General features: G+C 34.4%; 2 protein-coding genes and 2 long non-coding RNA genes across 9 annotated transcripts; 3 read left to right on the top strand and 1 right to left on the bottom strand.

The window, feature by feature from the left end:
- Positions 1 to 10,090: 10,090 nt before the first annotated feature.
- LOC127793973 (molybdopterin biosynthesis protein CNX1) lies at positions 10,091 to 32,195 on the top strand. 4 transcript variants are annotated; one of them, XM_052324819.1, is made up of 14 exons: positions 10,091 to 10,343; positions 11,860 to 11,986; positions 14,510 to 14,640; positions 15,955 to 16,056; positions 16,944 to 17,027; positions 18,438 to 18,665; positions 18,897 to 19,087; positions 19,267 to 19,371; positions 19,565 to 19,876; positions 27,358 to 27,515; positions 27,838 to 27,944; positions 30,489 to 30,545; positions 31,499 to 31,721; positions 31,789 to 32,195. In XM_052324819.1, exons 1-13 carry the CDS (start codon positions 10,128 to 10,130, stop codon positions 31,706 to 31,708), a joined length of 2,028 nt encoding a protein of 675 aa, XP_052180779.1. In that variant the 5' UTR covers positions 10,091 to 10,127; the 3' UTR covers positions 31,709 to 31,721; positions 31,789 to 32,195. The 4 variants fall into 4 exon arrangements, with proteins under 4 accessions (XP_052180779.1, XP_052180771.1, XP_052180788.1 ...); XM_052324811.1 differs by having other exon boundaries at positions 31,499 to 32,195; XM_052324837.1 differs by lacking the exon at positions 10,091 to 10,343 and adding an exon at positions 10,416 to 10,616 and having other exon boundaries at positions 31,499 to 32,195.
- Positions 32,196 to 35,032: 2,837 nt separating this feature from the next.
- On the top strand, positions 35,033 to 37,399 carry LOC127794004 (uncharacterized). Its single transcript, XR_008021521.1, has 2 exons — positions 35,033 to 35,191; positions 37,233 to 37,399. It is a non-coding gene; the product is annotated as an uncharacterized LOC127794004 (long non-coding RNA).
- On the bottom strand, positions 35,628 to 43,722 carry LOC127793994 (uncharacterized). 3 transcript variants are annotated; one of them, XR_008021518.1, is made up of 2 exons: positions 38,684 to 43,722; positions 35,628 to 37,328 (listed from the first exon to the last, which is right to left on the bottom strand). It is a non-coding gene; the product is annotated as an uncharacterized LOC127793994 (long non-coding RNA). The 3 variants fall into 3 exon arrangements; XR_008021519.1 differs by having other exon boundaries at positions 35,628 to 36,648; XR_008021520.1 differs by having other exon boundaries at positions 35,628 to 35,967.
- A 15,393-nt stretch (positions 43,723 to 59,115) lies between these two features.
- On the top strand, positions 59,116 to 65,793 carry LOC127809592 (5-methyltetrahydropteroyltriglutamate--homocysteine methyltransferase-like). The gene is made up of 12 exons (XM_052348498.1): positions 59,116 to 59,355; positions 60,330 to 60,683; positions 60,783 to 60,870; positions 61,824 to 61,951; positions 62,060 to 62,451; positions 63,512 to 63,675; positions 63,842 to 63,922; positions 64,024 to 64,190; positions 64,290 to 64,395; positions 64,484 to 64,734; positions 64,823 to 65,024; positions 65,221 to 65,793. Exons 1-12 carry the CDS (start codon positions 59,213 to 59,215, stop codon positions 65,587 to 65,589), a joined length of 2,445 nt encoding a protein of 814 aa, XP_052204458.1. The 5' UTR covers positions 59,116 to 59,212; the 3' UTR covers positions 65,590 to 65,793.
- The last annotated feature ends 2,371 nt before the right edge of the window (positions 65,794 to 68,164 follow it).

Raw genomic sequence — 68,164 nt, 5'->3', positions numbered from 1 at the left:
GTTGGTATTTATCAGGAAGATTAATTCTCCGTTATTTTGTTGGAAGAAAGAATTATGGATAATTTTATATTTAAAATTTGAGGTGGAGCTTGTGATAATCATGACCCAAATTTCAAATTCATCTGAAATTAGCATTCTTAATTTGATCGTGATTAAGATTTCGAATTTGATTATAATTAGGATGCTAAATTTGACTATGATTGGGATTTTTCTTAATTGAAGACTTATCTTCTTGGCTCATATTCTGATTAGAATATAATTTCTTGTGTACATCTGCAAATAAATTTGAAGTCCATAAATAGGTGGTGTCCAATACCCTAAAATTAGTGTAACAATATCACAATTGTAGTACCAATATCACATTAGTGATATTTTATTTTTTTATACCCATGGTTTTTCCCTATTTCGATTTTCCACATTAGATTTATGTGTTCATTTGTGTGGTTAATAGTTTGTTTTCGATCCAAAATTATAACACAATACGTCACATAAACACCCGTATAGGCTAAAAATATCGAGCCGAGGCTCTAATACCACTATTAGAATACACCAAAGCTTAGTGTATAATGCAAGGGGTTAGGGTGGCTTTCAAATTTTTTCAAAAACTCACATAAAACACAGTGGAGATGGAATAAAAACGCCCTTAGAAGACTTCGTGTAGAGAGTCATATGCAATATAAAGCATCAAAATGAAAACATAGAAGTAACAATTACCTCAAGCACATTATGATGCTATCGGTTACTCCATTAATGCACCTAGACTTGACATTTCTAATATCTAACAAGTTCCCACAAACAACGCGCTTCCAAGTTTTGTCCATTCTCGTACTCCCACTCTAACCGACCATGCCAACCCCCATAACTGTAGAGGACCAAGACAACCCACACCTACACCACAGTGGAACCCTTCGTTGAACCCACGTGCTAGACAAACACAATGGAATGTGATGCATAAATGTGTTTGGTTATCCTTAAGTGAAGACAGTCGTCTCACGATCGATAGACCAACATAATGAATGGAGCAAGGAGAAAAAGAAGTTGCGATGGAGCAAGAGGAATAAGATGAAGAATAGAATGGAGCCGAGAGCTTCTATTTTCTGTTTCCTTAGAGACGCATGAAAAAGGGAATGGACAAAGTAAGGAGAGTAAGCTAGATTTTCCCTTCATTTTCTCTCTCGTTCATAAATGCATATGAGAATGCATCATTACATACCCAGTAGATAATTTTTGAAATGATGGAAGAATGATATATGAAATCAAATCCCATTCTCATTAACTATCAACCGTTTTATAGCCAAACGATCGACCGATAAAGAAGCCTGTCAACTGTTTCATGCCTTTCATTCTAAGTTTTCATAAATTGCATAAAAGCCTATCATTAACTCTTAATAACCCTTACATTAACTTTTAATGGAATCAAAATCTCCCGTTAACTCTTAACGGCATGCTCGTTAACTTTTCAAAGTTCCCATTAACTCTTAATGGTCTCACTTTGTTAATTTTTAACAGTTTGTTGATTAATTTGTTAATTTTTAACAAGATATCCATCATCATTATAAGAAATAATATACACCCAATAGGGGTTGAATTGGATTTTTAAAAAAAAATTAAATTTAAAGTCTTTTTATGGAAAAAAATGTTCGACCTTTTAGAGCCCTTGAAAGATAGTTATAAAAGATTTTATTAAAAACTTAACTCTTGATGCTTAAAAAAATAATGATGCAAATATGACTTGAATGAGAATAAGTTTTACAATATCAAATTATATAATTATCACTGCAAACTTTGAATGTTAGAAATAAAAACTTAACTTATTGAAATAAAAGGTAAAAATAAATAATGCAGTACACACTAGATAATGGTTCTATAATTTGACTTGTTGATTTTATAATAGTTCGACTCATACAGCCTACTCCACTACCTTGGTTCTTTACTAAAGATTTCAATTAACTCATTTGATAGCTTTTTAATTGGGATCAACTATGACCACTTTACAATAGTTTTTCAAGACTCAATTAAAACCCTACATTTTAAAGGATATGACATAACCACTGCCTTTTTAAGGATTAGGTGAAATCTCTTACTTTTTAGGGATTATGCGAAACCACATAAAGCTTACAAAAGGTGAAAATGATATAAAAAAAAACTTACAAAGAAAGCTCACAATAGAAAAATAATGCTTCTCTCAATCCACAGAGATTTAAGAATGGGAAGCTAAGCTCATTCTTTATATTTATACATCCAATTGGAAATAAAAGCTTGAATGGACTTCTTTGGCTTAAGACTAGAGTAGAAATAATTATAATTCATTTTTTCCTTAGCCTCTTTTCCCTTTTATATTTGTTAATGAACACCTATAAAAAAAACTTGTTCTTTCCAAAAAATTATTAGAATGGTCAAATATCATACTAAATGTGTGAAAGAAAAATTAGAGAAAAATATGTCTTAACAGTAAAAAGTGTGCACTAAATGCACTTGCAACAACTAATTTAACGACTCTATTTTTAATATTCAACACAACATTACTCAAGTAAAAAGTGTTTGTAATCAAATATTTTTTATCATTACTCGAATAAAATACATTTGTAATTGACTATTTTTTTGTTGTACTCAAGTACATACAATTTATAATCAACTAATTTGACAACTTACTCAATTACAAAACATTTATACTCAATTAATTTATGGGACAGAGACATGAGATAATTACTCGATTACAAATTAAATTTAATCGATTATATATCAATATTTACTCGATTACAAAATAAATAATATTCGATTAATTTTTGCATTTACTCGAGGGGATTAACATTGTAATCGATTAAATTTAAACTCTCACTCGATTACAAAATATTTATAATTGATTACAATTCTACAACAAAAACCTGAAATAAATACTTAATTACAAAAAAAAAAATTTAATCAATTAAACTTTAACAGTTACTTGATTAGAAATTCATACATTCGATTACACAAAAAGATTTATATACTTTGACAAATTACTAGAGAATAAGTATTCGATTATAATTTAGATTTACTTGAGTACATTAAGATACTTACTCGATTAAATTTGCTATACTAGAAACTTGCGATAGCTACTCGATTACAAAAGAATATTTAGTCAAGTACAATTGCATACTTAAATACAATTTAACTCGTAATCGATTATATTGTAATATCCTGAAATTTGAAAATAAATAATAATTATTCAAATTGGTGTTTGAAGACATTATTGAATAGTTGAGAATTTAAGAAGAAGTATTTATTTATGTGGTTTTAAGGAAAATAAGGAAGTAAAGGTAATAAATTAAATTATTTAGAAATAGTTAATAATGATTAGTTATGGTATTTGTGGTGATTATTGAATATTTGTGGATTAAAAAGAAATATTAATTTATTTGGGTATTTGGAGATTTAAGAAAAATGTTTAATTATGTTATTTTGAGGAAATAATTATTTATTGGGGAGTATTTGGGGAAAGATTAAAATAAAGTAATTTGGGAGAATTTCTGGAATATTTGGGGTACAAGTGTAATAGGTAGAAATGGAAATTAGGGTATATGTGGAGGTTTTTGAAAATTAGGGGTTTAAAGTGTGATTTGTAGAGATGGGCTGGGATTCTTTTAAATTTATTTATGTATGCATATATGTATGAAGATGTGGGCTGGCCGAGTGGTTGGGTGCGCGGGTGCGGCTGCTGGAGGTCGCAGGTTTAACCCGCGGGAGGCGCGCTTGACTGGAGGAAAAAGAAATATTTTTGGGGCAGCAAAGGGAGGCCAAAACGGTGCCATTTTGGGGCGCTAGTGCTAGCCCACTACGCGACCACGTGGCGCGCGCTGGCGCGCCCATGCGGCTGCTCTCCCTCACCTCTGATTCGCACGAATTTTTAGGCCAATTTGGCTATGTATTTTGCCCGATTTAATGCTTCAATTGAAGCTTAAATTAGAGGAAAATAGTGACCGAGCAGAGAGCTTCCGGAAGAAGAAGATGGCGCGTTGAGGCTGAAAATGGGGAGAAAATTGGGAGAAATTGAGGATTAAATCAAGTTTAATTACGGTTTAATTAGTCGGGTAAGTATGTAATTATGTATTAATAATTTTGTATTTTTAGAATTTAATTATAAGTTTAATTTTATTAATTTTGGATGATTATGCTATGTTACGTGTATTAATTTGGTGCGTAAGTATATATATACACTAATGCACTGTGTGCAAGGAGTGGGCTCACTATGTGCATGAGAATGTATATTATTTTGCCTGTGAGAGTTTGTATTGCTGTGAGTGTGCCAAGTTATATATTTATATATATATAAACACAGTGTATGGGCGTGAGAATCACTGTGTGTGAGTGTAAGGGAATTAAAATAAAAGAAAAGAAAAGAATTGGCCCTAGCCGTGTATACATGTTAGTGGAGATATGTACACCTGCTATTAATAAAAGATATATATACTTTCCTATGTGTATAAGCTAAGCAGAAAGTGATGTTGCATATTAGTGAGTTGTTATTATTATATATTAATTATATATATTGAGCATGTTATTCGAGTGATTTAATTTAATTAAATATAAGATTTATTGAGATTTTATTTACGGTGTGCCTACGTGAGATTTTAGATGGCTAAATTATTTATATTATACGGTTAGATTTAATTAATGTGAGCCACGATTTTATTAATCGCTATTAAATGTTTTACTTCGTAGCGGGAGTGGAAGAAAGGCAAGAAACGGCCGTGTAAAGGCAATTTCCTAACCCTCTCCTCGTGTTCTTTAATTCCCGTGAGAGACCCCGTGATTTCTCGTATTTTATCCCCTTTCTTACTTTAATTCGACACCTAATATTATTTATTGAGTTATTACTCATTTGTTTTAATTTAAATTAAATTCGAAACTTTTAGAACATTATTACTTGTGAGCCTATGGGGGTATGTACCGCCCCCACTCTTTTTGGGAATGATGCTGAACCAGCTTGGGGACTAGATTCTTAGACGTGCGGGTTTATTTACGGTTTTCTCGAATTTATTTATGGTTCGGTCGAGCTATCGAGCAGTGGGGCAGGGGTCGGCTATTTGGTACGTTGAGGTAGATTATTGTACGGCCCTGATGTGGACCGTCGGGTGGACACTCATAGTCACTGACTGTTGACCGGTGCCGGACACTGCTGACTAGCTCTACCAGTATGTGATTTACTATACGATTAGATTAATTATATTACTGTTCATGATTTGATATGCACATGGGTACGGGTTGCATGTTGGGATATTCATTTATTGAATATGCTTGGACACGGACATTCTAGTATGGTTAGGTTGCATCTGGCACGGGCATATGCATCGCGTATGGTTTACTATGTGGGCAGAGCATGGCCTGATGCCTGGATGTATGGGCGCCAGTGTATCACGTTGATGCTCACTATGCCATTGCATTTCTATGTGCATTGCATGGCTACTGGTAGTTATTGGTTCTCGGACGGGAGGACCATTCCGAGGGAGCCTATGGCTCGGGTGGCGGGAGCACCGACCCTGGATGGCGCGCACATGCTGCTGGAGATATTTGTTGCCTTTCAGAGCAGCGGCAGGTTGGTATGAGATTTGGGTGTCGTGTGTCTTGTGTGGGTCTTAAGGACCGGTATGTGCTTTTATTATGCTATACTATTATGTTGTAGCGTCTCATGACTTGTGTGTACTTGGGGGTTGGTGTTCTGGGGGAAGTTTATTGGTTCTATGCAGCCTTCAGCCTTTCTTTTCTTATACTTGCTGAGTCTTTCGACTCACTTTGTTTTTCCATCATTCCAGGTAATGGTAGCGTGAGTCAAGGGCAAGGGAGTCAGCTTCCAGCAGCAAAGTTGGTATGGTGTACAGGCAGTCCCGTCAATCCCTGTTAACTCTAATGTTTAAGTAGGATTTACTCTATTATTTTGTACTATGCCAGGTCTTTTCTTGAGTCTCGTGTATATCAGCACAAAAGTCTGTGTTTATTTATTTATCATGTGACCGTTGTGCTAGCAGGGTACCCGTAGTGCATACATGTGTTTAGCTTCACTTCCGTTGTTCTTATTTTTGTGTATCCATGCCTGGGTGGTTCTTGTCTCGTGTTCCCTTCTTTCTCATTCCGTAAGTGCTCCCGTTCGGGTAGTCCGGGTAATTGGGGATATCCGAGCGGGGGTGCTTACATATATACTATACAAAATTGACTTACTATATTATAAAAGAATTTTATTCAATTGAAAGATAAGTATACTTAACTAAAATCACTTTAGCTCACATGCTTATTTCAAATGAGAGTGATATTCAAGTAATCGATTATAATATTTAGTCAAATATAATTGCATACTTACTCGAATACAATTTAACTCATAATCGATTATATACTATACATAATTGACTTACTCGATTACAAATGAATTTTACTCGATTGAAAGATAAGGATACTTAACTAAAATAAATTTAGCTCACATGCTTACTTCAAATGAGAGTGATATTTAAGTAAATAAATATTTTACTCAATTACATGGAATAGTATCTAGACGTACTTGATTACAATTGAACTTATATTCGATTAAAATGATGAGTATACAAACTCAACAATCTAGATCAACATTTTACTTGAGTAACATATAATTTTTATTTGATTATTATTTTAATATACTCGATTAATTCTATGCCTTACTTGATTAAAATTTTATCAACTTTCATCTTTAATAAATTATTTTAAATATCGTCATCATAATATCAAAATCTAATATATGACTTAATATGACACATCAAGCTCACAAATTTAAGATATTTAATACACAAGTGTTGTTTGTGAAAGTTGGTTCAAACTATATTTTCAATATTTAATGAAATTTGACTAAATTTGTAAAGAATAATAAATTGAATATACTGATTATTACTCAATTGACAAATATTTATTTCTTGATCATAAAAATATTATTCTACCAAGCACACAACATGAAATCTTTTATAGAAATACAATTACTCAAATAACTATTCATAAACACACATATGAAACACGCGTAAGTCAAGTAATTTATTTGTTACTTGATTGAGATAGAACAAATAGAATTTTTTTAGATTGTAAATACGTTAAATACAATATATGTTACTTAACTAAAAGCTATTCTTTTTTAGATCCAAATAAAGATCGTTTATTCTAGATCATACATAAAAATTATAGCATATAATTCAAAATTGCGGCAACAAAATTTTTCAATCATGTTTATCTAGTCACACATAAGTCGAATGACTTATTTATTATTTCATTGAAACAAAACATATATGATTTATATTCTATAAACTCTAAATTATCACCATACACTACTAATGCATATTTTGAGTAATTTTTGAATATAAATACTCCAAAATTTTATTACTCAAATGCATTGAAACTATACTTGATTCACAGACAAGACTAGGCACATAAAATAACTCTTCAATGTATTGCTTATCGAGCAACAAACAATCAACACTTGATAACTTTAGCAATTTTATATTAAATATCAAATAGACAATCTAAGAATTTATATGTGAGACATATTTGCTTCTCAATAAATGCTGCCACATATTTTGAACACTCAAAATCCATGAGCTTCACGTGATACTAATGCATTGTGGATATTTGGAATACCTCTCAAAATCCTATAACAACCTATTAAGATAGAGCAAGAACATTAATAGATAAAGCATAAAACAAAACAACCTTAACATCTTCTTAAAAATATGAGAATTGAACATATCCTAAAATACAAAACAACCTATCATCACAAGCTCATCATAACATATGAGAATATTAAAGTTTTAGCATAAACATTATTCGTCAAAACATTATAATAGTAAACTCAACAATCATCATTAACTCTTAATGATAATTGAGAACACAAGACAACCAGGAATCACTAATCCAATGCATTACCTAGTTTATGTATGACCTTCTAGGTTTACAGTTATATAACAATAAGGACAAGTCAAATTTTTTAACGCCGATTGGATACTTTGATTTGCTATGAGAAACTTTTCATTTCCTCACAACACCTTGAAAAGTCATGAATGACATCTAATGCAATGTCAAAATGATCATAATGGTGATAAAGTAAATACTTAAGGCAAACCTATTAAGGCTTTCGATTACCATGCACTATAATTCTTTCATTGACTAACATCTCAACAAAGCAAGAGATATGGATTGATCAAACTCATATGACTCGATAGTTATGCGAATATCTAGTATAGTGTGATTGAGATGACAAATTGGAACTCCTTCCAACATCAAAAACTCATTTCCAATCGTGAGCCCTAGTTAGGGGTTTTCTAACCACAATCAACTAGGACTGCATGAGATTTCACCTCACACCGAATGTCAATGGATCCTATTAGTGAACATCTACCTCTATACACCACTGCACAGAGATCACACAAAGAGCATTCTCACCTCTTACATCGGATGGTTCAGCTCAATAGCAAATCTCCAACACTAGTGCATAAGACAACTTTGTCGCCTCCAGCATAAGGATCAGATACACAATAAAAACCAGTAACAAATTATCAATCCTCCCAACCATGTGATCTATTACAAACATTACATTCAGTAGATACTCAATTAACATTTGCTAGCATGTATACTATTTGCATTTCATGCAATATAGCATGTGACTCACCATTATTTATCATTAGTATCTTATACTAATTAAAGGGTAATAGCTCACGTGCTAGTCCATAATCGATTAATTATAGTTTTCATTTGAGGAATCTCAGGATTAGACATAACTTTAAGAAATCATGTGTTATATATATTTGTTACATATTTTTAACAATTTAAGAATAAGATCATCAAACAATCTAAGAACTCATTCATACACAAATGGAGAACAATGAATGAAGATATGAGTATTTTATTAATTTGCAAGATTATTATACAAGTATCCATGTTACATATTAGATGCTATCTAAATATAATATTATGGCATATAACTCTTAACTCACTTGATAGGATATGAGATGGTTAAAGATATATAAAATGGACATGGCATGGAAAAGAAATAGAAGACGATATTGATGATGGTGATGATTGGAGGACAGCGTAATCATATAAATGATAACAATGTGTTTGAATTTGATGATAATATATTTGAAACGAGAAATGATATGGTTGCAATCATTTTCATTGATGATTTGCAAAAGGTTAGACCTACTAAGGGTTATTGTGATCAAATTGAAAAGGATGCGGATAGTTTTAGAATATTGTTAAGATAATCAAAGCAATAATTGTAAACTTTTTGTAAGCTCTTTAGATCATTACATTGTAAAATTACTTCGTATGAAAAAAATTAAATAATTGGTCTTAGAAGTCGTCTAATTATATTGTTTCAATTACTATAAAGTGTAATTCTTGGTGATTAAGGATTTGGGTCTTAGCTATATTAGGATAGATGCTTGTGAATACTATTGTGTGTTATTTTGGAGACCATACTAGGGATGAGATAATAGTTGAATGTCCAAAATAACTCAATAAAAATATAAACAGTCTAGAAAATTTGCCCGAAAGTAATTGTGATGTTTTATTCTATAATCATGCTAAATATACATCATTTTTGTACATCTTGAGCTACATAAAGAAGTATTATGATAAAAATACCCCTCGTCTCCATAAGCCTCACGCGCCTCATGAGGGACATTTTTGTCATTGATACACCTTTGTATAGTTTAAGGTGTACACAAAGGTGTACCAATAACATTATTCTTTATTCTAAAACCTCGATTATAGTGTTTATTTTCAAACAAGAATACAACAAAGGATATGAGGTAGTCTAAATTGAATTGATAAAATGTTTTTATTTTGATTTTTTTTTACTTTTATATTTTAATAATTTATTTTATTTTTAGCCCAAATTAGGATCGGTTCAAAATTTAAACACTCTTGTTGAGATGCTTAGAGCGGTAAATAATTTCAGTAAAATGCTAACAAAATTATTTAAAAAAATTCACAATTGAATACATTTTATAGTTATTTAAAGATGAAAAATCAGAGACGAAGTAGAAAAGTGGAAAATCAAAATGTTTTGCGGGGCCCACAATATCCCTCATATAGAGGACGATTGCAAAGGCCCTTTCTTTCCTGCCGGCACCGCTCAAATGGTGGAAACTGAAGGAAGCAAAGTCTTCGCCGATAACCAGAGCAAACCCCCGCCGGCGACTATGGTTTCGCCGGAGGAAGCTCTCCAGATCGTTCTGAGGGTGGCTCGCCGGCTGCCACCGGTCACCGTACCCCTTCACGAAGCTCTGGGCAAGGTTTTGGCTGAAGACGTCACTGCCCCTGATCCTCTACCTCCTTACCCAGCCTCCGTCAAGGTCACTTTCTCTACTCTCTTATTTCACTAATAATTATACTGTCTCCAACTTGCTTGCACTAGTGTTGATGATTAATTGTTTGTAATATTTGGTCCCGATGGAATACTTCACTGCCTAAGTAAATGGATTCCTGGAACTTTTGTTGTATGGATTTTCTGGATTAACTCTAGATTATTGTTTCAAGGGAAAGTTGCAGAAGAAACGCATAAACCTGAGATCGAGGAGTTGACTGGTCTGGGCTGAGGCCTAGATGAATGGTTCTTAACAAATATGGTGAGAAAACCAAAAATAGTGGACACCCTGGTGCTTTGATTGGAAATGTAAAATAATCATTTGATTCAAATATTTTGGGTCAAAATAATGTGTGTAATGTCAACAAAACTTTTAATACAGCCTTGGGAACTTGTTATAGCAAAGGTGGAGTTACTTTTGGGAGAAAATTTTATGGTTGTTCTTTTCTTCTTCAGAATAAACACAGTCTTGTTCCCATAGAAGTTGTGGACATAAAGTGGATGCTAAGTACATGTGCTGTAGCAAAATTCAAAATAACTCTTCCCTCATTTTTTTCACCAAACATCTCTATACCCACTTTTCAGCCCGCATAACCATTCAAGTTGCCTCCCATAATGATCTTCTCCCCTCCTGATATTCTTTGCAATAACTCCTCTCTTCGCCCATAATTTTTCTATTATCTTTTCTCTGAACCCTACTTGTGGTGTATATATACTAATAATTTTCAAAATATCTTCCTAGAACAACTTTAACTATGATAATTCTATCTCCCAACGTCTTCATATCCACTACCTCATCTCTTAGAGTCTTATTCATTATAACCCCTATTCCATTCCTTATATGATCTTCTTTTGAGTACCAATATAATCCAGACTCAAGTCACTCAGTCAACATTTTGGCCTTCTGGGCAACCCATCTCACATCTTGAAGGAAATAATATTGATTCTTCTCTTAATTATCAGATCCACCACTTTCCTAGATTTATCCATCGGCTGAAGTTCCAATTTTCCATAATCCAATCCTTACTCCTTAGCCTTTGGTCTTGGATTGACTTCTTTACTCTCATTTGTGCAAGAAAATGTGAGAACTGTTTCAAATTTACTACTACATTTGGGCATCAGTGTAGTGACCCTAGCTCATTTCACAGCACTTGGGTGATGCAACACATCACCGAGAGGGATATGCCCCAACAATATACTATTTCATCTAGAATTATTGTTATGCCAGTTGGCGGTTACATAATGCAATCTTTCTCCTTTATTTGGGCATGGACTGGCTGTGAATATATTCAACACTAAAGCGTTGAGGGAATTGCTCAATTGGCATGCAAAATTAGTTGCCATGTATTGGACTTAAAAATAAGGGGAAAAGAAAAGAAAGTAGGCCAAAAGAAGGAAGATGGATTGCTAATTTTTGCTCTAATTTGATAAAATGTTGTTTTTTGATAATATAAAAACTTTTTCCTTCCTTTTCATTATTTTCTCTAATTAAAAAAATTTTGCAGGATGGATATGCTGTAATTGCCTCTGATGGGCCTGGCGAATACCCCATAATTACAGAATCAAGAGCAGGAAATGATGGAGTTGGTGTGACTGTGACTCCTGGAACTGTTGCATATGTAACAACTGGAGGTGAGTCGATTTTAAATCTGCAATTGTTGACAACTTCGACATATCTTTTCTATGATTATGAAGTCCTTATTTGTAGAAAGTAGTTGAAAAATGCTTAAATAGAGAAAAATCAGGTCTCCTGTTTACCAACCTTTCATGTGAAGTGCTCAACCCTGGCAAATCGGAAAACTGGGTATTTAGCCTGGGTGATTTATTTTTTGACACATCTTTCCTCTCTCTCTCTCTCTATCTCCTGGTTTCTGTTTTTGGTAATTTGATAGGATTCAACCTGAAGTCTCTTGAGGAGAGGAGCCTAAGCTGCTGTAGTGTCCCCCAAGAGTAGCGTGTCTTTCCTCTTAGTACATCTGAAAAATAGAAATAGTTTAAATTTTGGCCTTTGCTAATGCAACTGATTCTCTTTCATAATTGACTAGCTGTGTTAGTCGATTAACATTTGTGTATTCTACCGATAGTTTAAGTATTATTTTATAAGTTGGAAATATTGAGTCTTAGTAAGAAATAGGAAGTCAAATAAAGAGAAAGTGAAAACCCAGTTTCCTTTGTTGACAAAGGCTCATTATCCATTGAACCCTCCAATCGTTGTTCATAGCTTTCTCCCTTGGCTGTCATCAGCAACTCTTCTTTCCCTTGACTCCCCTCATATTTTTAGCTTTTCATTCCTCAATGATGCTAGAAAACCTTTTTACTTTGCCCATTAGGGCTTCTTCAGCCAACAACTCCCCCTTTTGTCGTCGTTAGCATCTTTACTGGTGTCTTCTGTGTCCATTGTTGACAGCTCTTCTGCTAGAACCCCTTTCTCTTTTTCTTTCCTTTATTATATCTTTACCTTCACTGTGAAGGAACGTATGGTGATTAAGAGAGCAAGAATATGTCTCTCCCAACCCAACAAAGATGAGTTGGATGGCCTTCTAACTTTGTTGGACGACTTTCTATCTGTTTGAAAGCAACTTCAGGCTTAGTTTTTTGGATGGAATGAGGCCTCGGTAGAAGTTCCATTGATCCCTTTAAAGAGGAAGCTTGATGAGTTTGTGATGTGTTGGACAAGTTGGTGGTGATGCTGTGGAAGGTGGAAGTCTTCTATTGGATGCAGAAAGGGCCACAAAATGGGCTAATAAGTTGCATAATTTGCACAGGAAAGGTAGATTTATTGTTGATAGAGGGTTGAGTAATTCCTTTTTAGTTGTCTTAAGACCTAGCTGTTTGGCTTTATGGTATATTAGTGCTTTTGTGGTCCAAATTTTAATTTAAAATACTCTTGTGTTGAAAGTAAGCCCTCACAAGATAGAGGATACTAGCTTTTAGAAAAAGCTGTTGAAAGCTTATAAGCTCTTCCAAGCTAGCCAAACAGTTAAAAAAATTTTTAAAAGCTGTTACAGAGTTTATAAGCTGCCTTTTACAAAAAAAAAAAAAAAAAAAAAAAAAAAAAAAACGAAGAACCAAACAGCCTTGTAAACTTATCCCTAATGCCCCCCCCCCCCCCCCTAAAAAAAAAAAACCAAAAAAAAATAATAATAATAACTTTATAGCTTCTTGAGGCTCTAAGCCGTAAACAACACCAGGATATGTAAATAAAGGTAATTCTTATCAGGAGAAAAAGGCTGTAAATAAAGGGTATACATAGGAAGGCTCGGAAAAAAGAAGTATTAATCAAAGGGGGCTTTCTTCACCTCAATAAATATGAGTTCTTCCTCAAGGTGGTGGGGTTCTTCTTAATTCTGTCCGCTACAACCTTGCCTAACTGCCTTGACTTTAGAGGAAGGCTCAAGCAGCAATCCCAGGTAAAAGCAATTATAGAGGCATCCAATATCCCAATGCTGGCCACTTTTCCAGCTAGGACAATATCACTCATGGTCAATTAGTTTGCAAACCTTGAACAGCTTCAAGTTCGTTTCATTCCTTTAAAAAAAAAAAAATTGAAGCTATGACTTAGAACTGATAGTGTTATTTCATGCTTCTATTACTTGATTATGGAATACATTGTAAAATATGTTGTTTTATTTAGTCCATGATGGTGGGGATACAATATGTATTTGAATATCTTAAGTGTTTCGGTGTGCTGCACTTTTCCAATTACTTAATTTGAAGATTCCTTTCAAGGTATTGTCATAAAATATTAAAATTTTGAGCTTAATGCTAGGCTATAAGTTCTTTTATCTAAGAGCACATGTCTAGTATGAGCATCTGTTACCAATACTAGGTTTAATTGGAAGTTATGTTATTAAACATATATGGGCATTTAATCTTTATGTCAGTTCACATTTTGTTTGTTGAAATTTACTTCAGTCAAATTAATTGTCAGATATTCTTAGGATTAACATTTTTTGTTTGCCAGCTTTGTAATCATGTTAACTTATTTGTGCAAAAAAGGGGTTTATCAGCTGTTATAAGAAACTGAAAGGAGTATTCTTCTTAAAGCCATGCCTTGCAATGAAACTTGAGAGTCAATTCTTTCTTAAGAGAATTTTCTCCTTTCGTGCTAATTTTGCTTTCTGTTTTTTGAATGATTTTCCTCATCCTTCCTAGGACCAATACCTGATGGTGCCGATGCAGTTGTTCAAGTGGAAGATACTGAACTTGTAAATAGTTCGTCAGGTGAAGGGAAGAGAGTAAGAATATTGGTGCAAACTAGCAGGGGGGTTGATATTCGTCCAGTGGTATGCTATTGTTACTCTGCTTGTAACATGGAATAAATTTTCTAATTTAATGGATACATTATTTCATTCAAGACAACAGATTTACATTGGAATTGATTGCAATACTGTTCTTAGAAGCAACATGATATTGATAGCTTGTGTGAAAAAAAGGATCATATGCTTTGTGAATAAGACCTATATTGTCCAGCATCCATGCATTTTAGATGGCCTATATGGAAGTCACATTCTGCATCTAGCTCCAGTCCTGTAAGTGTTTGTTTGTGTAAATAATTGCAACATGTTTTCTATAGAAGTAATAAAGAAAGTAGGAAGTAAAAAACTTGAAGTTTTTGAATGAACTGACTATATTGGCATGCCATGGTCCAATTCTTAAAAAAATTTCAGCTTGTTATTTCTCTGCTTCCATGTGGGTGCGCCATGTTGTTTCCATTTTTTATTGTGTGAGGACTCCTGATTTTAGTAAATGGCTCAGGCAGAAGACGGTTCCTTTTTGGAACTATGACATACTTTCCATATTTCTTGTATCTTAATTTTCATAAATGCTTTTCCAATGAATTAATGTTGGAATCTCGGGTAAAGATGGTAAGCAAGACAGCTGTTACAGCTGTAAGTATATGGTTATTATGGAAAGGTTGACCACAGTGATGCAAGGCTGTAAATGACTGATTCTATGGCAATAATCAAGGAAGATGATAAGGCAATCAATCTAAAATAATCGTGAATATATATAAGCTGTAATTAGGATGGTTCTTGTATATACTTTCCTTATGCATTCTTTCTTCTTTTAAATTCCTAAACTGTAAATTCTGTGGTTCTAAGTGGAGGATAATCCCAAGAGGCAAGTAGTCTTTTTTGCCTACACTTTCAAAGCCTAGTTGCTGCTATTTTTACAATTAATTTAGATCTGAAATGGAGAGTGAAAATTTGAAAAATGGAAGATAAACTTTTGGACTGACTCCTCTTGTTTTTGAGGAATTGTTCTTAGCATGTCTTATATTTTTACTTGTCCTGATGCTCATTTTATCAATCTAATGCATATGCACTGTTATTCTGAATGCAGAAGTTTAATTGATAGGTAGTCTTCCATGGTCAACCTGTTGCCTTAAATATTCAGTTATGCTTTAATGGTGGAAAAGAGTTCACATCTGAAATGGAGAATGAAAACCTGAAAAGTGAGAAGTAGAAATTCACCTATGAGCAATAACACTCTTTTCCAAGATCTTGTTCTTGTCATACCTCATATCTTTGGCATGCTGTGATACTTATTTCACTTTTTCAAATTTTAAAATGCTCATATAGAATATTATTGGGTAGGGATTTGACATAAAGAAAGATGCTGAAATACTGAAATCCGGGCAGCGACTAGGTGCTGCAGAAATTGGGCTACTTGCCACTGCGGGAATGATGATGGTAAAGGTAGTAGACTGCCACTTTCATTCTTTACTGAGGTCCTCATGCACAAGCTACCTCTCCTTCTGTCTCCACATATGTGTTTATAGACAAAGAGATGGAAATGGCAAATTGCAGTTTGCCTCTGTGTTTCATTTTCAAAATTTTCTCTCCACTATTCTTTAAGAAACTTCAATTATTATAATATTTCTTTTTGGTAGCCAGTGGCAACCCTAAACATTTTTTTTGCATGTTTTTCTATTTTAACAAGCAACTTTCTATCTCCCTTTCTCCATCTATATATGTATTTATTTAGTTCTATGGAGGAGTATAGTTCACTTTACTAGCCTCATCATGTACCTCCAGCTTTCTTTTTACTGAGTTACTGATTTGTCTGTTCTTCCCTTTCTTCTATCTTTTGAAAAAAGCTTTATACCTTAATTCTATATGCTAGTGTTATATGGTTTCAGTGTAGAGTTAAAGATACAACAATTATTATAATAATTAGTTGCTACATGAACATCTTGTGTATTCTAAGTTTCTTTATCTAGTACATTAAACTATTCACTTTTATGTTTCGGCTGATTGAGTATATTTACCATTATCATTAATTTAATTTAGATTTATGTTTTTATAAAGTTAGTAATTGAAAGTATGTTTAAACTGGTTTCATTGAACCAGATCATTGGATGGGTTTAGGATCCAGTCTGCACTATTAACTATCCCATGCATGGTTTGGTTGTTTCCATGGGTAAAAAATGAAGTTAGCATGTTTAATTTCTATTTATCTGTTGAGTTTCATGATATTCTTAGTTGAACTAGAATGGTGCATGCACTACTTATTGGTCAAAGTGAAAACCCAGAGCTTGGGTGGACAAATTCTTAGAAGGCTGATTGCTTGTGATGTTTCACAGGTATATCCTTCCCCAACAATTGCTGTGCTTTCTACAGGAGATGAACTTGTAGAGCCAACAACTGGTTGTTTAAGTCGTGGCCAGGTACTGCAACATTTCAGGACAATCCACTTTTGTCTTATTGGGGGGGGGGGGGGGGGGGGGTAGTTGCTTTTTGCTTTATTTTGGTTTTGAAACTCCGTGGCAGAGTCCTCACAGGCATTTGGGCTTTGAGGAAGTGTACAGGTTAGGATATCAATTTACAAATAGTTGAGTAGCTGACCAGAGACAGTGAATCCATGGGACTGCCCAGATAAAAAAAATTCAGCAGAACAGGACCCTAAAGCGATGAGCTATTGATGTGTCTTGTACTATCTTCCATAATACACAACCCTAAAAAGCATTCAATCTTTCAAAAGGGTAACATAGTCAATTAGCATAACAATTGATATATCTTACACTAGAACTTTGAACTTTATATTCAACAATGCTCTAAAACAAAATTTGACTACCATGAAACTTGGTGGCCAAAATCATACCATGAAGCATGCACTTGATGTAACTGTCTAAATTCTCTTTGTTAGATGCTTTCTACCCATCGCATTCTCTCTCCCTCACATACCCCCAGATACGATAGTCAAGTATGCATCTGCACTTCATATTCAACAAGGCTCTAAAACAAGACATGACTACCATGAAAGTTTGGTGGCCAAAATCATGCTACAGAGCTTGCACTTGATGTAACTGCCTAAGTTCTCCTTTTTAGATGCTTTCTACCTGTCTCATTCTCTCTCCCTCACATACCCATAGATATGATAGTCAAGTGTGCAGCTGCAATTTAGTTTTTGGTTGGATATAATTTCCCAAGGTTTTATCAATTACTTGATTTGTGACAATTCAAGGGTGATAATCTGACAGTGTCTTTTAGTGAAGTTTCTTTGTGATGTGGGACCATAGGGAGATAAGAGATTAGGAAGAAGAAGCTGGAGAAGAGTAGAAGCCAAGAAGAAGAAGCAAGAAGAAAGAAAAGCAGAGAGAGAGAGAGAGAGACTCAAGAAGGGGAAATCATATTATTCAATCATCCAAAACTGAATAAAATGTTACATGATTTTGCCTATTTATAGGCAATTAAAAGATAACCTATCTAAAGATAACTAATCAAAATATGATTATATCTTTAAAATCAAATATAACTCTATCTAATCCCTAAATCAAATAAAATTCTATTATCTAAACAATTATGATAAATCTAAACAGAACATGATAAAACCTAACCTAAATCTTACTTCTAAAATCAAAATAGAAAAATATCCCTATTACTTTGTTACTTTTTTGCATGTTTTCCTGAATGAGAGGCCACTTGTTCTTGCCACTGGAGTGGCTTTAGCTCACCACACTTCTGGCAATGTCAATTATCATTCTATTTGAGTATCATTTGTATATGCTATGCTCTCAATTTGCTGTGGTTTAAGTATATTTAGTATTCCTATTAGGATTGATTATCTTATCTTGCAGATTAGGGACTCCAACCGTCCTATGATTCTTGCAGCTGCAGTGCAACAGCAGTGCAAGGTTCTAGACCTTGGTATAGCTGGAGATGATGAAGAAAAGATAGAGAGGATTTTGGATGGTGCCTTCTCTGCTGGAATAGACATTCTTTTAACTTCGGGCGGTGTTTCAATGGGAGACAGGGATTTTGTCAAGCCTTTGCTTGAAAAGAAAGGGAAAGTACATTTTCATAAGGTGAAGTGATGCTTCCTAATCATTTTCTCAATGATTGCACTTGTACGTTTTCTTTCTTGTAGGAACTTATTATAAGAGCTCTGTACTGTTAGCTTCTAAGATATAGTTCATAAGTTGCTGAAAAGTTTGAAATAATAACACTGTATTTCTTAACTGAGATGCTGTTTCTCATGCTTTGGTAGAGGTTGAAGCATAACTTAAATTTACTCCCTCTGGAATTTGTCTCTTTAGGTTTGCATGAAACCAGGAAAGCCTCTTACATTTGCTGAAATTGTTCCAGAATCACCAAGTAACATGAAGTCAAACAAGATTCTTGCATTTGGGTTACCTGGAAATCCAGTGAGCTGTTTACTATGTTTCCATCTCTTTGTGGTCCCTACGATTTTCCGTCTTACAGGATGGTCAAATCCTCACCTCCCAAGGTTGCTGAAAGTTCTAGAAGTTTGCTCTTTGGGTGTTTGTATTTGTCTCTATTTAATTCTTTTTCCTATCATGACATGCTCGCTCTACTTAACATTTTATCTACCATGAAACTAAAATGATAATCTAATCTTTATCCTAGTATTTTTTAGCTTCTCTTATCTCCTGGCTTCTTGTGCAGAGTGCAAGCTCGTCTTAAGCAGTCCGTAAAAACAGATCCAGTTCGTCCAGAATTTCATCGTGCCATTGTGAGGTGGGAGGTCAATGATGGGTCTGGCAGTCCAGGGTGAGATTTTGAATTTTTTTTTTGGATTTGAGCGCATTATTACATCCTAGAACAAATTCATGGACCTAACATTTATGGTTTAACTTTACATAGTTTTGAACATTGCATCTTGCCTTTTATGCAGTTACATCATCTTGTTTATCCATATCAGTTTATGGTGAAGATCTATTATTTTACTTCTGGTTCATTTCAGATTTGTTGCTGAGAGCACAGGCCATCAGATGAGTAGTCGGCTTTTAAGTATGAAGTCAGCAAATGCTTTCTTAGAAGTGCCACCATCAGGGAGCGAAATATATGCAGGAACTACTGTGACAGCCATTTTAATTTCTGATTTTAGCAGTTATTCTATGAGCAAGGGTTTGGAATCACCAGATTTAGGTTTTTCTACACAAGGACACATGTCGCATGATGTTGTAACGGCATATGATTATAAAGGTTCTGAGTTTAGAGTAGCTATCCTCACAGTGAGTGATACAGTTGCATCAGGTGCTGGGCCTGACCGAAGGTATTCTAACTTTGCAAATTCTGTTCTTATAATTGTTATGATTTGTAGCTTTTTATATCCCTTAGGTCACCCCTGTGGCTCAGGCTGCATATAGGCAACTAATAGTGTCAACTTCTTGTCCTGTCAGTTGCCTAAAAATGGCTGTGGAGCTTTTCATGCTTCCTTTATGTATTTGATTTGTTGTACACACAGATTATAAGGTGGAATGCTCAACCCTTCCCAATAATTTATCATATGTCACTGTCTAATTTGAGATCTAGCTAGACCTTTGAATATGTGCTCTTTCCCAGAATCTTAGTCTCAATTACTTATATCTTGTTTCTGTATGTGTTAATTGAAAAGTTCCTAAATTTTGCAAAGGAATTCATGATGTCTTGTGATCACAATCTGTCATCATTCTTTTCTGGATTTTCTCCTTTGTATCATGATATTATAGAGGGTTTATCTCTTCTACTTGACAGAGTGAATTGTCTGCAAACATATTTATTTCTTCAGTTGGGAATCTAATTTGTGCTCTTAGTCTTATGGTTGTATGGTAGGACAATCTTCGTTTTGATTGAAATTCTCTCTATTTTATCTCATTTATATTTTTCATTGTAACTCATGTAATCTTTTCTTTCTTTTTTTTTTTTTGGATAGATGTTCATTAGCTACAGTTTTTTGGATACTAAGACTCAGTCATGTGCTTTCAAAAACATGACAAACACTTGGCACAAACGAATCCATAATTTTTTGACTTTTCTAAAATCGAATACTTGTAGGACACAAACATTTATGTTTACAATTAGAACCACATTACAAGTTTGAAAAAAATAATTTGGATATTGATTATCAAATAAAAACACTGTTGATTCGTATCTACTAATTGTACCCCTTCTAGATTTTTTTTTTTTCATTTCTAAAAATACTCATTTTTCATTATTAGTTTCTTCCTACCATGTTGAAAAAATATAATCAGGTCTTATTTATGTCTATAAATTATTTATTGACATTTTCCATTTATGTCAATTTTTCTTGTGCTTCTTGGATAGAAGTACACTTTGATGGGTAAAAACTCTTTAAAAGTTTGGACAGCTAAACAGGGGTTACTTTCAATTTTTGCTCTATTCCTACTTGGCTGACTTATGTTTATGAGGTTTCGGTCAAATAGAATTTTCTCAACAAGCATCTTACCTCTTTCAGGCATCAGCTGTTCTCCTGATGAAGGGATGCAGCAAATTAATGTAGTGCTATTTGTTGTATTATTCACTTGCAAATGACACATGCTTCTATAATTAAGAGATAGTAAGTGCCAGAGCCATACATTATTGCATAAGTGATCCCTATGTGATTGTTGGAATGAGTAGGGTTAATTCAACATTACTTGGTAAATATGAATATCTAAAAAAGAGAACCACCATAAGCAACATGAACATAAACTATGCCAAAAGGGATATCCTCCCACAACTATAAAAATAGGAAAATGAGAACGGTTTTCCTTTAAGCAAAAAAGAGTGAGGAGACATTTGCCAAAATCCCAAAAAGGGATTAAACAAACTGCATGTTTCTTTAGCCACCAGAAAGTCACATGTCAGTGAACCCTAGAGAAGGGATCTATGAAGGGAACCCTAAGATCCTCCCACGTCCAGTAGTGAATATAAAGAATGCTGCAGGTAACTGCTAAAGAGCTGAACTCCCTGTCTTGGAAATTATGCTTGAAAAGAAGATTCCATTCAATGCCTTTAGAGGATTAGTAAAACCTGTCTACATTCATTCCCATATCTCTTTCAAGGAAAAATAGACAAGGGAATAAATCACAAAACCAGTTTATGGTTGCTTTAATTGTTCATATATAACTTGACTCTTGTACCCTCACTTTAAAAGAGATCATGCCTAAAGAACTCCTACACACTCCCATTATGCCTGTCCTTGCCATTATGCTGGATTGGGGTAAGATCCATCCATATGTATGAAGAGTAGGGTTTGGTTTGTGGCTCCTTTCTATGTTTTGTGAGATTTACTGAGAGTGTAATACTAAGGTGTTTGTATCTGTAGCTTTTTTGAAGGTAACAATTCTTGATAACCCTTTATTGGATGAGGGGGGACAATCTTCCATGTCCTGACTCTTTTCTTTCCTTCTTAAATGATTTGTCTTTGCCTGTAGGGGTATAGTCTTTGTCCTTGTGGTTCTTTCCCCTTTTTGTTTAGTGTTCACTTCTTTATTCATATTTGCTTATCCAAAAAGGGGGTGAGGAGCCATGTGCTTCGTTGATTGTCAAAACATCAAGTCCACCACTTAAGTGGGCATCATCCCAATTGCAACAAAAAGCAGAAAGATAAATAATCATAGGAGAAGCTAGGCCTCCTTAACCATGGTACAATGGAGAAGTTATAGATCTTCCAACTTGTCAAGCTTATTGCACATTTAGTACCTTTTTATCACTATTTTTCTCCTCCTTAATTCTCAACAACAACATATCCAACCTTTATCCCACTATGTGGGGTCGGCTATATGAATTTTAGACTTCCATGTATTTCTGTCTTTTGTCATATCTTCATTTAGGTCCATACACTTCATATCAAATTTTAATGTCTCTCCCAAAGTCTTCTTGGATCTGTCTCTACCTTTTTTTTTGACTAATTGTTTCATTTCATCAACTCTCCTTACAGGAGCGTCTCTTGGTCTCCTTCTCACATGACCAAACCATCTTAGTCTAGTCTCTCTCATCTTCTTCTCAATTGGCACTACTCTTACCTTATTACGAATAATCTCATTTCTAATTTTATCTTTTCTTGTATGGCTGCACATCCATTTTAACATCCTCATCTCCGCTACGCTCGTCTTTTGCTCATGCTGGTATTTGAATGCCCAACATTCTGAGCCATACAACAAGACTGGTCTTATATCTGTTCTACAGAAATTCCCTTTCAGTTTTAATGGGATTTTACCATCACATAACACTCCCGATGCATTTCTTCATTTTAGCCAACCTGCTTTAATTCTATGTGTGACATCCTCTTGAATTTCTCTATCTTTTTGAATCACTGATCCCAAATATCGAAAATGGTCTTTTCTTTGTAAGATTTGGTCTTCCAATTTTATTATAACATTCTCCACTCTTACATTCTTACTAAATTTACATTCCATAAATTCTGTTTTCTTTCTACTTAATTTAAATCTCTTAGATTCTAAATTGTTTCTCCACAACTCAAGCTTAGTGTTCACTCCTTCTTTTGTTTCATCCATCAACACTATGTCATCTGCAAATAGCATACACCATGGCACCTCTGTCTAAATGTCTTTAGTGAGTTCATCCATTACTAAAACAAATAAGTATGGATTTAGTGCAAAACCTTGATGCAGTCATATTGTAATTTTAAACGGTTTAGTATCCTTTCCGCATGTTCTGACCCTTGTCTCTACACCATGATACTCCTCGTTAATTCTCAGATGTAAGAAAAATAATCATAGGATGTGATCACAGAAAGGTCATCCTAGGAGGGGCCTTATGTCTCAAACAAGGTTTTGAGGGAGTGCTCTCTTCTGATTAGCATAGCACACCATAGAACAAGTAAACTGATATTGCTCCTGATGGATGACAAGTCTGCTTGTTTCAAAATTGCTAGAGAAGAAGTTGGTATGGAGTCAATTTCTATCTAGAGATTACATCTAAATCTATGGTACCAAATGATTTTCATCTAAGTTTGATGAGGAACTCAATAACAAACACATCCTTGATCCTGGCAACCTAGGAAAGATTCAGAAAGATCTCAACAAGGGGCCCATGCCCACATCAATTGTTTGACCAAACTCTCATTTTAACCCTTCTACCGTACCTCAAAAAGAATGAAGCCCCCCCCCCCCCAAAAAAAAAACCCCTCTGAACCTTTCAATTCACATGAATGAATGAATAAGTGATAATACCACAACGCAAAGTAGCTGGAGTAATCTCAACAACAGACAAGCCTCTAGCCTCAGCCCTTGCTTCACCAAATGGCAAGCCCATGGCAAACTCTAACAGCTAGCACCAACAGCTCTGGCCTTCACACAGTGCACAAGACCTCACATAAAACACTATAGGACTTGCGAAAATGCTGGAAAATCTCTCACCAGCTTAAAACTCTCCCCATTTACAAGCAACCCACTGCAAGGTTGGTGAAAATTATGATTTATCATTGGCAGCTTGTGCCTTTTCTAGCCTTCTCTGGATTTATCTCACTTTACTTCAGCATGTCAATCTTTTCCAGCCTTTTATCAAGCTCAGTCCCCTTCTTTAACCAACACAATATCAGATCTATCAGCCTCATACCAGCCTTTGCATACTCCTTTTTGCTTGGCTAATAAACTCATCACAAGCCTTGCCCAACGTGGGTTTCATTCAGCTTCAACACAAAACCCAAAAAACTGATGAAAAATCTGAATTCACCTTTTCGGTTTTTTCTCATTTCTCCCTTTTCTGTTTGGCCTTATTGAACTCAGCTCTTCTGTGCATAACAGTGTATGTATATAATCTTAGAGAAGGGCTCCAGAATTACAATAATGCCTTCTACTCCTTTTTGTTTGGCTAATAAACTCATCACAAGCCTTGCCTAACGTGGGTTTCATTCAGCTTCAACAAAAGCCCAAAAAACTGATGAAAAATCTGAATTCACCTTTTCAGTTTTTTCTCATTTGTCCTTTTGCTGTTCGGCCTTATTGAACTCAGCTCTTCAGCACATAACAGTGTATGTATATAATCTTAGAGAAGGGCTCCAAAATTACAATAATGCCTTCTACTATGTGCTCCTACTAAATCAGCACTTCAGTCACATTACAGCTTCAGTTCACCACAATTAATCAGTCAACAGTCCATCAGTACATCAATCATCATTACGTATTCATCATATCATGAGCTATAGCATATTAAATTTTGGTATAAAATCTGTTTCACTAAGGCCACCAAATCAATCCAAAAAATCAGCTTCAGAGTTATTCTTGAAAATCTGTCAACTAGTTAAAAGAATCAACCTCAATCTCACAGTTGACTCCAGATCAGCTGCCCACATTTCAACTTCAGCTAATCTCCAGAGTCAGCTCTTGGTCGACTGCCACCTATTCAACACATCCTGGTTCCCGCAGTTGACCGTCGGCTCTTCCTAGGTCAAGCCAACTTTCCACCTCAAATGGTCACCCTCTTGGCCATAAATCACTTCAAATGCATTCATACACTTACATAGGCACTCAATTAAAGGCCAATCGACCCACATTAATCAACACACTATGATATACTCATTCTTGGACAAAAATATATGGGTTGTTAACGCAAAGGCCCAAAACTTGTTGCATCCTCTCTGAGTTAGAACATTCTTCTGATGCCCCCAGACTGTATCAAGACATAAGAGAACATTTCTTTGAAATCTCGGCTCCCTCTAGGCTCTCCCAAATTGTACCTGGAAATGTTTGTCTATAAAATCTCTTCACCTTTTTGAATTCATATACTGTGTATGAATGTTTGCCGTTTACATCACAAATGATATTTGCTTCTGTTTTCCATCTTTTATTTTCTGACATGTTTTTTACTTGCATTGTTTCTCCATTCAAAATATTTATATGAGAGTGGGAGGGAGTGTAATGTAAAGAAAAAAAAAAACATGTGCGCTAATAGTACTGGCTAAATTGCATAGTTTACCTGAGGACTTTCTCTTCTCTTCTCTTCTCTTCTTTCAGTGAGTATGCTATTTTAAAGAACACATTGTGCATCATTTGCACTTAGTGATTGAGAAATACCTAATTTTAGGAAATGGGTGATGTGGTGAAACTAAAGAATGTTAGGACTTGTTCGACCTGCAAGAGGGCCTTGCTGCTTGGATGGAAAAAGAAAGGTGGGTGGGGCTTATAAACTAAATGCATTGAGATACACCTTTTGGGATCATCATTCCTAAAGGGTCACGTAATTGATGCTACAGCAGAAGAGCAAAGTAGATGTTGCTCCTTGGTCAAAGCAGAACATGGAAGTACTAAGCTCTTTGCGACAACTATTCAATGACTTTCTGTACATGTTATTGTTATTAATGCATACTAAGTTTCATGTTCATCCTACAAAATTACTTTAGATCTTCTGTTTTCTGATTCTTCCAGATGTTTGTAGCTTTCCACAGTATTGTATTGTCACCAGCTGGAACTTTTTCAAAATTTGATTGTCTAAATTTTCTATGGTTTTTCTTAAAGTTTTTTATGTAATCTCTCCAAACACTTTCTCCAGGCCCCTTCCCCCCTGGTGGGAGAAAAACCTAATTGTTGATCTTGCCTCTTCTTTTAAGAAATTTATTCTTATTGTCAATACTTCTTCCAGTTATCACTACATATTATGAAGTTGTGCTTATTGCAGAAATTTATGCTTGACTTCCAAATGTCTCTGGCTCACAAAATGCTTGAATTTTGTTGACTTTTTCAAATTTTAAGAGATGAGAAGTTTGAAGATAAAAAAACAGCCCTTAGAGGGAGACTTGTAAGAACTTTACCTGAAAGAGATGGAGACCAGGAGTCACTGCATTGTCTCTTTTCTCTCTCTCTATCTCACTCTCTCTCCTTACTTTCCTTCTGCTGCCGATGTTGCTCTTCTGACTTTCAGTCTTTCTCTCTTCAACAATCTGTCTACCTTTATCCTTTTGATTTGAAGAAAATAAGTATTTTCCTTTTCCACTCTTTGATGTCATCTTTGGCATTATTTCTCATTTATAATTGTTGGAGAAGATAAAGAAGAAAAGAATAAGTTCGTGATTGTTTCAACCATGGATGGAAATCAAGAGATAAGGTTGTTGGGCAAGAAGTGATACGGAATTTACAAACTAAAGAGATAGCAGGAAGAAGAGCTAAGTAGTTCCAGAAAAATAGGAAAAGATCAGTCAATCAAGTTCAAACATTTTTCAGTTTATCTGTAACATTTGAATTTGTATTTTATCCCTGTATTTTAGGAGATATTGTAGGCAAGCTTGTGTATATATATCCATCTCAAGTTCAATACAAGTGGAGAAAACACATTTTACATTTAATCTCCAAATACTCAAGTTAATTCTCCTATTTACTGGGGTTGTTCAAGTTTGTTCAATAATTTTATTAAAGATCTAAAAAATATTATTCTACTATCTTGTTTGTCCTATAGTCTCATTCTCTGTCTTTCTTCAGGAATGTGGTTCAAACATCTTTCTATGACTTTGATACCAGAATTAAGAAACTTAAAAGAGTCAAGATTTCCTATATGTAGTTAATTCAATGCAGAAAAGGAATAGGAAAAATATAAAATACAGAAAAAACTGTCTCCAGTTTGAGTTTACTTTACACGTCTCATCTTTAAATGTTTATTTATTTATTTATTTTTGCTAAGGACATTCATTTAAATATTTAATTTTAATTCTCCTTCTCTTTTGGTTGTAGTACTATTTTTTTACATTGACAATACTATTACTTCGGGCATCATAAAGTGACAAAGTCAAACTGATTCCTAACATGTATGGATATGCAGTGGTCCAAGGGCAGTTTCTGTGGTTAATTTCGCATCAGAGAGATTAGGAGGAGCAAAGGTAGTTATGACAGCTGTTGTTCCTGATGAGGTGCCTAAAATCAAGGATGTTTTGAAGAGATGGAGTGATGTTGACAAAGTTGATCTCATTCTTACACTTGGTGAGGTCTTCAATTCCATTGCCATTTTTTTTGTAAGTCATAAGATTTGGCAAGTTACTTTTTCCGCTAAGGGGTGAACCTTGGTAGCAACATAACAGTAAGGTTACTCCTTTGTAATTGAAAGATCAGGTTCGAGTTATGGAAATAGCCTCTTTAAAAAGTAAAGGTAAGGCTACATACAAAAAAAAAACTTTCATTTGACCCTCACAAAGTGGGGAGCCTCAATGATTAGGGGCGCTCTTTAGTGTCTTTTTCCACCCTTTTTGTTGGCATTAGTTTCTCTGTTCTGTTTCTTTTTTTCTAATGAGTTTCTTCAACCTAGGTGGTACTGGTTTCACCCCAAGAGATGTCACCCCTGAAGCAACAAAAGATTTGATAGAGAAGGAAACTCCTGGTCTTCTGTATGTCATGATGCAAGAAAGTCTGAAGGTTAGACTAACTTTCTGCCCTCTGCATTATATTCTTTAATTGTCTCAAATATGTGCATTTAAGGGGAAAATTTTATACTTTAACCTGGTATTGAAGTAAATCCGCATGCACTTTAAAGTGGATACAGAATGCAATTATGTGTAAATTTAGCACCTGAAAACTTTTTCAAGTTAACATGCTTTGATGCCACCATTTCAGATTTATGAACTTGAAATCAAACACGTTTCTGCTAGTCATAGAATTTCACCGGTTTGAAATTTTGTGTTTATGCTTTCCTTCCCTCTCTCCCTCTCTGTGTGCGCGTGTGCATGTACATGCATATTATTGATGTATCAGTGTTTGGCGCAGATAATGAGAACTTAGACTGTTTTGACAGCTTTGCAACTTCAATTTATGAGCTTGCCAGGATAGTCTGTTGTGAGGATAGAAACTTGAAATTAAATTAATTTAAGGATGTTTGGGATGTGGATTATGTAATCAGAGCCATTCTCAGTTATGCTGGAAACTGTTGGATCTTCTTTGGTCTCTAACTTTGAGTCCCAGTCTTCTTAAGAAGAGTCTTCTGTTACACTTCACCCCTCTGTCAACTGCCTAAGCTTTGAAGAAAGATCGGGGGGAAAAAGGGGGGGGAGGTGGACAAAGAACAAACCTTACACCTCCAAGAGGTAACAAAACCTTGATTTCTGTCACTCACTGCACCAGAACCATTAGAAAAAGAAACAAGTATGCTAGGGTGTAGACCTACTAGAACACCTCTAGAGAAGAACTAGAAATTTGGAGAAATCAAGGATGATGCACCAATAGAAAAAAGAAAGATATCAACGGTTGGTGGGAAAATTAATTAATTTATTTATTACACGGCCTGATATAACCTATGCAATGAGTGTGATAAGCCAATATATGCATTCTCCTACCCAAAAGCATATGAATGTATTCATGTCCTAAGATATCAAAAAGGGACATCGAGAAAGGGACTTTTATTTCTGAAAAATGCAGAAAGAGGAATTGAGGGTTTTGTTAATACAGATTGGTCTGGGTCTATTGAAGATAATCAATCAACTTCAAGTTATTGCACTAAGTTATGGGGAACTTTGGTTACGTGGAGAAGTAAAAAGCAAACAGTTGTTGCCCGCAATAGTGCTGAGGCTGAATTTTGAGCCATAGTTCAAGGGATTTGTGAAGTAATTTGGTTAGAAAGGTTGATGGAAGATTTACTTATTCTTTTGTCACAACAAACAAAAGTGTACAATGATAGTAAATCAACAATTAGTATTGTTAATAATCTAGTTCAATATGATTGAATGAAGCATGTGAGAATAGATTGAAGTTTCATAAAGCAGGAAATTGGAGGAGGAGGAATTAATTTGTCGTATATTCCTACAAAAAGTCAGATTGCTGATGTGCTTACCAAAGCAATGGGAAGACCAGGTTTTGAATCACTTATTGGCAAGCTGGGAATGATGAATATTTATTCACCAGGTTGAGGGGGAGTGTTGGAACGGGTAAAGAGGAATGCCCAAAATTAAAGGGATAAGATTGTGGAGATAAAGATAAATTTCCAAGAATAAAGGGGATAAGGTTCTTGGAGATAGATAAGTTTCCAAGATTAAAGGGATGAGACAGCTTGAAAGAAAAAGATAACTCCAGAAATTTTAAATTTCAGTTGATTTGTTTTATCTTCTAAATCTGTTCATGATTTTTAGGAGATAGTTTAGATGGTTTCTTGTGTGTGTGTGTGTGTGTGTGTATACCCTACTCGAATTCAATAAAATTCAAGTAAGCATTCCAAATATTCTGCTTATTTCAGAATCTTAAGAATTTTCCCCTATACAATTGGTTTTCTGATTCACTTATTTTTTATTTATTTATCTCCTTTGTTGGACTTTTGAGAAAATTTTTGCATGCCTGACTACCTCTTAGGTATAATTGATTCATACTTAGTGGGTTCAAGCTGTTACACTCTCTTTTTTGGGATTCTTTAAATAAATATAATTGATTAATTATATCTAAAATAACTTTTAAGAGAGTTGTGAAATCAGTTACATAACTATGTCATATGAAAATCACATGATAAAAGCACAGGACCAGTAGACAACTCAATTACTAAATTGGGATCGGCTAACTAATCAAAAGTACATGGCGATAAAGACAAGACTGTTATAACAAATTAAACTAGTAACCCTGATTTATCTTCCCTTGCAACGTTGTTACTTTTTTGTCATTCACTATCAGTGCAAATTCACAATTTTGTTACATTTTTTGTATTTATAATGTACATGCTATTATTTCCCTACTAGATGGTTGCCACAAGATGGGCATTTGGCGTAATATTTTAGCCACATTCTTTTGCATGGATTTGTATTGTAGTGACGTTTACAAGTCAATTGACACTATGAATGTTATAGGATAAGGTGCCACCAACCAGAACTTGGTTATAGGATAAGTTGCAAGTGGTGATGATGATGAAAATACATGCTGCTGCCATTGTTGTTCTATTATCTGTGCTAAAAACCTTATATTCATTGTCTTAAATAATTTTGACAGGTTACACCTTTTGCTATGCTTTCACGCTCTGCAGCTGGAATAAGAGGATCAACGTTGGTAAGGCCAGAACCTCATTCCAGTTCCCTTCTAAAATTGAACCATTTCAAAATGGGAATTCCTGATTTTCTTGCATCCTGTTATAAGCAATGAATAATTTCATATAAGTTGACTAGTTGCCTGTATGGAAAAGAATGAATCTCATGTACAATTGGGCCCCTTAAATAAGATCTCTATTGTTGCCAGTTAGACATTTGGATATAACTGTTTTGCAGGTAAAATGCCCTCTCCTCACTAAAAGATGTCAATACCAAATATAGGAGTACTGGCAATTCTAAAATTAATAGATCAATGGTGGCTATACTAAGCATTGTGTTACAATATTGTCTTTGACTAGTTTTACAAATACTCGTACTCTCTAAGAATGAGAAAAGAGGTAGATTGAAGTTTAAAGTCATGAACAGAATTGGGTTTTGTGTAATGCAATAAATATATTAAGGGCATGGCAACTTATCAAACACTTATGGTTGAAATTTTGCCACGACTAGTGATCCCTCAGTTCTGTTACAGCTATTGGTTCAATTGGAATCCCTTACCAGTCATGAAAGTAGAGAGATGTATGATTCATGCCCATTTTGGTGTGGGAGGCTTGTCTGTCTTGCTTTCTTACTCTCTAGGTAAAACAGAGGATGGACTATAAAAATGTGGTATAGACCCTTTACAGCCTGAGTACCAGTAGATGATGTATGTCACTATAGCAGCTTGTGGTTTTTCTAACATCAACTTGCGAGGAAAATGATGGCAGTCAAGACACTTCCTGAGTGAAATGCTAGTCTATCCCACTTCACAGCCATCACTATATGTTGTCTTGTCAGTTTAGATTTGCACAAATTTTGTAGAGTTCTTTCCTAGTACATGCTTGATGTTAGTCTCAATCTGCGCTGGAACTAGCACTCCTATGTATGCATGTATGAAGGCATTGATTTATTTTGTGTTACTTTTGTTCATGTAAGATCATCAACATGCCGGGGAATCCAAATGCAGTTGCCGAGTGCATGGATGCTTTGTTACCCGCTCTCAAGCATGCTTTGAAGCAGATAAAGGGGGAGAAGAGGGAGAAGCATCCTCGTCATGTCCCCCATGCCCAAGCAGATACTTGGCAACGTAGTTTCGAATCGGCTTCTGGTGGTGGCAAGGAAACTGGTTGTTCCTGCTCCCATTAGATCAACTTGACAGGTAGCAGCAGCTTAAAGCAAGTTTTGTGTATTTTGGGTCTGATATGTAACAGAGGTGCTTTTTTTAGGCACAATGGTTCTGGATGCATGTTTGTATAGGAAGGAGGAGTATTGTTTTGGATGGGGATTAAAGCAGGAAAGAATGGTAGCAATACAGTTCAAGGATGAGAGAATCTGTGGAATATATAATATATGAAGCAATTGCTGTTGCTGGTGGGTAATATTAAAATCTCTCTTGATCACATGTCGACGAATAGAAGCGAACCTCTTATTAGAGAGACCCAAAAACCCACACTGGAATCATTGATTCCACCTAAATAGGAACACTATTTTAGCATACAAAAAATTGTACGTACGATCAACATCGCCAATTCAAATGTCCATTTCCCACGAACACTCTATTGTGTTTGTACTGTTCTGGCGATAATCTTTAAGGGGAGGATAATTGGATATAAATTTAGTAATCTTTTCTTAACATTTAAGCCTTTATGACTTATGATATAATACTTATGGTTGCTTTCGCAATCCTTGGTAGCTTATTATAGTGCCATACAAGATATCAATATTGCTAAACATGCATTAAAGATACTGTATTGAGTGTTTTCTTCATGTTAAAAGGTATAATCATCTTTTAGATTATATTTTTTAAGCTATTAATCAAATTGTTATTGTATCATACAATTTATGATTCAAAACTTAGGCCTTCTGATTCCCGATATATCTCCCGATTTCACTCACGACTCTGGTTAAGAATGAGAAACCATTCTGCCTGCAAACTAACTTGGTTTCAATGCCTAGTAGAGTAGGTTAACACCAAAAGCTACATATACTTGTTCTTGCTTGGAAACACATTGAGACAAATTAAAATATTTACACAAACATTTATAGATTTAAAAAAAAATTATGATAAAAATCATATATAGTATTGAGGAGGGTTTTTAAAAAAAAAAAAATTGAGAAAAAATTATTATTAAAAACATGTATCATAGAATATGTAAACCATACTTATCAAAGATGTACAAGGGCAAGTGTGTTATAGTTTAGGCAACCACCTGGCAAAGGTTGCTACTTAGTCCAGACTAACATACCAGGTTCGATGATGGTGGGGGCCATGCAACGGAGACACTGCACCCCCAAAGGGGAATGGTGTGTTATTGTGGCGTGTGGAATTCCTATCAAAGAGAAAGAGTCATGGGTATTAGACAACAACTTTTTGAAGATGGTTGTTTAAGTGTGATAGTAAGGTATTAGAAATTTAGAATTGACTCGCTGGTTTGACGATGGTGGAGGTCATATAGTGGGGAACACTGCACCCCCAAGGAGGGGATGGCATGTATTATTGCAGAATCCCACATCGATATGCCAGACAAAAAGTCCTGAGTATATTAGTCTAGATTAAGCAACAATCTTTGGAAAGTAATTGCTTATGCTTACAAAATCTTTAAATTATGATTGTTTTCAATATTTACTTATAAAGAGATAGATACAAATTCATAAAACCAGCCTTGCAATAATAATTAATATTATTATAAAAAAGTAATTAATTTCTTTTGCAAATAAAAACTAATTGCAAAAGAGATTAGAGAAAAAAAAATTATTACAAAACATACTAAAAAAAAACAATTACAAAAAATTAATTAATTTTTTAATTTCTTTTACAATTAAAAGAATGAAAAAAATTTCAACAAAAACAATTAATTTCTTTTAAATTGTAAAACAAATTAAAAGAGAAAAAAAAATAAAACACACAATGAAAACATTTGTTTCTTGGCAAGAAATTAGATGAAAGAAAAAAATTGAAATAAAACCACCGTTGAAAAATAATTACAACAAATAATTAATTTTTCTAAATTAAAAAAAAAGAAAAAGAGACAACACAGATGTGAATAATTTTCTAGCGAATGAATATCAATGCCAAAGGATCCCAGCAGCGAGTGAGAGATCCTACAAACCTCCAACTAACACAGTTAGGTGTGCCTCTCATTGTATGCCTCTCATTGATATACAAGAATATATAACCAAATCAAGAAAAAATAAGATCTAAAATGACAAATAGACAAAAAAATAAAGTTTTAATACACCTACCAGTATGCAAGGCGCATGCCTTGCATAAGGTGCGGCCCAAAAATTTGGGGCCCCCCAACAGCAGAGAACAAAGCACCCAAAAAAATTGAGTCCCCCAAAAAATACCCCCAAGAAAAATACAGCATGAAACAAAGCACCCTCAAAAAAATTACCCCCTCTCCAAAAAAAAAAAAAAAATTGGGGGGGCCCCACCAAAAATAAACCACACCACCCTCCCCTAAAAAAATTTATTATCGCCTAAGGCCGCACTGGGCCTTGGGCCGGCCCTGACTGCACCTCAGTACTGATGAGGCACACAAGAGCTACACCTCTACCCAGGCGCGCCTTCAACTATGATGTGAACATACCAAAACATTTCCAATTACAATTAAATTACCCCTAATGATCCACATTAAACCCTCGTGTCATTGCCCTAGTGATGAATGAGCTTGCTAAACATATTTAAAAAAAAAAAAATGCCATGTTGCATGCTATTTGAAAATAGCATCGTCTAGGAGGATGAAACAAAAACAATTCAAGAATACTAAGCTTGAAATATGGAAAAACACAATAGAATCTAGAGGTTTTAAGTAGGGCATATTGAAAATTAAGTAATGGGGATGTTAGCACTTTTTAATAGAATTAAGACAAAATGAATAGAGAAGTACGTCTGACAAAAACAACAGAATCAGTTACGCAGAAAAAATAACATCTTCAAAAGTTGGAGCACAAACAAGTAACAGTGTGTACAATATCACAAAATCATTAAAAAAAAAAAATCAGATTTTAACCAAACTGTAAATCGGGGCTTTTAGGCAATCAAATATTGTGTAAAACAGCAAGCCTTAATTCCAGTGGGTAGGGTCAGCATCATAATTTCTAGCTTGCAAATCATCTTTATCCACAAATGCTTGGATATAATCAAATGATGTAGTGCATATGTAAATTTTAAGAAAGCAATAGATCCATCAAAAATTCATCTGAACAAAATGATGTAAATTGAGCTGCCTGTCCATCTTCTTCTAACCATATCATGGAAAGGGTATAGGCAACTCAGATGACAACAATGCAGATGCGCATTTGTGATAAAGAAAGAAGATCATCCACAGCTCAGCAGCTTCCCAAAAACATAGTTTCAGTCGCACTAAACAAGAATTTGTAGGCAGCACCCAAAGCTTAAACAAGGAAAAGACTATAGTAATAATCAAGCAAACTATTAATACACAGATAGAGTAGCTATACAAAACAACTGCAATAAAAGAAAATAATTGTTACTTCTGAACTTCATAGTTGAAATCCCTGCAAATAAAAATAATAGTATAGAATCTTGAAGAAAAGAATCACAACATAACGTACCCATTAAAATCACGTAAAGAAGACCTAGTATATTATGTTCCAAGGATAGAGGTGTCATAAACGAAACGAATAGATGATTTTTCAAGGAATAAAAAGGTCTAATATTAAAATCATGGCATGGTATAGCAAGCTGTTGGTCTATTAAACCTGATGTTGGTCCCATTGCTACTTAATTAGCAGTAAAAAAAATAAAACATCCACGCCCTCAGATCTCATAGCTATCACAATTCATTGATGGTTAGTGCTAATGGTTTATAATTAGAAGCCTCCCCTAACTTAAGAATGAAGAATAGGAGGGGGGAGAGAGAGAGGATGAGGCTGAAATTGAAAAAAATAAAATAAAATAATTTGATTAGGGGAGGCTACTAATTGAAACAAAAGCAACCACTCCATAAAATGAGTTTTCCATCATTGGGCAATATTAGAGTTTCTTGAAAAAAAGTTTAAAAGCAAATAAATAATAACATAGCGGATCTATGTTGAGCCAGCTGGTGAGATGATCTACAAAGTGCCAGATTTGTAAATATTTTCATAAGAATGTTATTTTCATGATAATGTACTGAAATAAAACAACTGCAATAACAGAAAATAATTGTTACTTCTGAACTTCATAGTTGAAATCCCTGCAAATAAAAATAATAGTATAGAATCTTGAAGAAAAGAATCACAACACAACGTACCCATTAAAATCACGTAAAGAAGACCTAGTATATTATGTTCCAAGGATAGAGGTATCATAAATGAAACGAATAGATGATTTTTCAAGGAATAAAAAGGTCTAATATTAAAATCATAGCATGGTATAGCAAGCTGTTGGTCTATTAAACCTGATGTTGGTCCCATTGCTACTTAATTAGCAGTAAAAAAAAAAAACATCTACGCCCTCAGATCTCATAGCTATCACAATTCATTGATGGTTAGTGCTAATGGTTTATAATTAGAAGCCTCCCCTAACTTAAGAATGAAGAATAGAAGGGGGGGGAGAGAGGGGGGGATGAGGATGAAATTGAAAAAAAAAAATAAAATAATTTGATTAGGGAGGCTACTAATTGAAACAAAAAGCAACCACTCCATAAAATGAGTTTTCCATCATTGGGCAATATTAGAGTTTCTTGAAAAAAAGTTTACAAGCAAATAAATAATAACATAGCGGATCTATGTTGAGCCAGCTGGTGAGATGATCTACAAAGTGCCAGATTTGTAAATATTTTCATAAGAATGTTATTTTCATGATAATGTACTGAAATAAAACAACTGCAATAACAGAAAATAATTGTTACTTCTGAACTTCATAGTTGAAATCCCTGCAAATAAAAATAATAGTATAGAATCTTGAAGAAAAGAATCACAACACAACGTACCCATTAAAATCACGTAAAGAAGACCTAGTATATTATGTTCCAAGGATAGAGGTATCATAAATGAAACGAATAGATGATTTTTCAAGGAATAAAAAGGTCTAATATTAAAATCATAGCATGGTATAGCAAGCTGTTGGTCTATTAAACCTGATGTTGGTCCCATTGCTACTTAATTAGCAGTAAAAAAAAAAAAACATCTACGCCCTCAGATCTCATAGCTATCACAATTCATTGATGGTTAGTGCTAATGGTTTATAATTAGAAGCCTCCCCTAACTTAAGAATGAAGAATAGAAGGGGGGGGAGAGAGGGGGGGATGAGGATGAAATTGAAAAAAAAAAAATTAATTTGATTAGGGGAGGCTACTAATTGAAACAAAAAGCAACCACTCCATAAAATGAGTTTTCCATCATTGGGCAATATTAGAGTTTCTTGAAAAAAAGTTTACAAGCAAATAAATAATAACATAGCGGATCTATGTTGAGCCAGCTGGTGAGATGATCTACAAAGTGCCAGATTTGTAAATATTTTCATAAGAATGTTATTTTCATGATAATGTACTGAAATAAAACAACTGCAATAACAGAAAATAATTGTTACTTCTGAACTTCATAGTTGAAATCCCTGCAAATAAAAATAATAGTATAGAATCTTGAAGAAAAGAATCACTACACAACGTACCCATTAAAATCACGGAAAGAAGACCTAGTATATTATGTTCCAAGGATAGAGGTATCATAAATGAAACGAATAGATGATTTTTCAAGGAATAAAAAGGTCTAATATTAAAATCATAGCATGGTATAGCAAGCTGTTGGTCTATTAAACCTGATGTTGGTCCCATTGCTACTTAATTAGCAGTAAAAAAAAAAAAACATCTACTCCCTCAGATCTCATAGCTATCACAATTCATTGATGGTTAGTCCTAATGGTTTATAATTAGAGGCCTCCCCTAACTTAAGAATGAAGAATAGGAGGGGGGAGAGAGGGGATGAGGATGAAATTGAAAAAAAGAAAAAAATTAATTTGATTAGGGGAGGCTACTAATTGAAACAAAAGCAACCACTCCATAAAATGAGTTTTCCATCATTGGGCAATATTAGAGTTTCTTGAAAAAAAGTTTAAAAGCAAATAAATAATAACGTAGCAGATCTATGTTGAGCCAGCTGGTGAGATGATCTACAAAGTGCCAGATTTGTAAATATTTTCATAAGAAAGTTATTTTCATGATAATGTACTGAAATAAAACAACTGCAATAACAGAAAATAACTTTTACTTCTGAACGTCATAGTTGAAATCCCTGCAAATAAAAATAATAGTATAGAATCTTGAAGAAAAGAATCACAACATAACGTACCCATTAAAATCACGGAAAGAAGACCTAATATATTATGTTCCAAGGATAGAGGTGTCATAAACGAAACGAATAGATGATTTTTCAAGGAATAAAAAGGTCTAATATTAAAATCATAGCATGGTATAGCAAGCTGTTGGTCTATTAAACCTGATGTTGGTCCCATTGCTACTTAATTAGCAGTAAAAAAAAAAAAACATCTACGCCCTCAGATCTCATAGCTATCACAATTCATTGATGGTTAGTGCTAATGGTTTATAATTAGAAGCCTCCCCTAACTTAAGAATGAAGAATAGGAGGGGGGAGAGAGAGGGGGGGATGAGGATGAAATTGAAAAAAAAAAAAATTAATTTGATTAGGGGAGGCTACTAATTGAAACAAAAAGCAACCACTCCATAAAATGAGTTTTCCATCATTGGGCAATATTAGAGTTTCTTGAAAAAAAGTTTACAAGCAAATAAATAATAACATAGCGGATCTATGTTGAGCCAGCTGGTGAGATGATCAACAAAGTGCCAGATTTGTAAATATTTTCATAAGAATGTTATTTTCATGATAATGTACTGAAATAAAACAACAGCAATAACAGAAAATAATTGTTACTTCTAAACTTCATAGTTGAAATCCCTGCAAATAAAAATAATAGTATAGAATCTTGACGAAAAGAATAACATAACGTACCCATTAAAATCACGTAAAGAAGACCTAGTACACCATGTTCCAAAGATAGAGGTGTCATAAACAAAACGAATAGATGATTTTTCAAGGAATAAAAAGGTCTAATATTAAAATCATAGCATGGTATAGCAAGCTGTTGGTCTATTAAACCTGATGTTGGTCCCATTGCTACTTAATTAGCAGTAAAAAAAAAACATCTACGCCCTCAGATCTCATAGCTATCACAATTCATTGATGGTTAGTGCTAATGGTTTATTATTAGAAGCCTCCCCTAACTTAAGAATGAAGAATAGGAGGGGGGAGAGAGGGGATGAGGACGAAATTGAAAAAAAAAAAAAAAAATTAATTTGATAAGGGGAGGCTACTAATTGAAACAAAAGCAACCACTCCATAAAATGAGTTTTCCATCATTGGGCAATATTAGAGTTTCTTGAAAAAAGTTTTAAAGCAAATAAATAATAACGTAGCGGATCTAGGTTGAGCCAGCTGGTGAGATGATCAACAAAGTGCCAGATTTGTAAATATTTTCATAAGAATGTTATTTTCATGATAATGTACTGAAATAAAATTATTTTTTTATAAACTTCAATAAAATGAGAATGAATGATGAATTCAGTAAAAGAAACAAGCAGTGTGCATATATAAATATGTGTGCGTGTCTGTGTATAAATTACAATTAAACTACAGAAAGTTTAATTTTCCTCGAGAAATCAAGCATTACCAACAGACGTATAATTGTTAGTCTATAAAACAAAAAGACACGTCTACTGACCAATAAGTAACCAATGAAATCAAATTCCTAAAACAGATTACAATAACTAGATATACCCAGTACATAGATCTGGATCCCATAACCTAATTAGTAATAGAACTTATAAAAAAAAAAAATACATTTAAGCCCTTAGATCTTGTAGCTATCATAATTCATTAATGGTCAATGCTAATGGCTTATCATTACAAGGCTCCCCTAACTTGAGAAATAATTTTTTTTGGTGGGGGGGGGGGGGGAAGAGATTTTCTTGAAGAATGTTATTATTGTAACCACTCTACAAAATGTGTATCCCATCATCAGGCAATATCAAATTTTCTTGAAGAATGTGTAAAAGCAAAAACACCACGATAGTTGCAATATGAAATATAAATTTCTTTTCAAACCAAGAATTAAGTGTCAGATCCAGAAGTCTACACTGTTCCAAATAAATGCGGATATTAGATTACTTCAGCTGTTAGAAAATAATCATTCAGTATTTGTAATTTCTGCAAATTATTGATAGTTGACAAGAATATAAAAATTTCTTCTTAAACAATAAACAACCACACTTGACAACATAATTTAAAATAACCGTGATTACGGTTGCACCCCTAAAACAGTTTTAGTAGGATGGGACCCTGGAACACGTAGAGACCGAGGCTGCATGTTTCTGCATACCTGCATTGACTTCACTTCTATACATTAGGTGTTGCACCATTGAAACAAGTGATTGAGGGAAGCTCTCAAACCTCAAAAGCACTCGGACTTAATATCCAATGGTCTAAGATTTAAGATAACATTCATCAATAGCACTTGCCTATCCATCATCATGACAGTGACTTCCCCCAATGGGATTAAGGCTTTTGATTTTGTAACCTTGGTTTATATCATAAAATAACAATGAATAACAAGGGTAAATTACACCGACATTCCTTGAGGCCATAGAGGTGGAATGGATGGACATTAGTAAAAAGGCTAGTTATAAGCGCAAAACCATAAAAAGAGATTTTCAATCATTGAGCAACCTATCAGCAGAAGATTTCAATAATAACATAATATTTACACATGGAAAGAGATTTAAAATCCCCAGTTAGCACAACACCAACCAGGTCGATATAACAAAACAAAGAAGCATAAAACTATCTTTTGCACAGCAGTCTGTTTATTCTATCCAACCTGTATTCAACTGGACATCAGTGGGTGGTAGCATAGGAAGTTTGATTTCTTGGTATGCACATCCATAAATACATTAAACATGCATGCAAATGCAGTGATGATTTACTGAAGACCCAATTAACTTGCACAATTGTCTCCAGACAATTCTTGATTTGGTAGCAGAGGACTATTGATTTCTTGGTATGCACATCCATAAATACATTAAACATGCATGCAAATGCAGTGATGATTTACTGAAGACCCAATTAACTTGCACAATTGTCTCCAGACAATTCTTGATTTGGTAGCAGAGGACTATTAATGGAATACAAATATGTTACATTGTTTCTTCTAGTTTGTAGCCCGTAATAATACTAAAGGACCTCAATTACCAATGTTTTCATGGATACAGGACACTAGAAAATTCAATTTAACCATCACGTAGCTGGGAAGCATATGCCTAAACAAACATACCCAAATTAGTCAGAAGCACATGAAAACTGCAAATCCTTCTAACATCATCTGAGAATACACATTTGTGTTGTGTCCAAATGAATTTTGGTTAGAATCGTTAGCACAAAAATCAAATGATTCCATTGATACATTTAAGTAATTAAACATTTCACAATTAGTAAGCTGGAATTATTGTCATAACCCGCATTTTCCAAGAAAATCGATCTATTTAAACCATGATCATGGGCAAGTGCATAAATATACTCCTGAAATATAAGTGGATCTACGAAGTCCACTTTGCTGACATCTATCTAGTTCTAAATATCTTTTGAATTCCTCCATTTGAAATTAAAATAGAACCAAAGGGAAAGGATTTTGGGGCTATCAAATGATACATCGTGCGATACATCAAACAATCTCTTTCATGGATGAAAACCTAATAATTCTACATCTAAGAATAGCAGAACGTAAAAACAATACAGTAAATTGGTCAAATTTACTAATAGCAAATTATAATAGATATCACCACACATCCCTGGGTATCTGTTCCCTATCTTTCAGTACTTCTAATTTTTTGTGTAGTTATGCAATTGGAATCAGAACATGAACAGGACACAAATGCATTTATTCTGATTTATATACCAACTACAATTAGAACCATATGACAGGATAAGCAACTTATGGTAGTGCTCGCTAGTTGACATGAAGAGAACCATTAGAATGCTTAAAGATAACTCAATTTCTTTAACAAGACATAAGATTGGCATCTCCACTCTTGATTAAAGCATTGAGCAAAATGAACAGGTCATATTCAATTGAAAAATATTAAACCATGATTTCACATTGACACAGCACTCTGTAGAAGAAAGAGTTATAAGCTTCATATTATTAGTGAAAGAGAACAAACAAACCCAAGCACCATAATAGCCAATTAAGATCATTGACAGCGTTATCAATTTTGATAACAGCTTTCCTGCCATAAAAGTAACAGTAATATGTTTACCAACATACTTTAGATGATGAACATAATGCAGCACCAGCAACTAAAACGAAAAGGATTTGTTAGAAAAATATAAACATCTAAAGAATAATGAGTTGTAAGCATTGGACATCTTCGGAATCTGGAAAAAAAGAAAACCACCCCTATTCAGAAAATAAAACCATTACCAAAACAACAGGCAGTAGATATATCCATAATACAATATAACAAAAATTATCTAAATAAATAATTAGGAATATAGAATCCTTACCAAAATATTTACAAATCTAGAACTTCTATTGGCCACCTCACCAGTTGTCTCAGCATGGAACCGTTGTTCAACCAATGGTTCTGTATGGCATTATAAAATGGACATGATTAATATGCCAAAAACACACGTTGAGCACATATGCCAAGGGGGTGAAATTGTTAAAAACAAATAGGGGTGAAATTGTAATTTCAGCTATCGGCACATGCATCTCACCATCCTAGGGTTTGCTCAGGGTTTGAATAGGAAATTTGGAACAGATTTGAGGGGGAATTAGACCCTACAGAAACGCCCAGGTCTTGAAGGGAATCAATCATCTCGTCATTGTCAGTATTGAAAGGATATGGCTCCCATGGGCCCGTCAAATTCTCCAAATTATCCACAAGCCGAGATTCAAGGTAAGAAGAAGGGCTCATCGGAAGGGGATCATATAGGCGCCAATCAGGGGGCACAAAATCTTCCACCTCAGGGGTGAGAACCAACTCCGGGAAAGTCTCCCCCAGGCGCTGTGCCTCCAAATAAGCCCGAGCAAGATAGAAGCCACACTTAGTGAAACCCGACGCATATTGTCCCTTTCTGTCCTGGCAATCCTTAGAGAGACGGTATTCCTTTACAGCCTCGGCACGGGTAGCGGCCTCTTCTTCTGCCCATAAACCAATACCTTGATTTTTATTGCTCGAGAATAGAACAATGCAAATACCAAACTGAGGAAGATTCATTCTATAACCCTTTTCTGGGAAAAATTTTGAGTAGTAAGGTATTGCAAATTTTGTTAATTCTATGAAATCATAAAATAAGCCCAAGTAAATGAAAACCCAGGAAGAATGGCAAAACCAAACAAAAAGGTAAAAGTATTAAGTCCATGGACCCCCCAAAATGGTAAGCGTAACAGACTAATGGCTAAAAAGAAAACCTAAAAGCCCTTAAAAGCCATGCAATTACATTAATGTATTCTCCAGCTATGACGCCACGGAATCATAATTAAAATCAAATCTCATTCAAATAAAAACCCGAAATCCATTTCCAGTAAGAGTTGAATATAACCGACAAGAATACCATCTATTATAAACTTAACTGGCTAAATATTAACAAAAATCAAAATGAATAATGCCAGGTCCAGGTCTAAGGAGCAGGGGAGAAAATAGAAAGAAAACAAAAAATGTACTCAACCCTATATCTATATGAATACACCCCAGATCTGAACTCTAATCGCATAAGAAGTATCAAAATCACAAAAACAAAATTATGAACTAGCAGAGGTAATCTCGGTCGAAGATGTGCCTAACGATGATATTCGCAGGTAATAGATGTGTCGTAGACGAAACTTTGATCTACATGAATACATCCCAGATCTTAACTCTAACCGCATCAGAAGTATCAAAATCACAAAAATAAAATGACTATCTTGCAGAGATAATCTCCATCGCAGATATGCCTGACAACGATGAATGAGGACGATGATGTTCGCACATAACAGACGTGTCGTTGACGAGACTTCGATCGAATGAAGAAACGGCGAACGGAAGCACGGATCAGGATCGAAGAAAGATCAAAGACGCGCCGTTCTCAGTGAGCTGAGTCGAAGAAAGGGTTTGATACCTTAAATAGATGGATGCCTCCTTTTAAAGCGAATGGCAATCTTGTAAATATCACCAATTTTGGGGAAGCTTTACGGTTATGATGGAAGAACGGGTTAACGGGTCCTTAATGGGTTTTGGCCCCCCGACCCACCGCCAGTTTGTGGGATAACCCAATGCTAAAATAGATGTAAAAGAATATTCTTATCAATTGATTTTTTTTTTTTATTAAAATTAAGACGTACCAAAGATGAGAACGAACATTTCATTCCTACTTATATCAAATACAAATATTGGAAATAGTCTATTTTTTTTTCTTTTTTTTTTCCTTTGTCTTGTCATGCGTAGCTTAAATTTGTTTTTAGTTGGGTTGCGTTGAGTTGAGTTGACTTTACTTGATGCCCAATTGTCATTTAAAAATTTATCTCCGTGATATCTTGAACGAGTTCTTAAATATTTTATTAAAAATTTAATTTTTAAGTTATTAAGAATATGTAAGATTTTATAATACAATATTTTTTAAATTATTTATATTTCTTAGATTTCTTAAATAAGAATTTTTATTAATCAAGTATGATCTAACACATAAGTTTACTATATTTGATTAATATGATATAATAATGATAAAAGATGGCGAGTCACTTATTATACAGACATGAGATGCGAATAGTTAACATGTGAGTGATTGTTAATTTAACAATGCATCAAACGTGATATTAATAGCAAATCACATGGTTATGAAATGTATAATTTGTTATTAATTGCAATTGTATAAGTAATTCTCTAACTTTAAACAAGTAGTTTATCTTGTTTATTGGTGATGGAGATTTGTTGGTAATGCACAATCATCATATTTTGAGGTGAGAATGTTTATTCAGTGGCCTCATTCAATTGATATATGAAGACATATGTTTGACTAATAGGATCTATCTTTTTTGGCGCGAGACAAACATCCTATGTGATCTTATGTTGGACTATGATAAAAGAAGTCTTTGGCCAATGCATGAATGATTGGAAATGAATTTTTAATATATCATCTTGCATCACACTAAATAAGATTTATCACATAGAATCAAGTTAGTAAGTTTAATCAGCCTATGACTCTCACTCGATCGAAACGTTAGTAATGAAATGATTGAATTACAGACTAATTGTCAATAAAATAAATTTACTTTGAATTGACTTTATTATCACTTATATTGTCTTGACATATTGTTATACGTTATTCAAAAATATTAAGGTGTTTTGAGAATATAAAGATATTCTTGAAATAAATCGAAGAGTTCAATTAACATCAAATAAGTTTGATATTTTCTAATTATTATTTGCTGATGAATCTAGAAAGTCATACACCCAAAAGTGAAGTAAAAACATAAGTAATGTTGGGCTTGTATTTGCCATTAAAAGTTAATGGAGGACTTAAATGTCATTCAAAGTTAATGGATGACCTATATGCAATTAAGAAAGACTTACAACTTAAAACACAAAATGGCCGATTGAATTTTCCAAAGATATGAAAACAATTTGTAGTCTACTTTTGAAGTTGGAAAAACTGTCGATTGGTCAAAGAAACCACTCAGCTCCCATTTAGCAAAACATCAAGAATGGTCTAAAGTTAGTAAAAAAACCACTAACCTTATATGCAAGTGTCAATCTCTTGTGTTGCATGTCTCAATTAATGGATTATTAGATAATCCTACTAAACATTTTCTTAGTTTGGATATAAATAAAAAGATTGAAGAAGAATAAAACATCATGTTTCTTTAAAGAAAACCTTAGCAACTACTTATCCTCTTATCTCGTGTGATAGACTTTTCTTATGAAATCAAGGAGAGATACAAGCCATAAACATCCCCTTGATAATCTTCAATTAGTACAGAGAAGTTTCAAGGAATTTTAAAGCTTGCTTAGAGTGGACAATCGAGACCCTCCTCACCTGAGGAGGAAATGGTCAAACTATGAAAGCCAACACAAGGTAAAAACATTTCATTTGATGAATATATGTTGCATATTGCTAAAACATCTAAGTTAATCACGATTTGGGAATTTGAGTTGGTTGTTTGTGTGGTTTTGGATTGTAAAGTTGAGACTACAAGGAAAACACAAACTCCAGTGGGAGAAGCATTAAAGGGATTGAAAATGTATACTACTATTTGGTTTCTAGAATTTTCAAAGTCTAATTCTAAATGTATACTACTATTTTGAAAACGATACCTAACTTGATGTTTATTGAGTTAGGTGGTTGATTTAACTCTACTATGTGATCAGGTTAATTTTGGATTTAATTTTATAGGCTTGATTGGCAATGGTTTAGTTTGGTTTTGATTTTTGCCAAAACCATAATCAAATCAAACGTAAACTACTAAAAGTAAAACCAAACCATTACCCATTAGTTTTAAAAATTAAAAACCATAACCAAACCATTTGATTTCGGTTTTAACCATGATTTTTTTAGTTTGATCCATACTAGCAAACAAATACAAACTCTTGTAAATAACTTTCATAAAAAAAAATTTATAACTCTATAACAAACAAAGACAAACTCAAATAAAGTTAGCTTCTTCTTGCATAAAGTTATACATTTACTTCAAACTTCTTAGATAAAAAATCACATCTCCAAACCTACAATTGTTAAGATCAATAAATTAATATTTGCATAATTAAATTGTAATTTAAACTAAAAAAATCTAGCTATGAAAGTTAATACCTTCACCAACAACATTAATATCTTCTTCGTAAATTAATGCATATCCATCTGAAATGAATGAGCTAGCTCCATCTAACAAAAATATAAATATAAAAAGTAAATTAATATGAAAATTTTAAAGTCTTAGCAATAAAAAATAACTAGTAAATGAAATAAATTTACCTTTTCCCACTTCATTTGACAACCAACTTTAGGCATACATCAATGCTTCTATTGTCTTTGGATGAAGTCGATTATGATGAGGACTCACCAGTCTCCCACTAGAACTGAATGCCGACTCTGAAATAACAGTAGATATAGGAATGACTAATATATCTCTTGCAATAGTTTGCAAGGTAGGATGCTTCGCCCCATTCACTTTCCACCAAAGTAAAATATCAAACTGACCATTATCAACTATAACATCTTCATCCAAGTAAATGTCCAATTCAGTTATGAAACTAGTAACCTTAGTAGTTTTCCTCTTTTTAAGAAAAGATTGATATTCATCATAAAAAAAAATGAAATTCTTTCTTGGAGTGACGCTCGCATCCAATGTACATTCTTGGTTATTCACATTATTCACTTTGTTCTTTTTAATGTGATATTCCTCCATCAAATCATAACAAAGGTACTTGATGCTGCTAATTTGTTCATCATAGTCATAAAGATAGACCTTAGGAGAGTAAAAGTCAAGAAAAATCATCTTATACCTAGGATCTAACATTGTAACATTCCAATATGCATCAAACTTATCTGACATGTTTTTTGCCATTGTACTAATCAGTTCATTGGGAGACTTGATCCACTCATTCAATGTCAACTTAACCTTACAAATTATTGGAAAGTACATATTAGCAGTTGGATATTTTGTCCCAGAAAATAACTTAGTTATATTATAAAATAACTCCAATCTATCACAAACATCCTTTGTAGTTTCCCAATCCCTATCACTTGGCACATTTTTATATTGTGATTCAAACAATTTAAGTCGAGGAAACACAGACTTATAAACCAAATCAGTTTTAAGCATCAAATAAGTAGAGTTCCATCTAGTAGGACAATCCAAACCCAACCTTTTAGCATAAGGCACTTTCATTTGTCAACAAACGTTCTCAAACTTTTCTATTCTTTTTGGAGATGTTGTCCAAAAAATTACACTTTCCCTCACATTTTCAATGGCATGCTTAATCACATCTAAACCAATCTCAACAATAAGATTCAAGATATGGGCAGAACAACGCATATGCAATAAAGATCCACCATTCAAAAGACATCCAACATTCAATTTTGCTTTAATCTTACCAATCATACTATCATTGGTAGAGCAATTATCCACTGTAATTGTGGATAATCTTGAATCCACATTCCACCCAAGCATAGCATCAATTAACATATCGGTCAACACATCACTTTTATGATGGCAAGGGACATAGATAAACCTAAATGACATACAATTATAAATTATTAGTAAACTTAAAGTTTAAAACTACAATTATCAAATTTAACAACAATAAAATAATATACTAAGTTAAAAAATACTTGTCATACCTCAAAATTTTGCTATGCAATGTTTAAGACTTATCAATGAAATGTACTGTAACAACCATAAAACCCTTTTTTTGGTTAGTAGAAATCCACATGTCCGTTGTAATAGCCACCCTACTACTGTCAATGTTTTCAATCAAACTCATCACTTTATCCCTCTCTTCACTGTAAATCCTCATGATATCATTCTTCAAAGTATTATGAGAATGACACTTGGAAAGAGGTTGAATGGTACTTGTGAAATCTTTGAATCCACTATGCTCCACCATCGAAAAAGGATAATCATGCATAATGATCATCTTTCCTAATTTATCTCTTCCTTTTTTTATCATATGCATTGGAAGAGAGCTTTTCTTTCAAATCAGGTTTTATAAACATTTGCCTTATATCTCCTACCAATCTTCTCTTAGGACACCTATTGAGATGTTACTTCATAGTTGATGTACCATTTGTTGATTTACTCGCAAATAATTTCTTACTGTTGAAAATTAAGAAATTTAATTTCCCAAACCAAAACAGCAGTTCAGTAGAAAAAAAATAAGAATAGAATGTTGAGAATAATGTTGAGAATAGAAGAACAAAATAGAACTTTTATTTCTCTTATCACAGTTGCTAATCTGTAGATAGCCCTTATTTATAGAAGAAAAAACTTCAACAGATTCTGAATAAAATGTGAATAAAATCTCAACAATAACTCATAATTTTTTTGGAATAACTAATAAACTGAATAATAATACTCCTAAAAATCTAAAAAACTTATTCTTTTGCAAGCCTAATCAAAATAAGACTCAGTCAAAACGTGAAAAAAGTTTGAGTTTAATTTCTAACAGCCGCCTCCCTAACCTTAAACCTTTTCAGAACTACACATCCCCATCATATTCTTCAATTTGCAAAAAGTTGCATCCTTCAATGGCTTTGTAAGAATGTCAGCTACTTGTTCTTCAAATTTGCAAAATTCAATGGCTACTTTTTTTTCTTTGACAAGCTCACGAATATAATGAAATTTGATGTCGATGTGCTTGCTTCTTCCATGGAAAATCGGATCTTTAGTTAAACAGACTATTGATTTGTTATCACAGAAGATCTTTGTAGGCTCTATTTGTTCCTGATTTATAATCTCCAGTAATTTTCTCAACCAAATAGCCTGACATGCAGTAGAAGTAGCTGCAACATACTCTGCTTCAGCAGTGGACAGAGCAACTACTGGTTGCTTCTTTGATGACCAAGAAATTACTCCTGAATTCATATGAAAAACAAAGCCAGATGTCCTATTCCTTTCCTCAAGATCACCTGCCCAATCACTATCTGTGTACCCAAGAAGATTATAGCTATCATGAAATGTATAAAAGATACCTCGGTGTAGAGTACCTTTTATATATCGTAAGATTCGTTTTGCAGCTTGCAAATGAGATTGTCTCGGTGTCTCCATAAACCGGCTAATCATGCTAACTCCAAATGTGATGTCGGGTTTAGTAGAAGCAAATTAACGTAGGCTGCCCACCAGACTTCTGAAATAGGTTTGATCAACCAGCTCACCATTGCCATTTTTATCTAAATGAAATCTTTTTGGAAGGAGAGTTTTGATAAGATTGCATGATTCCATCTTAAATCGCCTCAATATGTTTGATGTATATTTATTTTGTGAGATGAATATTCCTTCATCAGTCTGCTGCACTTTTAATCCTGGGAACTATGACATGTGTCCCATGTCATTCATTTCAAAGTTGCTAGTCATGGCCTCCTTAAATTCTACAAACATGCTCGGATTATTTCCTGTAAACATCAAATCATCCACATACAAACATAAAATAGTAATATTTCCATGTGAATTTGATAGATATATAATGTGGGTTCGTAAGGACACTTAAAAAAATCGTTTTCTTGGAAATATGTGTCAATTCGAGTGTACCAAGCCCTTGGCACCTATTTTAAGCCATATATAGCCTTTTTCAATCTTAGGACTTTTCTTTTGTGACCTGTCTGCACATAACCATCGAGTTAATCCACATACACCTCTTTATTACGAAAACCATTTAGAAATGCAAATTTTACATCCATTTGATGTATTTGCCATTTCTTTTGAGCAGCTAAAGCAAGCACCATACGAATAGTATCAAGTCTAGCTACAGGTGCAAACACATCATAATAATCAATACTTGCCTTTTGCTTATATCCTTTGACAACCATCCGAGCCTTCAGCTAATCAATTTGGCCATCTGGTCTGAACTTGGTTTTGTAAACCCATTTCACACCAATTGATTTCTTTCCCGATGGCAAAGGGGTTAGCTCTCAAGTATTGTTCTTTTCTATGGAATGAATTTCTTCATCCATGGCATGAACCCATTTTTCATCTTGAGCTGCTTCTGCAAAAGTGAGAGGATCACAATCTAAAAATAATGCACAGTTTACTAATTCCTTATCAGAAACATCATCATCATTGGTTACAACATAATCCTGCAACGAGCCAGCATAACATGCCTACGAGTTGAACTGCAAGGTGTTGAGAAAGTGGAAGAATGATTTATTGAGCTAGAAGTTTGAACACTAGGTTGTACAATACTAGCATCAAACTCTTCTAGATTAATTTCAACCTGCTAGTCTTTTGTTGTCCAATCCCAAGCCTTGGATTTAGCAAATTCAACATCCCTGCTCACTATACCTTCTTCTTTTTTTTTTTTTTTGGATCAAACAATTTATAGCCTTTAGAAACATCACTATAACCAATGAAAATGCATTTTGTACCTTTTCCATCAAAATTTTTTCATTTCGCGGCTGGTATGTGACCATATGCAATGTAGCCAAATACACGAAAAGCTTGGACATCAGGTTTATAGGCACTCTATGCCTCTTCGGGTGTCATATCACGAACACTTTTTGTAAGACACTTGTTTAAGATATAAGCAGCACAAGATACTGCTTCAGCCCATAAAATTTTAGGTAAGTTTCTACCTTTGAGCATACTACATGTCATCTCAACTATTGTCTTGTTCTTCCTTTCAGAAATGTCATTATGCTGCGGTGTATAACTGGCTGTGAGCTGATGTTTAATTCCATGATGTTTGCAAAAATCAGAGAATTCATTTGAGATATATTCAGTCCCTCTATTTGTGCGAAACACCTTTAAACAACAACCACTTTGTTTCTCTACATAAGCTTTAAAGCTTTTAAATACTTCAAACACTTCAGACTTGTGTTTCAAAAAATAGACCCAAGTTCTTCTACTATAATCATCAATGAAAGTAAGAAAATATTGATTACCTCTATGTGATTCAGACTCCATTGGTCCACAAATGTCTGAGTGCACAAGTTCTAACTGTTACACCGCTTTGCGTGATTTTCCTATTGGAAAGGAATCCTTGTGCTGTTTTCCAAACACACAGCCTTCACACAACTAATTAGACGTCTCTAATAAAGGTAGTCCACTAACCATTCTTTTTTTGCTCAACAGCCTTAAACCATCAAAGTTTAAATGACCAAAACGCAAATGCCATAGCCAATTTGCATCTAAGACAGAAACAATAAAGGAGCATACTTTTTCAACGTGTAATGATAGAGGAAACATGCAATTTTTGGTCATTTTAACTTTGGCAATGTGCTCATTTTTCATATTCATAATAGAGCAAACTCCTTTTTCAATTTTGATTTTAAGTCCATTTTCAGATAACTGACCCAAACTCAATAAATTCCAATGCAAACTAGGAACATAAAACACGTTAGAGATATGCTCATATGAACCATCTTTCAGTTGTATCAAGATTTTACCTTTCCCCATAATCGGTACCTTGGTTTTGTCTCCAAAGTTCACCTCTCCATGGACAATTTCATCCAAATGAGAAAATAATTCATTCTTTCCACACATGTGATTACTGTAATCTGTATCCAAATACCAATCTCTGTTGCTTTCTTCTGGAGAAGTACTACAAGCTAACAAAGTTTCTTTTTCTTATACCTCATCAACATAATTAGCATGCTCAAAATTTCTTTTGTGCAATTTAACTCTACAGTCCGATTAATAATGGCCAAATTTCTTATAGCAAAAACATTGACTTTTGGATTTGTCAACATACCACTTATTTCTAGAAGTATTTTGACCAAAATTCTTTTTCTTAGATGATGTATCACTTTTCTGCCCTAATCCTTTGCCACCACTGGAGTTTCCATTAGTCAAATTAATTTTACTTTGAAAAGCTTGCTCCATAGTATTGGTTTCACTGCTGTTCATTTTGTATTCATGAGAACACAATGAACTTTAATTTTAATTTTACTTTGTAATCACGCCGCAAGCAATAGGCGACAAGAAGAAAAATCTAGTTCGAGTGAAAGTAAGCTCGACTGAATGGAAAGAATCCTGGAAGGCATGTTGACACATGTAGTGAAGAACGAGCCGCCAAGGAATACCTCGTATGTGCTAGATCAATACTGCCGGCAAAGACCCTAGATGTTCAGGGGAGTGAACACACTCGATTCCCACCGAGGACGGGACTTCTCTTTGCGATCCTCCCTTCTACTTTCACTCTTCTACTCTTCGAAATGTTTCCTTTTCTCCTTCTTCTCAATGTATTTGGCTTTTTTTGCCTGCATAACTTTTTCAGCATTGATATACTTCGTTGCCCGACCCAGAATATCTGTAAATTTGAGCAGGGGAGTTTTGGCTAATGATTGAGTGAAAGGGTCGGGCCTTAGGGCATTCTAAAAAGCCACCATTGCGACACTATAGTTGAAGTTCTCATTGCTCAAGGCCTCCATATTAAATCTTGAGACGAAATCCTTTAAGGATTCGCCCTAGTTCTGCTTTAGGCTGACGAGAGAAATAGTAGATCTCCGATGCCTCTGAAGAGGCGCAAAGTGGGCCAAAAAACTACGTCGAAGCTGTGTGAAGTTAGTTATTGAGTGATGGTCCAGATTTGAGTACCAAACACGTGCGTGCCCTTCCAATGTAGCTAAGAAGACTCTACACCACATTACATCGGACACATCCTGTACCATCATATGAGAGGTTAAGAGATCCAGGTGATCCATCGGGTCAGTAGTGCCCGCATAGGGGTTTATAGTTGGAATGCGAAGACGCTTGGGCGGCACTACAACCATAATCTCTGGACTAAGAGGCTAGTTCGCAGCAATGCCACAAGACTCTCCCTGCTTCGATTTCAATGTTGCAATCTCCTTCTGTAACTAACACAGCCTCGTTTCCTACTGCTGTGCGTACTACATACTAGAGGATTCTTCAGCTTCACAAGGCCCATCTTCCTGTCCCCATCCTCGAGGCTCCGCTTCACGCTGGCAAGATTCATCCTCCAGAAGGGGTTCCTGCCTTCCCCATGTTTGAAAGCAGTGGGTTCATTGCTGGTGTTGTTGATCTAGGAAGCCGATAAGCATCTCTGTTAGACGTTGAACCTGATTCTCCAAAAGTGCAATACGATCTGAGGAGGGGGAGGATTATCCGGGCTACGCTCTCTCCCTTACTAACTCCACAAAGGATTGTTCTGGCTCTGTTCTGGGGCAGGGTTACGACCAATAACCTAAGATTGGTGTCTCCTTGTTGTTATCAAAACTGAGAGAACTTGAACGTCAAGAAAATTATACTGGGGAGACAGAAAGAAAACGCCTTGGCCCCACGGTGGGTGCCAAATGATGATGCAAAGCCGATCACACTCTTCTGTCTCGGACTAGGTACCTGCAAAACAGAGTCGGGAACTCGCTCCCCCATGATTACTTCGACGTTCAGGTTAGTTCACTGGGTTATCAAAGCTAAATTCTGTAGTTGAAAAACTTAAGAAAAAAGAGAGAAGATCCCCTTACTCCTCTTTGTTGCCTTTTTTTATTCTCTTGTTAAGATAAGAATTCCCTTTTCGAACCTCAGGGATCCAGATCCCGTCCTTTGCGAAGCCATGAACTTGATGGTAGGGATATGACAATCGATTTTCGAGGGGCTCGGGATAATCCTTATCTCCATGATCTTCAGAATGACGATTGCGGCTGAGGAATCCAAGGAATCTTTGTTGAGCAAAAGGCTAAGATTCCTAATCGATTAGTTGAGACGCATCTGCCATTTGTTCATCCCGGACTTGGGCTAAATGGCGACCTTGGCTTGGCTCTCTGGCGAACACGTGTCTCTACTTTTATTGGCTATTTTCCCGGGGTGTTGGGGGTAATTATGAGCCTGAAGGCATTCCCCTCATTAGAAATGTAGTTACGCACCTTGCGACGAGAAGAGAGGAAGGAACAAACGCACAAGAGGCTCACGTGGGCTGCTTCACGTTGCTAATTCCTTTCCTCCTCTTCCCTCATATTAATTTATTCCTCTTGCTGTTGTTTTCAAATTACTCTATTGATTTGTACTTCAATTACTTACTCCTTATTAATGGCTCCAACTCATGCTACTACTTCCAGAAACTACATCGCACAGCATCCCGAATACATGTATTTACATAGGAAAGACTTTGGCGGACGAGCTGGAAAGAAAGAAGACAGGGGAGAGTCGATGGAAGACGGAACTTGTAGGGGCGAGAGATGCATAACGCACAGGAGAATTAATCGGGAAGTTTTCGAGAATGCAAGGGAGAGAGAGAGAGAGGGCTCACGTGTGTTTACCTTCTCCTAGTTTTTCTTTTACAATAATAATATATAATATGACATATCATGCATATACAACATCAAGTAGACGACAACCCCCCAATTTCAATCTCCAGCCCTCCAATTTCCAGTTTCCTCCCTTGCAGCACAATGATTGCCTCTACTAGCCCATTACACATGTCCCTTCAATGGTCTTTCAAATTTCCAATTTTAGTTGCCATGTTTTCTATCGAGACCATATCTCCTAACATTAAATTATCATTTCAATTCAATTGCTCCTAGCCAACCACTCTTATATATAATATGTATATTTGGTTCGGTTACCCACACATTCTGTTTTAATTCGGGTTTTGATTTGAATTTAGTGAAAACTATAACCAAACCATATTCATTGAAACAGTATTCGATTTTTTCCCAAACCAAACTATTACCCAGTCGAACGATTTTTAACCGTATTGACTAGTTCGGTCTTGAGTTAAGCACACCTCTAATCTTGTGCATTATTTTTTAATAAAATAATAATAAAATATTTAATATATATTTATTATGTTATATATATACATACGCTTTAACAAATTTCAAAATATTGTGTCAAGAAAGTCCTCCCATGTGGCATATCCCACTTACCCTTTGGACTTAGCTCAAAACAACCTTTATTGGTTAATTGCATAAGCAGAGGAGAACAAAAGTTCGATTTACTTAAGCTAAACGAATCGAATCGACTAAACTTGTTGATTCAGTTCAGTTTTTTTTTCTTTTATTAGTTCCATTTAGTTCGGTTTTTTATTTTCGGTTCAATTTTTTTGTGGGAAGAACCAAATTAATCAAATTGGTTAATTGGATAAGGAAGGGAGAACAAAAGTTCGATTTACTTAAACTAAACGAATCGAACCGACTGAACTTGTTGATTCAGTTCAGTTTTTTTTCTTTTATTGGTTCCATTCAGTTCGATTTTTTATTTTCAATTCAATTTTTTTGTGGGAAGAACCAAACTAATCAAATTGTCTGCACTTTAAAATAATATTATTTCAATGTTTATAAAATAACGTTGTTTTCTTCAGTTTTGTGTGTTTCTATCCGTTACTTTGATTTTTTTGCTTTTCTTTAGTTTAATTCGGTTTGATTTGGTTTATATGATTTATGTTCGATTTTTTCGGTTATCAGTTAGTTTGATTTTTGGGTTAATCGGTCAATTTGATTTAATAGGTTAGTGGATTTCGATCGATCGATTAGCGAATCAACTATTTACACACACTTGCACATAAGGCATATCAACACAACATAATGAATTTTACGCCTTTGAAAGAATATAACAACCCTTTGTTCGTATATTTTATTTTTCTACATATTCTAAGGTCAAAAGCCCCAACTAAAACTTGAGTTATAGAGAACGTTTTATATTTTTTTAAGTTAATTTTATATTAAATAATTGAATTTCATTTAGAAAAAAAAAAAAGAAGACTCATTTATCTAATATTTTAAGTTTATATTATGAATTAAAAAAATATTCTTTTTTATATTTCTTAAATTTTCTAAAATATAAAATATTATGACATTTTTAGTCTTAACATTAAACTAATCTTATACTTTTTTACTAACTTGATATATAAAAAGTAATTCACCTAATAAACTTGATAGATTATTGAAGTGCAAGCAAAGCAATACTTCAATTCTACCAAGTCAATCTCAATCATTTATTTTTCTCTTAATTAGTGAAAAATACGATTCTTAAGATCAAATGATGTATTAGGTTTCCAAATTAAGTTAGATTAATTTCAAATCCCAAAATAATTTGGGTTTCAAAATTGAGTAGCAAAAAGTTGTAAGAGATTTTACCACGTTACGATGAGGACAATTTTACGAATAAGAATGATTTTTTTCTCTTAACTTTCACAATATGAGGAGTCTTGTGCACTAAAATATTTTTTCCTATTAAGTTCATTGTGTAGATATAGTCAATTTTTTTGAAATAAAACTAGCAAGAAATCTTATCTTAATTAAGTATGAGTCTCGATTTTGTTTCTATATTCTATTACGTGTCGACAAATTGCTTATCTATATATAGGGACTGATCCATAAATTTACATAGGTTGAGGCTGAATTTTTTTTTTAACACGTAAAATTATACATCACAGATTTTGGGGTGGGTTATAATTTTTTTTTAAAGACTAATTTATTATTAAAAATTATTTTTTATATTAGAAATTATTTTTTAATATAAAATTAATTTTAATTGTGAGATGTCTTGGGCTTTAGCCCAAGCATAGATCTGCCCCTGTCTATACATTTGATATTTTATCTCTTTGCTACATCCGATTGGAGGACACTAAATAATAAAAGTACATAGATTTATTGATTTTTTTAATTTTTCCTTCACCATAAACACTTTTTTTATATTTTTCTCAACTTGCTTAAATTGACAAAACGTAACCTAATTGTTTCAAAAGTTGGATTCGGTTATTAAAAATAATTAAAAAGTCAGCCTAAAATTTAATACTTACTTCTTTTTTTTTTCATAATTTACATTTTCATTTTCAAAAAGTCATGACCAATGACTTCGATGAGCACATAAAATAAAATAAAAACCATAGTTATATAATTTAGTGTTGTAATTTATAGGCAAGGGAGGTAAGAGTTACATGAAAATACAAGTTTTTTTAGCTTTTTTATTATTTTTTAAATTAAAAATTTGGCCCTCAATTTATTAGCCCTAACAAAATGAATGCATGACAAAAAATATTTTTTTTTCTAATTTTTTCATTGTTAAAAATTATATAATATCAAAGTAATTTATTTAAATCTATATAATCTGTTATATTAAAATTTATAAAAAAAATAACTACCGTAATGGTTAACAAATAAGATGCTTTGAAAAATCGATATGCTGCCTTGATCTTTCTTTGTCTCGAACCCCATCTCATTGGGTTGAAAGAGAATTATTCTTATATCTAATTTTATAATTTTTTTTTATAATCATTCATTTAAAAAGAAATAAATGATGCTAATATTTCTTTATAATTGTCCAAACAAAGAAGCACTTTAAAGGCTTGAAAAAAAAGGGGTTGGCATCTCACCAACCCACTCACCAAAACAAAGCAACAAATATAAAAATCTTCCCTACAAATAGTAAGTCATTATTGTTTGAATAAGGTATACCTTAAGTCTTGTTGCTTGGGAAGTGGCCTATCGCCCCCCTCCTCCACCAACCTGTTATAACTTCATTTATACTTAATTCAAAATTAAATCTTTTTTGGTTTTTCAAAATAGTGAATCCCCAATTCACTGTTTCCATTTTTAAATTATGTTTGATTGGATGAAATAATTTTGAATAGGAAAGAGAGGAGAATGAAAATGGAATAAAATTGAATGATTAATCCATTTTATCGCTATATATATATTTTATTTATTTAAGGTGTTTGAGTTTCGTCCGATAAATTTTTAGAGGTGGGTGACATTCTTTCTTGATGCACTCCCGAGTAAATCTAATTGCAAACATAGTCTATACACATTCAGAGTTAGACATTTAATGTAGTTAATGCGAGATTTGTCTTCCAAACTTACTGCTATCTTCTAATAATAATTATGAAGAATGGAAAAATGCACAAAACAAATCGTGTCAATGTCATGTATCATACCAAATGAAGTCTTATAAACATGATAGAATGTTTTGTAATTTGGACGGATTCATTTGAAACTCGTTTTTACTTAATTAATAGTGTGAAGCAGACGAAGTAATTTCAGGCAGAGTCGAGTTGGACCACCATGCTATTTGTCATTTTTAGCAACAATATTAAATGTCAAATAACACATTTTTAGTAGATAAATAAAGTTTTGCAACATCAAGGACAAATTTAAATTCTATAAATTATCGAGGTAAAATATTGTCAACATGCAAAAGTAAAATTCCCGATTCACAAGTAAAATATCACTTTAGATTCAAATTTAATTTAGTCTCAAGCTCACTAATACTAGGATGATAGTATTAACATGTTAGACTTGAGTGAAATTACACAAATACTCGTTTTTAATACAAAAAAAAATATTTTGCATGTTTTTCTTTTCACTCTACTTTAAAACAAAAATGCTATTTAAACATACACTAAACTAATGTAAGAGTGTCTCGTCAAATCTTAGTACACTAATATTTTGTTTGTTAAAATAAGTAAGAAAATATTGAAATATTTTCTGTATCAATCAAAATAAAATTATGAAATATTTTAATATTTTTATTAAATATTTATTAAATTTTTAAAAATATATTAGAGGGCATATGAATTATTTGTTTTTATCTATAAGATTTTAAATAAATTTATTTAGAGAGAAAAAAAAATTTATTTGAAATATTTTAAATAAAAAGTGATGTGATTTCTTTTTAGTAGGTTGTCAAATAATTTTAATAAATATAATAAAAAATATTTTTATTTAAAATATTAAATAAAAATATTTTTTATATATTATTTTTTTACTCATGTTTTAATTAATAAATATTACTTAATAATATTTTTATGTATATTAATATCAAAATTCACGAATTTCATTAATCTCTTCTCCCAAGCAGACGGTAAAATCTCGTGAATGGAAAGATAGATCTGAGTGGGAAGAGAGGGGGAGAGAGAGAGACACAGAATCTGATGAAAATGGAATAGTGATTGAGTTTTGTAGGGTCATCTCTCGTCTTGAGCACTATAAATGAGACATATCTCACTGCTGCCTTCACTCAGGTCGTCTTCTTCTTCTTCTATCGCTCTTATCTGTTGTCGTCCCACTTTGCCCTCTCTCTCCCCAACTACTTTCTCCACAAACCATCTCACAGTCTTCCGCTTCAGCATAAGGTAATAAGGAGATAAATCTGTATTTTGTGTGTGCGCGCGTGCGCTTAAAGATCTGATATTTGCCGCTATTCCGTCTGTCTTTGGCGTCAGGCTTCTGGGTTTGATTTGAATCTGAATTTATGTTGAGGGTTTTGTTGTGCGTCTTGTCTGAAGGAAGACCCTTTATTTGTATGGGTTTGCGTTTTAAACCCAGTTATCTGGTTCGATTTATTGGGACTGTTTGTGTTGACTCTTGATGTTCCTTTGCAAACTCCATGTTTGGCTTTGAAAATTTGGACTATTTTTGGGAAGAAGTGTTTTTTTATGTAAAGATTAGCTTCACATTGACCGGATCTAAAATCTCGCCTTGTTCTTAGAAGTCGATGGTGCTACGTGTTGGGCTGTAGTAGTCTTATTTTTCCGTTGTGCAATAACTTATGCTAATTTGATATTGGATATTAGTTAATAAACCTTTTGTTCGAGTTTTGCATGGCTACTTGACTATTTTTTCCTTGTATTATGCTTATTTTGCCAATTCCATCACAAATGTGTCTTAATTAAAAGGGGGCATTTTGGAAAATTTATTACATAGTCCAGTTCAACCAAACAAATGCTGGACTAGTGTAGTTCAGCACATCTAGAACAGGTAAATCAATCCAATCTGGTTTAGCCCAGTCTAGTCCAGTTTGGCCTTGTCCACTCTGGATGATCAAACGCACTCTAAATAGTAAATACTCTTTTTTAGTGAGGCTATGTCTAGTACCCTTCATAGCTATTTTTACTTCCAGAAATTTATGGGATTTTCTTGATGTTGATCTGGTTTGCATGAAATTGATTATCCAAGTCGTATGATGCCTATATGCATTTGTTTTAAGATATCGCACAAGTATGCAAGGGTACTTGTATACTCTTGAAATTGTTTCTCTCCCAATGACATGCCATGAATTTACTTGTTTAAAATGCAAGTAATCTTTGTGTGGCATTCGATGATACAGGGCAATGGCATCTCATATTGTTGGATATCCTCGCATGGGTCCCAAGAGAGAGCTTAAGTTTGCTTTGGAATCTTTCTGGGATGGGAAGAGCAGTGCTGAGGACTTGGAGAAGGTGGCAGCTGATCTCAGGTCATCCATCTGGAAACAGATGGCCGATGCTGGAATCAGATATATCCCTAGCAATACCTTTTCTTATTATGATCAAGTGCTAGACACCACAGCAATGCTGGGGGCTGTGCCCCCCAGATATGGCTGGAATGGGGGTGAGATTGGTTTCGACACCTATTTTTCCATGGCTAGGGGAAATGCATCTGTTCCTGCTATGGAAATGACCAAGTGGTTTGACACTAACTAGTAAGTGACTACTATCCCTCTTGCAGTTTCTCTATTTTAAATAATTCAGTAAATGTGGTGTCATTATACTGAGTTAAACATATATGCTGATTAATGCAGCCATTACATTGTCCCAGAATTGGGGCCAGATGTGAAGTTTTCTTATGCGTCTCATAAGGCTGTGACTGAATTTAAGGAGGCCAAAGCAGTAAGTATGCTGAGTCCTACTTCAATTTTGTTGATATTTAGGATTTTGATGCCCTGAATTTGTATACATTCAGTTTATAGGTCTGATTGACTTGTTATGTTATCTCTATCCCTTAAAGGCAGAATCTTACTCTTATAGAGAACCAAACAACCTAAAAAAATGATTGTGAGTAACTGAAAGATATCTCTCGTGCTGGCTTAAATTAATTACTTTTGTCTTCTAATGAACGATCTGATTTCTACAAACAACCCTTCTCATAAATATAACAGACACTCATCTATATTATTTGTGAACACTATGACCCTATTAAGAAGTGACGCTAGAGATGGCTAAATGCCTTGAAGTTCAATGCATTGCAACTTGCAAAGCAACTTTGTTTTTCTATCATGAATTTGGGAAAACCAATGTACTGATTAATTTCCTTCTTTCTCCATACAAGATATATTGTTTCTTGTTAAGGGGTTGGATGAACAAGGAACATGTTAGGTGCTTTCTGATGCTCTTAACATATTACCTCTTGGTCCTTATTGTCGCTGCCTTACTTCTCTTGGTTCACTGAAACAATAAAACTTGTACACTTACTGTTTTTGGTTGTTCCTGTTGGCCCATGCCTTTTGAATTATATAAAGATCCATGGTTTTCCTTTTTGTTATGACAATATGTCAAAATAAGATTTTCTGCCATTGCTTTTTTATTTTCCTTTCCTTTTTTGTTTATTTCTCTCCTTCCTTTACCATTTATTTGTTTTTGTATTGGGGGTCCCCTTTTGTTCTGAGTTTCCGGGCCAACATAGGACTCTTTAACTGTCATAGCTCAATTAATTAGGGCCATTTACATTTCCATGTTAAACTCTTCCATGACATTTTTTTTTTGTTTTTTATTCTTATATTCTTAATTTATCAAGTAACTAACATTGTTTGTTCTATTCACTTCTTTTTTGTATGATAATGCAGCTTGGAATCCAGACTGTCCCAGTCCTTGTAGGACCTGTATCCTATTTGTTGTTGTCAAAACCAGCTAAGGGTGCTGAGAAGTCATTTTCTCTTCTCTCTTTGATTGACAAAATTCTTCCAGTTTACAAGTAAGGTTTTGGCACATTTTTTGTTGTGCAGCTTTTGGAGCTTGTTGTAATATGTATATGGCTATATTTCATAATCTGAATCGTTCATATTATACTTTTACCACACAGGGAAGTTGTTGCTGAACTGAAGGCAGCTGGAGCCACCTGGATTCAGTTTGATGAGCCTACCCTTGTGATGGATCTGGAGTCTCACAAATTGCAGGCATTTAGTCATGCCTACTCAGAGCTGGAATCGTCGCTCTCTGGTTTGGATGTTCTCATTGAGACATATTTTGCGGACGTTCCTGCTAATGCTTACAGAACACTGACTGCCTTGAAGGGTGTTACCGGCTTTGGGTTTGATTTGGTTCGTGGAACAAAAACCCTGGATCTAGTAAAGAGTGGATTCCCTTCGGGCAAGTACTTTTTTGCTGGAGTAGTAGATGGAAGGAACATTTGGGCCAATGATCTTGCTGCTTCACTCGCTACCCTGCAGGGCCTTGAGGGCATTGTGGGAAAAGGTATTTATTTTTTAATGCACTCTTTCATAGCCAGAGTAACGGTCCATGTTATAACTGTGTAATCATTGCTAAGGATTTCTCATGGCTGAATTTTGGTAATTAGTAGTACTACTCATTTAAGAAAAGCTCATCGAGTATCTCATCGTCTGAATTGCAAAAAGTCAAAACAGTTCTCACCCGCTCTCTCACTGAAATCTGCAGACCTCAGATTCTCCCTTAGCAAACCTCCTGTGTGGCTGTTGCTTCATTGTTTTGTTAAAACTTAGTTACTTAGTACTATTCAATGTCAGCTGCCCAAACTTTATCAGCGATCAAACTTAGTATCCTCTTGGAAAAACAGGTTAATATAAGGTTTTGCAGCCTGACTTATACCAAAAACATTACTAAATTTCTAGAACACTTTTTTTTTTTAAGTAATTATTGATCAAGCTTAGTATTCTGTTGGAAAAACAGATTAATATGAGGTGTTGCAACCTGCCCTATATAAAAAGATATTACTGCATTTCTAGAAAATGAACTTGGTTCTCAAATAATTACTCCAAATTATGTGATTTTTTTTCGGTCAACTAGGCTCATTATATTTTAACATCTCATAAATTTTTTCTTGATTAAAATATATCTTGTGCCTCTACCAAGGATTTTTGGCGGTGAATTTTCTCATAGCGGGCTTCTATCACAGAAAGAAACTGCTTGCTGCCAAGACTTCCGCCTTCTTTTGGATTTAAGCATCCAATTTATTAAATTTATTAGTATGACGATAAAGGGATTAAGGGAAGATCTTAAAACTCTTGTTTTCCTTAACTTCTATCTGTCACAATAGTGACTGCATTATGCTCAACATAGCTGCCAATTCAGAAAACAAAAGGAAAAAAAAAGGACGGCCCAATATGAGATCTACTGATTTTTTTTCTAATTGATAGGTCTTTCCATTTATTATTATTCTTTTTTGATGGGCAGGGTATCACCAACTTCAGGTGGTTGGGTGCTCCTTTTCTTGGTCTAAGGAGAATGTATCATTAGACAGGAACTCATTATTTACTTCTGATTTGATTGTGAACAGATAAGATTGTTGTCTCCACTTCCTGTTCTCTTCTCCATACCGCGGTTGATTTAGAGAATGAGACAAAGTTGGACACAGAGATAAAATCATGGCTTGCATTTGCTGCACAGAAAGTAGTTGAAGTCAATGCCTTGGCAAATGCACTTTCTGGTCAAAAGGATGAGGTACTTCATTATGCTGCTACTCCTTTATTTTTATGTTGAAAGTTTTGAGATCTTTGATACTAAGTGTAATTAGGAAACTAAGATTAAGCATCCCTAATAATTGTCAACGTGTCCCCCCCCCCCCCCCCCTCTCTTCCTTTCTTTTTTCTTTTCCTTCGCCCTGCAGGCATTCTCATCTGCTAATGCCGCGGCCCATGCTTCAAGGAAGTCATCACCAAGAGTGACAAATGAGGCTGTTCAAAAGGCAGTAAGTATTTCTTTGGGCCTATCCCCCCCACCCCCAATGCCAATTGTTTTCAGGCAGTAGATCTTCTTGTTCTGACCATGAGCTTCTATTTTCTTGCTAAGGCTGCTGCTTTGAAGGACTCTGACCACCGCAGAGCTACAAATGTGAGTGCCAGGTTGGATGCTCAGCAGAAGAAATTGAACCTTCCAATTCTTCCGACCACTACTATTGGATCTTTCCCTCAAACAATGGAGCTTAGAAAAGTCCGCCGTGAATATAAGGCTAAAAAGTAAGCTTTTTGCTTAAGGAGTATCATTGCTCCTTAAGAGTTTATTACATCTTCTCTAGTTATGTGGCATAGGAAATAATTAATCTTTTCCTGTTACAGGATCTCTGAGGAGGAGTATGTGAAGGCTATTAAGGAGGAGATCAACAAAGTTGTCAAGCTTCAGGAAGAACTAGACATTGATGTTTTGGTGCATGGAGAACCTGAGGTGGGCATCCTGTTAAACTAATTGGCTCTATATTCAAATTCGATCTTATTCTCTTGTGAAAAGTTTCTAACATCTTGTGCTGATGCAGAGGAATGACATGGTTGAGTACTTTGGAGAGCAGTTATCTGGTTTTGCCTTTACTGTTAATGGGTGGGTCCAATCTTACGGATCTCGCTGTGTCAAGCCACCCATCATCTATGGTGATGTGAGTCGCCCCAATGCAATGACTGTCTTCTGGTCTTCAATGGCTCAGAGCATGACTAATCGCCCAATGAAGGGAATGCTCACTGGCCCCGTGACCATTCTGAACTGGTCCTTTGTTCGGGTTGACCAACCCAGGTATAAAATGACACTGCTCAAGCCGTCTGCTACGTCGATTTTGGTGGTTATTGCAAGGATTTTGACATTACATTTTGCGTCTTTTTAGATTTGAGACCTGCTATCAGATTGCTTTGGCCATCAAGGATGAGGTTGAGGATCTTGAGAAGGCTGGCATTAATGTTATACAAATTGATGAGGCTGCTCTAAGAGAAGGCTTGCCTCTTAGGAAGTCCGAGCAAGCTTTCTACTTGGACTGGGCTGTTCACTCCTTCCGAATCACCAATTGTGGTGTCAAAGACACTACCCAGGTGTGTTTTATATCTTCTATCTTCTTCCTTAATCTGGGAACTTCACTTTTACCCATGCATCGTTACTAGAAATACGACTAGAAAAGAAAAACTGAACAAATGCACAACATAAATGAAACAGAAATCGACCATTCAGTAAGACAATTCAGCAGCTAAATGACTCTGAACATGGTTTTGTTGTTGCTGTGTTGGGCAGATCCACACCCACATGTGCTACTCAAACTTCAACGACATCATCCACTCTATTATAGACATGGATGCGGATGTGATTACCATTGAGAACTCTAGATCGGATGAGAAGCTTCTTTCAGTCTTCCGGGAGGGAGTGAAATATGGCGCGGGCATTGGCCCGGGTGTGTATGACATCCACTCGCCCAGGATCCCGTCTACAGAAGAGATTGCTGATCGGATCAACAAGATGCTTGCTGTCCTCGAGAGCAACATCCTGTGGGTCAACCCCGACTGTGGCCTTAAGACGAGGAAGTATGCGGAGGTCATGCCTGCTCTCAGCAACATGGTTGCAGCCGCCAAGCTCCTCCGCTCGCAGCTGGCCAGCGCCAAGTGAGTTGGGAAGGGGCCGTGTAAACTCCATGGGAGAAGGGAAACTGGGTTTGTAGGTCAATAACCCCATGGCATTGTGTTGGATTGGGACCATGGGCTTTCTTTTATGCTCTGCGGAAATGATCTTAGGTTACTGAGAGTTTTGCTCTTCTAGTGAGCTCTTATCACTGTTTTTGTTGCCTTCAATGAATCAACATCCTTCTCCTCTTGTCTTCTCGTTGCTTTTCTAATTGTATTATATATATATATATCTATATATTTGTTTGAAAAGTAGATAATATCATTTGAACAGATTTGTTCTCCTTGCATGGGGGACACCTCTCTTTTTACTTGCGTCGGACAAAAGTTATGCTAACATAATATTCTTGATCATTTAAAATAAGATAATAATAGAGATTTTGAAAAGATTGGTTTGAAAATTCGTGCATGAGCAAGAGACATTTTCTCATGCTTAAGTATTTATTTTCTGCTTTAAACTAAAATTATTATCTTATTAAATAAGGGATATTGCATGCTTTTATATCAAATATCATACAAAATAAATGCATACTTCAATCATTGTGGTCTCGAGCTCTAATCCCCGGGCACATCGATTCTTGATCCTTCAATATCATTCAGTCTATTAAAGTAACTGTCATGAAATGAAAAGTTTTAAAGTATAAAACGTATAGTCTTTAATCATGCACGAATCTAAACTTATATATTTAAAAAAAAAATAAAAATAAAAAATCATTAGACTAACATCAACATAAATTGATTATAAAAGTCGTCTTAAATGTCACACATGACGAGAAAATGTGCTATTATGGTAATTGCAATTATCTTTTAAAGGTAATTGTCTAGCCAACATAAATAAATCTAGGATTTCCTCCCATGTGAACTGATGAGGAATTCACATGCTACAGTAACACACTCTATTTCTTCCTTGGGAGTGCAGTATCTTTACTGCACGACTCTATCATCGTCGAACTTAGAAGTCGACTATGATATCAACTGTAACAGTTTAGGTAATTACCTTCAAAGGTAATTGTCCAATCAACACACCGACCCATTAGCTGGAAGCACACACTATTGTCGTAGTCTTAGTGCCCACACTCAGCCATGATACCAACTGTAACAACTTGGGCAACTACTTTCCAAAGGCTGCTTGTGTGTTACTATAATGTTTGAATCCCGCATTGGTTCGCTTGGGGAGAGTCTTGGGCTTATTTGTGTTGGTTGAGTAGTCACCTTTGGAAGGTGGTTGCTTAGACTATTACAATTGGTATTACAGCCGACTTCTAGGTCTGACAATGGTGGGACCATGTAATAGAGACACTGCACCCCCAAGAGAGGGATGGCATGTATTACTGTAGCGTGTAAATCTTACATCAGTTTGCTTAGGAGGAGTCCTGGATTTATTTGTGTTGATTGGGTAGTCACCTTTGGAAGGTGGCTGCCTATACTATTACAATGGTATTATTATAAATATTTTTTATGATAAATTGCCTAAAAAATACCCATATTCGAATATATATTCAATTTTAGAATCACTTTTTATGACACCACTTTTGCTTTTATTCTCAATTTTAGAACATTGTGAACTTCCATTTATCTTATCCATTAAAAGTGACGATATGCCTTCCAACCTTACTATGAGGTGGCATGGCACAACCCTAAGGACCAATTAATAGGGAATAAAAGGAGTACATTGAAAAGAAGAAAAGTAGGCTTCTAAATAGTTGAACACGCATAAAGTGAAAGATGCAATTATCCAAAAAAAAGTTTCAAATCTATTTGCTTAACCGTTTTTTGAAAATATATCTTTTAACTTTAAATTTCATATTAATTAATAGGGAAAACAAAGAAAATTATTTATAATATAAGTATTAACAAGAGATATATAATAGGTATGTGTTTTTAAACAATTTCATAATCCAAAAAGATGAGTTAGGTATCATTAATAGCAAATATAAGAAGGAATTTGGAAGACTTTATCAATTAACTAGAGAAGGATCTTCGGTCGACCGAACTTAATTTGAGACCAACGAAAATGCTTTTTTAAGACTTTGATCGACCATACTCGTGATGAAAAGATAATCTTTATAATCTATCAAATTTCAATTGACTTAGAAAAAATCTTTGATCGACTAGACAATGCAAGGAGCACAAGTAAAGATATTGTTTGAGACTTTGGTCAACCATAATCAAACTTGACTTAAGGTAGGCAATACTTGAACATATTGCCTATCTTGAGTAGACTACTGAAAGCCTTTGGTTGACTGAGGAATTCGATAGAGAATAAATGATCATTCTACTATTCTTTCATGGACCATGGTTTTAGCATTGGTTAATCGAACCTATTTGAAAGTTGTTTTTCATGCCTTTTAAAGGATTAAATAAATGTTTTGTTTGAAAGGATTTATCTTGGTTTATGTGTTAGACAATGGATACATTTGATCCAAAAGATTAATTTTAAGAACAGTTACTTTTGCCCACAATGAAAAATCATTTATTATTTTTACAAAAAAATAGTTTATTTCTATTATCATTAAGACTATAATTGTACTATTGATGTTAATAGTAACCTTCCACGTCGA

This window comes from Diospyros lotus, chromosome 1 (assembly GCF_014633365.1).
Source record: "Diospyros lotus cultivar Yz01 chromosome 1, ASM1463336v1, whole genome shotgun sequence".
NCBI lineage: Eukaryota > Viridiplantae > Streptophyta > Magnoliopsida > Ericales > Ebenaceae > Diospyros > Diospyros lotus.
The sequence above is the reverse complement of the archived record's forward strand: the minus strand, read 5'-3'. Positions and strand labels throughout refer to the sequence as shown.

Bases quoted from the DNA above. Each gene is read 5' to 3' on its own strand.
- LOC127793973 (XM_052324819.1), top strand. From the start codon at position 10,128: ATGGTGGAAACTGAAGGAAGCAAAGTCTTCGCCGATAACCAGAGCAAA. The intron at 27,945-30,488 runs GTTAGACTAACT...TAATTTTGACAG, and splicing joins TGATGCAAGAAAGTCTGAAG to GTTACACCTTTTGCTATGCT. The intron at 30,546-31,498 runs GTAAGGCCAGAA...TGTTCATGTAAG, and splicing joins GAATAAGAGGATCAACGTTG to ATCATCAACATGCCGGGGAA.
- LOC127809592 (XM_052348498.1), top strand. From the start codon at position 59,213: ATGAGACATATCTCACTGCTGCCTTCACTCAGGTCGTCTTCTTCTTCT. The intron at 60,871-61,823 runs GTAAGTATGCTG...ATGATAATGCAG, and splicing joins AATTTAAGGAGGCCAAAGCA to CTTGGAATCCAGACTGTCCC. The intron at 65,025-65,220 runs GTGTGTTTTATA...TGTGTTGGGCAG, and splicing joins GTGTCAAAGACACTACCCAG to ATCCACACCCACATGTGCTA.